Below are 64008 nucleotides of genomic sequence, written 5' to 3'. Positions count from 1 at the left end.
CATTTATAGTTGAGCCACGTTTTCCTTTGGCAGACCCAGCTTCAGCATTTGACAGAAGAAACTTAATGTGAGTTGATGATTCTCGCCCAACAAAAAAAATAGTGTTGATGATTTTCATGTGATAAATAGAAAAGAAATGCAAAGATATAGAAGTGAAAAAGGGACAAAAGAAAAAAAAAAAAAAAAAAACAGAAGGAGGAATGCGTCTGGACTCTGGAGAAGAAAGGACGGGATGGAGAGGACGATGACGGCCTATGAGACTTTGAGGGAAAAAAGAACGGAAAGATCTAGGGAAATCAGCTTTGGGGTTTCAAAGTTTTGTCAATTTTATGGTTTGACCCCTAGAGTGATAGAAAACTGTAAACATGCCTAAAAATCTTTATAATTTATAGCTTCAGCCCTAAATTCTAGTATTATTTTTCAAATAAGCCCTCTAATTTAGTTCTAACTTCTAAACTTGTTGAATATGATTAAATGATATAGATTGCTACTTGACTATATTACTTTATTTGTATTTTCTTGTAAAATATCTTAGAACCACCAAATATACATGAACATACCTTTCTCAAGATTATTACATTTTTAGAAATTTTACATAGCATATTAATTTTTAAAATTAAACATATTTATGACATCATGATGACGTCACCCGGTTCTTAAATGGGTTCAACCCCGGTCGAACCCATTGACCCCTGACCCCTGACCTCGACCGAGTCATTGTCCGGTCCGAGTTTCAAAACATAGGTTAAAACAACCCAAAAATCCCAAAAAAAATTTTGCGGAAAAAGTTTTTATATCACGTGGGACCCGCGTGATAGATAGAGGACTCGGGGCAGGGACGTGTCTGAATATTGAGTACTTTTTTCCAATGCGAAATGTACGACGACAAACCCCTCACCGACAGAAACCATTGGATTCATCGAACGGTGACGACGATATCCACGTGTCAAGATCCGTGGGCCTTTAAGACAGCTCAGTGACCCCAAGCAATGTTGGTCTGTCGCTTTCATGCGCTGTCAAGCAATTGCTACTTTTGGTTCTTGTCTGATTGAATTATTTGACGACGTTGTGAAAAATCTCTAGTAGGATTATTTTTGTTGTTTTTTCCTTTTTTAATTCTTTTGTTTTCCTAATTTTGATTTTTACTTTTACCAAAAAAAAAAAATTCCTTTTTCTAGCTTTGCACTATGATTAGAACAATTGGGAATGGTGAGATGGTGACATGGAGCTCTTGTCTTGGTGTGTAATTTTTTATGAGTTCGAGAAAAGAAAACATCAAATTTTGTACGAGAAAAATTCGAGGGGAAAAAGGTGGCGGGTAAATTTTTCCGGGACATTTATTCTGTGTTTGCCTTTTACCTAAGTTTCCAGCAGTTCCTATCTTACGTATTTCCTGAAAAAGAAAGCCAAGAAAATAGTTCCTTTCTTCTGGATGGAAACATGTAGCAAGAAGAATTGCCCAAGCCCGGGGCAGCCCAATTAGGTTATTAGTTCCATCCTGGTGAAAGCTCCAAGCGTTTTCATGGATAGAGGCTGATTTTGACCATTTTGACAAGGGTCTGTGTCTGTCTGGTGGGCGTCGTTAAAATATATTTCATCTGTCATATTTTTAAAAATATAAAATTAATTATAAATAAACACAAGAAAAATATGTAAAATTAAATTAAAAAAATATATAATTTTAACGGATAATAATAATTGTTAGAATATATATATATATATACATGATAGATTGGTTGAATGTTAGATACGTGGTGTTAGGAAAACTTTTCTGGCAAAGTGCTGAAAATTTTTTTGACAAAGTGCTTAAAAATTCCTTATCATCAAGTGCTGATGGATTAACTAAGGTAATTAATATAATTTTATTCAAAAAAGATTTGTGTCAACAGGTTAAGATGTAGATAATGAAACTTGAAGTCACCAATTAGAATTCTGATTATTAATACTTTTGTTAGTTAATCAAATTGAATATTAATAGTTTGTGCGTTAATTTGGCTTTACAATAATGTGTGGCTCGTTATATACTTAAACAATTGTTGCTATCCATGATGGGAAGACAAGGGATAGCTAAAATAGTCAAATATCAAATGAAACCGAGTCAATAAAATTCAAAGTGAAGCTATTACAATTAATTGCTACCAAGTTTCTTGTTATGTCCCCCCATAACGTCAACAGTTATAAATCAAGTGATCTTTCTACTAAAGTTGGTGAGTTGTCAATTTGATAGTTGTACCAAGATTAATTTGTAATTCCCCTAATTAATCCCTCCAAGATTAGCAAGTGGAAAAAGACAAAGCCAGCCATGGCTGGATACCTGCGCGGTAGTAGGAATCAACAACTCTATCTGTTTTCACCCTATTTTTAACTCTTCTTCCGTTCTTCTCTTTTGGGTCAAGAGTTGCAAACTTTTCTAGTGTTTCAGTGAATAGAAGAAGTAATTAGTAAAGCAAAGGAATCATTATAAAAAGCTGAGTCAAATACTTTCCTCGGGACTGCTGACACTCGACCAAGTTTCCTGTTACAATAATGCGCCAGACACAGTAATTGGCAGTTTGATAATTGTTTATTAGTCATGTTTATTTCCCTTTTTTGTCCATTGAAATTAGACATAAATATAGAACTCGCTCGTATTTTGAAGTTTTTGTAGGAAAATATATTATAATATTTAATGTATATAAAGTAAAAAAATAATTAAAAATTATATTCATAAAAATGTATAAGTCTTTTTTCGACTCGAAACAGAGGGAGTAAGAAAAGAAAATAGGATAAAAAATTTGATTCTCTTAGCAAAAGACTATATCCTTATACTATATAAGATTGAGTTTTGATCAAAAAATAGGATGAATTTCAATCGCATAGGCGGGGATTTTCTGAAAATGTGAAATGTTGTGTATTAGTTTATATAAGTTAAGAAAGCATGTATTTGGGTATGTTTACTGAAATGACTCTATTTTAATACATTTAAAATTGTCATTGATGAACCATCTGGGTATTGATGGAATGTGTAATTAGCGTGCAACTATTTTTACATTTTGTACAACCCATATATACTTGTATGTTGGTGTAATTACCGGAATATTCCTTAACTACCAATAATTCCCCTTTTCAGTCATAGATAATCGTTTGAGATGTTGCTTTGTCTGAAATGTTTGAATGGCAATCGAATTTAGGAAATGAGCCAACGATTTCTCTATCAATAGTAGGAACCCATTTCCCTATCATTTATAATCTGCATTTATGAACCACAAATATGGGTCAGTTTATACCCTTTCAATTTCAGGAGTTAAGTTTTCCCTTTTTATCTTTGTCTACAACGATTTGCCTTATTGTTTTCTCTTCCATCCAAGCTCAATTTTGAAATAAATTATTATTTCGTCATTAATTACACCCAATTCAATTGCCGAACCGTTGGTATGTTAATGCCTAAACGGTTGATTATTAGTTTCTCCCTGTTCGCATTTCAGGATTTGAATAATTCTACCTGGTTTCATACTAATTAGCTCAGAATGCTCTTCAATCCCAGCTACTCCTGGTGATCCAGCGTGAGGTTAGATTTCACCCCCCCAATTTTTTAGTTCCTCCTTTAATTTTGTCGGTGTGTTCTTAGTACCTACAATTAGTGACTCTTATCGTGTAGCCTAGATGCAAGATAGCATTTTTCGCGTTGCCTAACCCCAATTGGTGTGGGTTGGTTGTAATCTTATTGGTTTGGAGCAACAACAAGAAAGAGCTCTTGGTGGGGGTTCTGGAATAAGATTAGCTTTCTGTGTTGCTCTGCCTTTCTGCATTATCAACGACCTTCAATGACACAGTTTTATTGTAACGCTGTGTGAATTGATTAATTATATTGTTTATCTTTTCATACTAAATTTTATTTCTTCTTACAATGTACTATTATTTGTTCAACAAAAAAATCTCCTTCCGCACAAGCACTAAACACCCGTGCGATGCGCGGGCACTCCCCTAGTATATATATATAATTTGATACTTTGTGCGTGAGACAGCCCACTTTCATTGTCATGATTGTCGTATTTATTTTCCTACAAGATGAGAGAACAATAGAAATCATGGAATTATTTTCCTATGGTAGATGAAGGAACCCCGTGTGGAGAGGGAGGAAGCCAAAAGATGACTAAAGAAAATTCTTCCTAGTCTAGGCCTTGGATTGCATGCTGCCGACACTCACTTGAACCATGCTTTCAAAATGTTCTCTTCAACAATAAAAAATCATTGACATTACCTTTTTCCCTTTTTCTTTTTCAAGTTTTTCTTCGTTTTAGCTTTGTTCCTATTTTACATGTCTGTATCACCGACACAATGGCATGAGTCAGGAAATTGCAGCCACAGCAATCATCTTTACGCAAAATCTCTCATCATTTATGAAAGGCAAATCATCCTTTTGATTTCTTGAATAGATAGTATGTGATTTGAAGTGAACTTACTATCATGTAGTCCCAATCATCAAGAATGTAATTGCTTTCTTGTTTAACCCAAAAAGAAAGAAGGAAAAAAGGAAGAAAAAAAATGAAAGAGCAAATTGGCTAGTAAACCATGATACATGTCCAAAACAATTAGTCCAAGTAGAGTGCCTAAGGTGGCCATGGAATATAACCAGGAATGTTACTTCCCAACCTTTTCTAGTTAATGCAAGAATCAGTAGACTACGGACCAATAATGAAAGAAAGGAAGGGCTTTCTTTTGTGGAAGGTTTGATTGAGCACAATCCTTTGCTATGTGGGAGAAGAGAAACTGAAAGAGGAAAAAAAAATTTACCAAACTTGCATATAAAGAGTCATGGTAATGGGCATGGCACTCATTACCCCAAAAAGTTCAAGCAAGAAGGACACATGACTTCTAATTTCTTAGGTAACAATTCATCATACAAACAAAACAACATCAAATCTTGGTAAAAAAAAAAAAAAAGGAGAGAGATCCAGCCAGCTGCCCTATTAGAAATCTAGGGTAGCTTTCAAGACAACACGGGCTGTCAAGGTCTCAAAGGGGGTGTTTCAATAGTTGGGAGCCACACCAACATAAACATTCTTGCAAATTTCTATTAATGGTAACTGTTACGTAACAATTACAGCCCATTTAAATTATTGCACCGCTCATGTCTTGTTTGGAAAGGAAAAATGGCTACGTTTTTTGTAAACATATTTTTAATTATTTTTTTATTTTACGTATATCAAATCTCTACAATAATTTTTCTATAAAAAAAAATTCAAAAAAATGCAGTCCAAACACGACTCTCCATGACCGTTATGGTTAAACTAGGAGCAACTATTAGACATATAAAAAGATTCATGTGAACATATGCAGACAATTATAGTTGAATTATGATTTTAAACTAGCGATGCATTTAAACGATGGCTTCAACTATGATCCAACCAAAAAATTTTCAGCCACTGCACTATTTCAAGAAAGAAAAAGATTAGAAAAAAAAAAGGAAAGTCTATTGCATTTTCTTGCAAGCTTGTCCTCCAAATCCAATGCCCAGGTGGAATTTTTACGAGAAATCGCAGTCTAGCTCATGGTAAAAACAAAGAAAGAGTGGACGGAAGTACTACAAAATTATAATGGTATTCACGTGCATCAAAACATTGGAAAGGAGTAAACACCTCTGGCACTGAGTTTAGGGAATGATTTGTCCTATTCCCATAAGCATTGTTTAATGGTAAAAATAAAAATTAACCCAAGTGCAAAAAAGGGTGGTCTAGTCTATAGGCCATATGCACTCGATTGATATAGTAGCAATAGATTACAATAATTTTTGTTTTGTTTTGTTTTGTTTTGTTGTGTTTTCCTTTTTGTGGAAGTTAAGGTTAATTCATAATGATGAGATTTTATTAAGGCATGATGGTTCTCGGCAGTCTTAAGCGCTTTGATTATTTTTTGGTTTTAAGGGAAGGGTTAATTAAAGAAAAACATGAGCTCAATAAGAAAGATTAGTGCTTCTTCCATGTTTTGATGTAGTTACTCCCGTCCTTTTTTTATAACTGACGTTTAAGGTTTTGCACACCAATTAAGAAAAGTTTTTCATTGTTTAAATCTATACACTACTTTCCTTTTGTACCCTCATTAATTGTCAAATTCACTATATTTTCTCTCATTAGAGTATTAAATGGTGCTGTTTTACTAGGCCAAAAGCAAAGAGAGAAGTAATAATTACTAGGAGTAGTAATTAAGAGCCCTGTATTGGTAAAGAGAGATAAAAGGGTAAAATTGTGAAAAAATAATTAATGCTGCATGGGGATAATATAACGACAGATAAAAGTACTTAAGAACAAATTTCTTAAACGTCAGTTATAAAAAAAGGGAGGGAGTATTTCTTTTCCTTTCCTTTCATTTTTTTTTTTAAGAAAAATTGAAATTATTTGAATTTTTATTTAACATTTCTGTAGTGTACGATACTACATCAAAGCACGTGTTATTTCTACAATCCCAAGTGCCAAAAAGAAAAAGAAAAGAAAAAAAAAAGAGAGATTGTACTGTAAAGGAATGGCAAAGTGAGGCCCAATCAATCATGCACGGAGGGCCCGTCGTCTGGGCTTAGTTGGTTCGCCACGGACTCGTCACCTCAAACAAAATTGTTCACAACTCACAAGCATGAAACACCTATGGGCCATGATGCTAGAAAATATCGTGATTTCGAGATTCTACTTTCTACCCTCCCTTTTTTTTAAACATGCATAAGATTACGAGTAATCCACATTTATTTATGGAAGTAATACAATCAACAAACTAATTGATGTATTCTTTTGGATACGTTCTTCCTTCTTTACCTTTTCAACCCAAGTTTAGCCAAAAAGGCACGGAAGGAACCATGACAAGTAAGGAAATTAGCCTAGGCGTTAAATGGTGGGGATTACAACTAAATAATATATTATCAATAAACCAACAAATACTGAAGGAAGAAAGCACGCACACACTAAGTAAATTACACTTTTGGTATTATGATGGTTCTATGTGTATCTAAATTCGGAGAATCAACAATTGCATTTTCAACCAATACCTTTCTTTCTATTTAATGCATGAGCAATGGGTTTGGAGTTAAAAAAATCCGTCATTATCTGTTATTTCAATTTAATCCTTAAATAATACTCCCTCCGTCCCACTTTGATAGTCTTGTTTTCCTTTTTCGTCTGTCCCAAATTGTAGTCCACTTTCCCATTAAGAAATGTAATAATCTTTCAAATTGTCTAAAATACCCTTATTAAATATCTTGTTATTAATACATTGTTATTAAATACTAACACACTACATTGAATACATTGAGCTTTTCCAATACTAACCCATTAGCTGTAACTGATATTAATTGGCACTCTTCGTGATTAGCACAAGGGTATTTTAGGAAATTATTAATCTAAATTTATGTTTCCAACCAAATTAATTACACTTTCTTAATCTGTGTGAAAAAAAAAATCAAGACTAACAAAACGGGACGGAGGAAGTAGAATAATATATAACCAACTCATGATCCATAGTCCCAGGTTTACGTAACTGCTACAGCCGTACCACGTCCATGTTTACATAACTGCTACTATTATATACTTATCTATTATTACTACTAGTGTTAACGGCACACCCAATATGTGTACAATTTGGAAATAACGAAATGAATTGATTTTATACAATATTTTTGTTTTTTACATAAATCAAATTAATATAGATTTTTTACTCAAGAACTTTGGTTTATGATGTTATAGCAATTTGGTAGTTAGATAAACGTAGTTATGAGTAGTTATAAAGGCAAAACGTGATTAGGTCATGAGAGCCAAAATTAATTTTTAGTAAGGATGAAGTTGAAAGTTCAAAAAATGACCAAAATTATTTACACCAACCGCCACTCCTCTGGTTTTATATATTGTATAGATATTTATCCCAAGTCTTCCTACCAAATTTAATTAAAAAAAAGAGAAAATCTCATAATTAATGTCTTTGCTGCAACTAATTTTTTATTATTTATTTTTTTCCTAAAATATACACACACATAGGGTGCACCTAGGGGTGCAAACGAGTCGAGTCGAGTCGAGTTTTGGTCTAATCGAGTCGAGCTTCAGTTAATTTTGTCAAGTTCGAACTCGAGCTTAAAAAATAAAAAATTATTATTATTTTTAAAAAATAAAAATAATTATTTATTTTTAAAAATAAATAAAATAATAAAATTTTAACAAATAATAAAATATTAGAGATATATATGTAATTTTATTATTAAAAAAAAAAAAAAATATATATATATATATATATATAATTGAACTCGCGAGCCGCTCGCGAGCTAACGAGTTTAATGTTTTTGAGCTCGAACTCGATATTGACGAGTTCGAGTCGAGCTCGTATTCGAGCCGCTCGCGATATGATTCCGAACGGCTCGATTCATGAACACCCCTAGGTGCGCCTCACCCACAATTTGTAAATAGTGTGATAGTTACTGCTGTTTTTGTTAAACTACTTAAAATTTACTTGAAATTGGTGTCCAGTTCTCTGATGATACACGAGCTAAGTTTAGACTTTTGGTATGCACACTTAACTAATAGGGGATTACTTTCAAGCTTATGGTGAAAAAACACCGCTTGAGAAAAAAGAATTGCCGGCTTTTGAGTACTGTTCTGGGATTAGGTTTATATTTTAACAAAAGTCTGATAACAGCTGTTGACAAAAGACAAGTTGCCTCGTGAGTAAAAGGGAGTTTGGGTAGATGGTTAAAAATTCGGCTAAGTCTGCTTAGGTTCCCCTCCTTAGGTAGCTTATCCCACATCGGGGTTGGGGTTGGGGTTTGGTTGGGTTATAAGTCCCTGGGACATGCTCAAGAGTTGCCGGCTTTTGAGTACTGTTCTGGGATTAGGTTTATATTTCAACAAAAGTCTGATAACAGAAAAAAGAATGAAAATAATATGAAGAAAATTTCGATGATAATCTTGACACAAACTATACAAAATGATGGGTCTCTGTCCAAACCTTTGGGAGGGGACAGACACTCTTGGGTCCGTTTGTTCCTGTTCACTAACACTTGTTCATTGAACTCTTTACATAACACCAGAAAATGGGCATCTGTGCCCACACATTGCTTGTACTTAGTGTTTTCTGCTAACTGCCAATTGGGGCAAAAACGGAGCTACGGTGATTTGCATGCCATGTAATTCGCACAGCCCGAAGCTTTGATAAGGTGTCCACTTTATTTGAAGGCAAAAGACATAACTTTGAAATTGAAAACAAGAGATAGTTCATTTAGTTTTCAAGTGTTGAACTGAAGAAACATGTGTTGATGGGGTAGGTCTTGTATTTTGTAGTATTCTGTCTATTCCAGTGGTGGAACCGAAGGCCTCTAGACAGACATGGAATGGGACAATTGGTAGAGTAATTTTATACTGGAAGTGGAAAGTATGCCAACAAAAGTAGGTACTGGATATGATGCTCTGTACTGAACGAGCAGGTAAAGTAACACAGCCACTAACTTGAATACGGGGAAAATTACCATTTCATTCATTTTAGGATAAATTACTCACAACTGCCCTGTACTTTTGCTTAATACCATATGATACTTTTAGCGTTTCAAAATATTCACACAACTCTTCTATGACTTCATGTGAAGTGGTAAATGTATAGAAATCATCTTTGGTTGCGCGTGATTGATTGAGACGAGCTCCAAAAGTGTGCATGATGAAATTATAATATCCATTTAATGTTCTGTAGTTTTGCATAAATATCCACTTAATCTCCTTATAGTTTTGCAATTTGTTCACATAATTTTCCTACTGTTTTATGCAAAGTGATTAGACCCTTATCCAATTTTGTGCTTAAGTAAGACCAATATTGGCATTTCAACCAACTATGTTATTGACATTATTTTTTTGTTATGGGTAATTTACCCTACATTTTATAGTCCTGCCAAGACATGTTGAATGAGTTGGTAATAAGAGACCATTTTCTCACAGTAGAGTTTGTAAGTATTTTTTTAAGCGACTTATAATGTCAAAAGCATACTTTGATCCGTGGTGGTGATCAGGAACTAAATCACTCAAACTTTTTATCACAAAAAAAAAAACATTTTATAGTCTTAAAAATGAAAGCTACATCCTCACAGCTAGAGTTGCAAACGAATCGAATCGCTCGCAAGCGGCTTGAGTCAAGCTCGACTCGAGTCGAAATCGAGCTCGAGTATATATATATATATATATATATATATATTTATTTATTTTTTTTTTATTTTTTTATTTTAAGTATATATATTTTTTATTTTAAGTATATATATTTTTATATTTTGTTAATTTTAATAGTAAAATTACATATATATCCTTAATATTTTATTATTTATTAAGAAAAAATGTTATTTTATTTATTTTTTTAAAAATAAAATAATTATTTTTTATTTTTTTGAGCTCGAGCTCGGCTCGAATCAAGTCGAGTTCGAGCTTGAAATTGTCAGCTCGTCGAGCTCGAGTTTAAGTTCAATGAAATTAAGTCAAAACTCGATTCGATTAGGCCAAAACTCGACTCGTTTGCAGCCCTACTCACAGCATGTGAATTGAAATTTTTTTCTTTGCGTTTAACAACGTAAAGCAGCAAAATACTACTAATTAATGGGCTGAGTTGAATAATGCGAAAGCCTTGTGCTATACTAGCCCAAACAACTCATTTCTTCTAGCACCAAGATTTTGATATTGAATTTCAAGATTAAGAAAGCGTTTGGCATTTGATCAACCTTTTTAGGCTAGAGTTGAAATTCTTCCTCTGGTAACTTGCACAAGACTTGAACGTGGTGACCCTAGCTAGCTTCAAGTTGATGGGCTTCATCTGCCCTCTGGGTTCTACTAGTATCAAAGCACCATGCACATTTGAAATCTTGATGGGCTTGTTTATCCTGCTGTTTTGGAAGAGTTTCACAAGCACACATGAAAACCTTTCCACTGAGCACGATAGAATCTTCCATCAAAACAAATCCAAAGTAAACCTGACATCCAGCTATTTCAGTGGGTGTCTGGGGGGTCTTTACTTCTTAGCAGCGGGGCACCCCTGTGGGGTTTCTATCCCACATCGGTTCGGGGGGGTTTGGGGTTTGGGTTTATTAAGGTCTGCGGGAGCCTTCAAAAGTTGCCGGCTTTTGAAGGTTTCTCGCAGGTCAACTTTAGTAACGAAAAAGTCTGAGTTTCTCAGTCATCGGAAAAAGACATCCAGCTATTTCAAGTATCTATGAGAATGGTGATACATGGATGGATAGGAATAGGATATCCTTCTTCATTTAATATGAATTTCTACTCGGAACCGGACTCATACAAGAGACGACAAGATTGCAAACACCAAACTGAGATAAAAACTGAGCAATAAGACAAGAAAAAGAAGGTGGAATTATTGGAACATTAGGCTTAACAAAGTTTCATACAATAAAAGATCGAAACATCATGAGGCAAAATCTTATAAAATTAAGACCAAGCTGCAAGAAAGCAGTGGCAAGAGCAAAATATCATTTAAACTCAATTTTTTTGGGTGTTAAGTAGATAAATTTGAAAGAAAAAAGGGAGTGAGAAATGTCATTATTTTCTAAGATTTATTTCTTGTCATTATTTCTTGTTAAACAATATATGAAAAAAAGTAAAATTTTAAGTGAGTCATAAATGAATAATTGAATATACCCATACCTATTTATTAAATGGGTTAATTCATTTTGACCCATTTATTAAATGAGTATAAATCGATTGATCCGATTATACCCATTACTCAATTATGATCCTTCCAAATCAATTCTGAGCAATCTATTTTGACACCTCTAGTATGAAGGAGTAGCATGCAAGAGACAAGTAAATCAGTGACTAGTATTTTTTTGGATTAAAATAATTGTTATTATTATTATTATTTGCCTATAAGAGTAGGGAGTGAGATATTAAAATAATATGATATGAGATAGCCAACTTTGGTAATTTGATATGTTGTACAACATTTTCTTAACACAGTATTCAATTTTTGTGTAGCTTCTTCTGTCTGGATAAGATATTCAATTTTCTTCTTAACAAATGACACAAATAGTGTTACCTGATAATTTGGGTATGAAACTGCCAACTATCTTTCCTCATGATTGTCGCATTTATTTTGCTACAACATGAGAACAAGAAAAATATTTATTTTTCTTGCATAGCAATTTTTTTTCCAAATGGCCGCTTGATCCCAAATTTTGTGCATCTTCAATCTAGATAGATTACATTTGATGTTTGGTCCTGACAGAATTGTCACATTGACGAAATTACTAGTGTGAGCTATGAAATACCACTTCTGTTTATAAGACATCATTCTTCAAACCAGAACAATGCAAGAAATGTATGCAGCAAACTTCTAAATGTGTCCAAGAGTCATCAAGTAGCAAGTTTGGTTGATGTATTGGAAAAGACATGGAAATAAGAAAACAATTCGGGTACCTAAACTGATTACGGAATCTCCATTATAATGTCCATTCACAATTTTGATTTTTCTTTTTACTCTATTCCACAATAAGAAGTTTCCAATATCTGATTCCAAGAGATTTCAAGATTGTATAATTTTCAATGTAGCATATTCAAGCATACAATCCACGGAGTTGTAATTGTCATTCGGAAACTGTAAAGAGTACTAAAAGCCAAGTGAAATTGAAGTACATACTGAGATGAAAATGAGAAATGTAGAACCAAAAAAATGGAATCATTGGAACGGAAGAATCTTGAACATACTGAAACTCAGAAATCAGACAATTCAAGACCCAGAAGTCCTCCTATTGTGATGACAGGCAAGTTGCTTTGTAGAGATGGCCTGTGTTTGAACTTGTTTCATGGTAGGCGTCATTTGAGGACTGGGATCCACACATAACAATGGTACTTTGTCATCAACGCCGCTTTGTCTACCACTTGCTTAGTCAAAGAGGGCAACTATAGAATGAAGTTATCTTTATCCTTTCAAAAACTAATTTTTTTTTAAGGATATGATATATTTTAAATTGGGTTAATAATATTTCCAATTTTTGAGAATATGAGATGTAAGTGACATTTTCAAACCTTCATCCAATTCGATGTTTTCTATTCATTTCTCTGCGTCAAAGAACATTAATAAGCCAAAATGTAAGTAGCCGAAATCTAGAAGGCTCAATCCCATTGACAACTAATTAAATTCTAGTTTTATATTTGGATTAATAGTTATGTGTTTGAGGGATTTATTTCCCACTCGAGTCTGCCACTTAGGGTGCGTTTGATAAAATTAAAGCCTGAAATCTGAAATCTGAATTCATTAAATTATTGAATTGTTAAATATTAAATCTTATCCATTTGATTACACAGTGAATAGCTTATCATTTAATTTTGCGAGTAAGTTTTGTCTATAAAATTTAGTGCTACATAATTAATTCAGATGTTCAATTTTTGGTTATATAACAGTCTGAATATGTTAAGATCTGAATCCATTAAGTTTAGATCTGTTTGATAACATAAAAAAGTGCTGAATATGAATTTTTTCAGACATTCAGATGTTTTGAATGTTTGATAAATGAAAATCCATTTGCTGAACTTGTTAAGTGGTGCTGAAATTGTGTGTATTTTTTTCAATACAAGAATCCTAACTGAATGCTTAATTCTGATAAGAATCAATAGAATTACTTCAACTAACTTATCTTATTTGCCAAATCTACCCTTGTTATTAATTATGTTCCAAATTCTTATATAATTAAACAATTTAATATTCTCTATCTAATGATTTTCTATTTCTCTTTTCTCCATTTTGAATGACTTTCACTTCTTCTCTATACTCTTCATATAATATAATTCATTTTTTATATTAATTTGATTTAAAAATAAATATTGTCATTTTCATAACTAACATTTTTAGCTAATTAAATCATATGTTATATTTCTTTTTTGGATGAAAAGATAAAAGGGCAAATTATCAATTTAACTTATTAAACATTCAGTTATAAATGTTTATCAAACAGTATAAATAGGTTTAGCATTAAAATTTAGACATTCATATATTTCTTTTCAGTGCTTAAAATTCAGCAAATTAATTGTTTCAGTATTCAGGTTTCAGAATTCAGACTTCAGAATTCAGATTCAGTTTTATCAAACGGAGCCTAAGTGCTGAATTTGCTTATCAAACAGGTTAGTCTGTTGGAGTTAGTTTGGATTAAGAATTGTAATCAAATTCGGTGGTTGAGTAGGCTGAGCACTTGGAATAGCTTTGTCCTACTTGAGTCTTATATATGTATGTCGTGGGTTTTGTGATTATTTAGAGAGGGATCCTGCAAGTTTGCAGTTTGTAAGAATTGTTTTGTTATGAAATATTGTTTGAAATTATAATTGTCTAACCTCTCTCCAAATTCTTTCAGCAATTTTGATTGTTAAATATTGTCGAGTTCTTGGTTACTTTTTGCTGCGTGATTTTTTGTGTTAACATTCTGCATACACCCTCTTGTCAAATATCTTGAGTAGCAAAAAGTAGTTATCTATATTCCATACACATGGCAGAGGATTAGTCATTGCAATGTATATTAAATCATTTCACTAATTAATCAAATTCAATGTTTTTATGTGCTGTTTTCACTAATTTATCCTTCCTTTGATTTCAACTTTTGGGTATGTTCTAAAGTTTTATGGACCGTATATTTATTCGCATGTCTTTTGTGGTCATGAAATTGATCTTTTTCTTCCCTGCCATTTCTACTTTTCTAGAATTATTTCCTTGCCATTTCTATTTCATTGTAGCGTATTCCAGGATGCGGTTTCTTGGTATAAATCCTTATTAGATCAAAGTTGATTCACAAAACTTTTAATTTGATAACAGTTAGTATAATGCACAACCAGATGAAGTTTCAAGTATATAACGGTGTTACTATATAATCCAGAAATTTGAAAAGATTGCAATTACATATTAGAAATTTGTAAAGCAGATGGATTGATGGGAACATAATATTGCTGTAGCATATAGAAGTGAAGTTCAGAAATCAGACAAATCAAGTGCCATAAGTTCTCCAATTGTGATGACAGGAAACAAGCTTTCTAGAGATGGCTTTTCTTTCAGCAGATGGACAGAAACTTGTTTCATGGTAGGCCTCAACTGAGGATTGGGATCCACACATAGCAAAGCTAGTTTTGCCAACGACACCACATTTGCTGCCATTTGCTTAGTCAAAGATTGTGGTCGAGAATCCAAAATTTCTTTCAGTAGAATAGCATGGGTTGATGATGATGCTGACAACACTGACATTATGAGATCACCAGGATGCTTCCCCATAATCACTTCCAAAACTAGGACTCCAAAGCTATAAACATCACACTTTTCGTTCACTTCCATGGTAAAAGCAAGTTCTGCAAATGAAAAAAGGGTAAATTATGACATTGACTAGAACCAAGTGGAATTGCATCGCATGAGAAACATACCTGGAGCAGCGTATCCATAAGTTCCCGCAAATGAAGTCCAATTAGATGAATCAGGCTTCAGTAGTCTAGCAGCGCCAAAATCAGAAATGTGAGCTTGATACTCGGAATCCAACAAAATGTTTTTGCTCGATATGTCTCGATGAACTATAGAAGGTGCACAATCATGATGCATATAAGACAATGCATTTGCAATATCATTAACCATGTTGGTTCTCTTGATCCATTCAAACTTGGCTGCTGTTTCATCAGTATTCAATAACTGCATCAAGCTTCCCCCTTCCAAGAATTCATACACCAAGAAGGCGTGTTGTGTATGTGAACAGAATCCGTAGAGCTTCACAATGTTGCGATGCCTTATATTTGTTAGTGCACGGATCTCGCTGGTGAAATCTTTTGGACTTCTCAAAGCATCACCATCTGTTGCATGAAGTTTCTTGACGGCAACAATTTGACCATTTGGCAACTCCGCTCTAAAAACTCTTCCAAATCCACCCGCTCCAATGCAATACTTGGGGTCGAAATTTTCTGTTGCATCAATGATGTTCTCGTAGACCATTTTCCCATCAAAGCTCCAGAAAGTGAACAAATTTCCGGTTAATTCCCGAGGCTTGCTCTCCACATGTGGCGTATGTGACCTTGCAAGGATGAAAATGCCCAAAACCACAATCAAAAGGACCGTTGTTCCAAGTATTGGAAGGACAGTTAGAAAAATAATTCTTTTACTCCTCCTTCTACTGGTTTTCTTTTCAGTTGATTGAGGGCAAGGCTTCAATCCGACAACACTGCCACATAAACCTTTATTGTTTCTCAAGGCATCAAAAGAAGCTTTTTGAAATGCAGCAGTGTTGGGGATAGGACCTTCTAATTGATTATAAGATATGTCAATAGAAATCAAACTCAAGCAATGATCAAAGCTGCTGGGGATGGAACCTGATATCCTATTGTGGGAAAGATTAATCTTTTCAATGGCTTTCAACTCTCCCAGCTCTTTTGGCAATTCGGAATCCAACATGTTTTGGCTGAGGTCAAGAGTTGCGAGTGAGTGAAGATTTCCTATTCGAGAAGGGATACTTCCGTTTAGCGCATTGTGGCTGAACTTTAATTCCAATATTTGGGTGCAATCGCCTATTTGTTCAGGGATTGCACCAACAAGATTATTGGCTGACAAGCTTATATTCAAAAGTTTAGACATTCGACCAATTTCTGGTGGTATACTGCCCGAAAGCTTGTTGCTGTCCAGCTTAAGGTCAAGCAACAAAGACAACTTCCCCAAACCTAGTGGGATCTTCCCATGTAAGCGATTTGAGAAGAGATGAAGTCTTTGCAGATGAGATGCCTCTCCGAGCTCAGTTGGTATTTCGCCTGAAAGATTATTGCTGGAGAGTACCAAACTCGTCAACTTCTGAAAGGCACTCCAATTCCAAGACAACTCACCATAAAATTCATTATCGCTCAAGTCAATGTAATCCGCATTTGGATAAACGCCAAAATCTTCAGAAAACTTTCCTGATAATTGATTTCCTCCGGCTGACAAATTTTCTAAACTGGAACAGTTTTTCAAACTTCTCGGCATGGTGCCCACAAAATTATTGTCAAATATCGACAACCTCACAAGTGAGCCGCCACTGCAAATGTTTTGGGGCAAATGGCCAGTAAAATAGTTGTCAGATAGTGCTAGGAATTGTAAATATGTAAGATTACTAAATGCATCTTCTGGCAGGGCACCACCCAGTTTGTTTGTGAAAATACGAATATCAGTTAATAACTTCAAATTTCCGAACTCCTTGGGAATGGGTCCAGAAAGAGAATTTTGGTGGAGATACAACAAACTCAAGTCACCTAAGTTTCCAATAGACTTTGGAATGGAACCCGTAAGCATGTTGTCAGCCAGAGAGAGGAGTGTAAGAGAACGGAGTTTCCCAATCGCTTCTGGAAAGGGACCTGAGAGCTGGTTCGTTTCAAGAGATAATTCGGCAAGTTTTGTCAAGTTTCCAATTCCTGAAGGAATATGTCCTGAAAGTTTGTTGTCTCGCAAGTATAGAAAGGTTAAATTGGTTAGATTACCAATAGAAGTAGGGATTGATCCAGTAAGGTCATTCAGCATCAAAGACAGTTCAACAAGAGACTTGAGAAACGTAACTTCCTTTGGGATGGAGCCATGCAATGAGTTATTGGAAAGGGACAAGTACCTAAGATTGGTTAGATGGCTGATTTGAATTGGAATGACACCAGAGAAATTATTTGATTCCAAGTCAAGAAGGACAAGTCTAGAAAGGTTACCAATGTTGGATGGAATGGTCCCATAGAGTGCGTTTTGAGGAAGCTCAATGGTAGTCAGATGAGGCAGAGATGAGAAATTGAGATGACCAAGTGTACCTTTGATCCCAGAACTTGTGATGTTCATGCTTGATATCCTTCCAGCTTTGTTACATCGGATTCCAACCCAATTGCTGCAAGGATTTGCAGAAGACGACCACGATGACAACTGGGATTGGCTATGATCGTCAAGACTGGATTTCCATGTTAAAAGAGCTTTCCCTTCATTTCCAGTACTTAATGCTGCATGCTGCAATTTAGGAGCAGCTGTTATTGGAGGAGCAAAAAGCAACTGCAGGAGAGCTATGCATGCAAGCATTAGAAGATAAGGTCGGCAGACGGACTTGTTCAGGACTGATATGTCTGTGGAGTATTTCATGATGAGAAGATAATTAAGGGCTTTCGAGTTTTGTGGCAAGTACGCAAGAGTACTTGACAGAGTTTTTATGCATGCAAGGATTGATTGCCTGAAGCCAGGGGCGGACGGAATAGGGGGCCCAGCATCCCCCAGCCCCCAAAGTTTTGAGATTTCTTTTTGACCTTTAGAAAATTTTAACAATATTCATTAGAAATCTTTTCTTTGCTCTCCCTAAAATTTTGACAAAATTCCATTGACCCCTTCCAACTAGCTTTTGTTTTATAAAAGTGTGACCTTGCATTATTATTAGTTGATTACTTCTTATTAACTTGTTGTAAAGTATTACATTTTGCATTGTTAAAATTTTATTGTTGTCTTAAGAAAAAATATCTTGTTAGTTAAATTGTGCACACCTTTCAATTAACCATTTTATTTTATTTTTCATTATTGATCAGCCAAATTTCAAAATTAAGTACTTCATTCTACATTCATGTGATCTTTTATGTGTAAAACAAGAAAACTAATAAGACGCACATTTTAGAAATTCTCTTCCTAATCATTTAAAGCCAGCCATTATAACTAATTAGTGGTGTTATCTCTCTTTACTTCTTTTTTTGCAGTTTGAGTTAGGATTGCTCTCCAAAGTTTGATATTGCATAATATTCAAGTTATATTTTGTCCACTTAATATTGTGAGAATAAAAAGATGGAGAACTGAGCAGTTATATTTAATTAATATATTAATGCAAATTTTGATTTATTGCACAACATATAGCTTCCTTATTATGTTTCATTAAATTAATTATTATTATGACTTTTTCAAAAAGCCCAGTGCCAAAAAAGAACTTGTTAATATAAAATTTTAATTAAAATACTTTTCTCCAAGTTGCAATAAGATATTTGGACCGGATAAAGAAAGTCAAAGAAATAGTTAACATGCAATCCATATTTCTGAAAATGACACGCCAAAAACGAAAAAATATAAATTCTTTTGTTTTAATTTTGAACTTTGATTTTACTATTTTATCTTCCTTATCTTTGTTTCCTGTCCTTATCATTGTTTAATAATTTTGAAGAATGATTCCATTTATTTTGTCTTTGGAAATAGTTTGGAAGAAATACAAAACAAAAGCATCCATGACTTCGTGTCCTATTTTTTCTTTTCTTTGATCCCAGTGTATAACTACTTTGACATGATTCCAGATGGCTAATATATGAGTTAGAATTTTGCTGTGATTTTACTTGTTAGACAACAATAATATTTTTGTAATTTCTTAAATTTATCAAAATTTTAAATATTTATTAGTAATATATATATACACACACATAGATGTATGAATATTATAATTTCGTAGTATGATTCTATATTTTAGTTTTTACATATATAAAAAATCAAAATTTGTGGGACTTACGCCCCATGCCTTGGGGCTTTCGTGCCGCTTCGGCAAACATACAGCGCCCCATGCAAGCCCTTACCTTTTAAAACATTGAATGACGCCCAAAAAAGAAGAAAAAAAAAAATTTCCACTGCCTGAAGCTGCTTGGAGATGACTTGATTCATATCTCGTTATCAAACCAGCATAAACGTACTTTTAATATTGCAAGTCCAATGGATCCGCTATCTCCTAAGGAGTTTCGGATTGAAGTCCTCGGCTTTGACCTATTCCTTCTACGTTCAAGTTTATCTGAGACGTGTGCAATTATTTAGCTTGAAGGAAGAGTTAGCGCTTAAGCTATTCATGTTTTTTCGTTTATGTTGGACTTGAGCATTAGTGATTTGATGGCAACCGTCACTGATGATGTGGAGTGGCAAACAAACCTTTTTTTTTTTTTTTTTGGGCTTAAAATAAGTTATTGTTATTGGGCTTAAACCAACGGAAGTAGTTTCCAATACCTGATTCCAAGAAATTTCAAGATTTCATAATTTTCAGTGTAGCATATTCAAGCATATATAACCCACGGGGTTGCAATTGTAGTTCGGAAACTGTAGACAGTACTAAAAGCCAAGCGAAATTACAGGTTCATATTAAGATGAAAAAGCCAAATCTGGGGGGAAAAAATGGAATCATTGGAACAGAACAACACACAGAAACTCAGAAATCAGACAATTCAAGAACCAGAAGTCATCCTATTGTGATGACAGGGAAATTGCTTTGTCGAGAGAGATGGCCTGTGTTTGAACAGCAGGGCAGAAACTTGTTTCATGGTAGGCCTCGTTTGAGGACTGGGATCCACGCACAGCAATGCTACTTTTGTCATCAACACCGCTTTTTCCACCATTTGCTTAGTCAAAGAGGGCTACTATATATAGAATGAAGTTATCTTTTTTATTCTCCCAAAACTAATTTTTTTTTAAGGATATGATGATATATTTTAAATTGGGTTAATTAATAACATTTAAAAATTTTGAGAATATGAGATGTAAGTGACATTTTCAAACCTTCATCCAATCCAATGTTTTCTATTCATTTCTCCACGATAAAGAAGCTTTAATAAGTCAAAAAGTAAGTAGCCGAAATCTAGACGGCTCAATCCCATTGACGACTCATTAAATTCTAGTAGCATTGCGTTGGAATTTGGATTAGTAGTTATGCGTTTGAGGGATTTATTTCCCACTAGAGTCAGCCACTTATTCCGTTAAGATTTAGTTTGGAATTAGAATTATAATGAAACTCAGTTTGGAATTAGTTTGTAAGAATTGTTTTGCTGTAAAATATTGTTTGAAATTACGATTGTCTCCAAATTCTCTGAGCAATTTTAATTGTGACGAGTTCTTGATTATTTTCGCTGCCTGATTTTTTGTACTAACATTATTATGCCATGCCTAAATATCTTGAGTAGCAAAAGGTGGTTATCCATATTCCATACATATGGCAGAGGATTAATCATTGCAAAGTATGTTAAATCCTTACACTAAACTATCCAATTCGATGTTTTCATGTGCTGTTTTCTACTCATAGCTCTATGACAAAGAAACTTTAATAAGTCAAAAAATAAGTAGCCGAAACCTAGAAGGCTCATTCCCATTGACTACTAATTAAATGCTAATAGCATTCCAGAAGAAAGATAAACTGGTAAGCTGGGACAAGTCTTCTCCCGTCCTGCTACGGCAACCTAGATGCGTATTTTTTAGGTCTTATTACTCTCCATCAATGTAGAGATTCTGACTGAAAGCTATAGTTAAGTCTGTCCATAGTTGAAACTCAGTTTAGAATCAAGTCTGGCTTTTCATATTGGTGGAGCAGAAGCTTCCTTTGATTTCAACTTTTGGGTATGTTCTAAATTTTTGATGCTTATCTTAAGTGAATAGTCATAGACTTTTTCTCTTCATGGACGGTATATTTATTTGCATGTCTTTTGTGGTCATGAAATTTGATCTTTTTCTTCCTGCCATTTCTATTTTTCTGGAATTATTTTCTTGCCATGCCAAATGGCCGCTGGAATAGTTTCTTGTTTTAAATACTTTTTTTTTTTTATTGGTGGGTTATGGTAATATATGGTATATAACAGGTGTTACTGCATAATCCAGAGTATTAATTGTCATTCAAAAGCTGTAGACAATATTAGCTAGAGATGGAAAAGTTTGCAGTTACATATTGGTGATGACAATGATAAATGTCAAAAACAGATGGATTCATGGGAACACTAAAATTGCTGTAATATACAGAAGAAGTTCAGAAATCAGACAAGTCAAGAGCCATAAGTTCTGCAATTGTGATGACAGGAAACATGCTTGCTAGAGACGGCCTTTTTTTCAGCAGATGAACAGAAACTTGTTTCATCGTAGGCCTCAACTGAGGATTGGGATCCGCACATAGCAAAGTTAATTTTGCCACCAACATCAATTGCTCTTCTATTTGCTTTGTCAAAGATTGAATTCGAGAATCCAGAATATCTTTCAGTAGAATGCCATGGGCAGATGATGATGCTGACAAAATTGCCATTAGGAAATCACCCGGATGCTTCCCCATAATCACTTCCAAAACTAAGACTCCAAAGCTATAAACATCACATTTTTCGTTTACTTCCATAGTATAAGCAAGTTCTGCAATTGACAAGGAAAATTATCAAATTGGTTGAAAGTGAAGCGAAATTGCACCTAATAAAAAACATACCTGGGGCAGCATATCCATAAGTTCCTGCGAATGAAGTCCAGTTAGATGAATCAGGCCTCAGGAATCTTGCAGCGCCAAAGTCAGAAATGTGAGCTTGATACTCGGAATCTAACAAAATGTTTTTGCTAGATATATCTCGATGAACTATAGAAGGCAAACAATCTTGATGCATGTAGGACAATGCTTTTGCCACATCTTTGACCATGTTTACCCTCTTGATCCAATCGAACATGGATGCTGTTTCATCATTGCTCAATAACTGCATCAAGCTTCCACCTTCCAAGAATTCATACACCAAGAAAGTATGTTGTGTATGTGAACAGAATCCATACAACTTCACGATGTTACGATGCCTTATATTTGTTAGTGCACGGATCTCATTGGCAAAATCTTTTGACTTGCTCAATGAACCACTGTCCGTTGTATGAAGTTTCTTGACCGCAACAACTTGATCATTTGGCAACTCTGCTCTAAAAACACTTCCGAATCCTCCGACTCCAATGCAATACTTGGGGTCAAAATTTTCTATTGCATCAATGATATTCTCATAGACTAATTTCCCATCAAAGCTCCAAATGGTGAACAAATTTCCAATTAATTCCTGAGGCTTATTCTCTACATGTTTTGTATGTGACCTTGTAAGAATGAAAATTCCCACAGCTATAATCAAAAGAAACAGGGCTGCTAGTATTGGAAGAACAATTACCAAAATAATCCTTTTACCTGTCCTCCTACTATTCTTCTTTTGAGTTGACAGCGAGCAGGCTTTCAATCCAGCAACACTGCCACACAACCCTGTATTGTTTCTCAGGGCATCGAAAGGAGCTTTTTGAAAGGCAGTAATGTTGGGAAGAGGACCTTCCAATTGATTGTAGGATATATCAACAGAAATCAAACTTAAGCAATGATCAAAGGTTTTGGGGATGGAACCTGATATCCTATTATGTGAAAGGTTCATCTTCTCGATGCTTTTCAAATCTCCTAGTTCTGGTGGCATTTTGGATTCCAACATGTTTTGACTGAGATCAAGAGTAGCAAGCGAGTGAAGGTTTCCTATTTGAGAAGGGATACTTTCATTAAGCGCATTTTGGCTCAAATTCAATTCCAATAATTGTGTGCAATCACCTATTTGTTCTGGAATTGAGCCACTTAGATTGTTGGCTGACAAACTTAGATTTAGAAGCCTAGACATCTGACCAATTTCCAGTGTTATATTGCCTGAAAGATAGTTGTTGTCCAGCTTAAGCACGAGCAACAAAGTCAACTTCCCCAAACTTCTTGGAATGTTCTCTGTTAAGCGATTTGAAAACAGATGAAGCTCTTGCAGATGAGATACATCTCCAAGCCCAATCGGTATTCTGCCAGAAAGATTGTTGTTCGAGATCTTCAACGCTGTCAAATTCCGATAGGCACTCCAATTCCAAGACAACTCGCCATAAAATTTATTGTTGCTTAAGTTAATATAGTTCATGTGTGGATAAACACCAAAATCTTCAGAGATATTTCCTGATAGTTGGTTTCTATGGACACTAATAATATTTAAGCTAGAACAGTTTTTCAAGCTCCTTGGCACAGCACCCACAAAATTATTTTTAAATATTATAAACCTGGTTAGTGAGCTACTAACACAAATATTTTCAGGTAATTGACCAGTAAGATTGTTTTCAGACACTGCTAGAATTTGTAAATGTGTGAGATTATTGAAACCATCTGGTAGAACTCCACTTAGCTGGTTTGTAAAAAGACGAACATCAGCTAGTAACTTCATTTTCCTCAATTCTGAAGGGATGGCCCCATATAAGTTGTTTTCAGAAAGCAGCAAATCAATGAGATTGGTTAAATTTCCAATGGATGAAGGAATATGTCCACTGAGCTTGTTTCCAGGAAGGTATAAATAAGTTAATCGTCCCAAATTACCAATGGAATTGGGAATCTTACTGGTGAGATTGTTATAATCAAGTGCAAGATTCTCAAGAGATACGAGGTTTCCAATTTCTTCAGGGATAGGTCCAGAAAGAGAATTATCAAAAAGATACAGCAAAGTCAGGTTACCTAAGTCTCCAATAGACTGTGGAATGGGACCTGTGAGCATGTTCATGGCAAGAGAGAGTTGAATAAGAGATCTGAGTTTCCCAATCTCTTCAGGAAAGGCACCTGACAGGTGGTTTGTATCAAGAATTAATAGATCCAGTTTTGTCAAGTTTCCAATCCCCAAAGGAATACTTCCTGAAAGTTTGTTGGCTCGTAGGGTCAGACGTCTTAGGTTAGTCATGTTTCCAATGGAAGGAGGGATTGATCCTGTAAACTCATTCTGTTCAAAATCGAGTTCAACAAGAGAAGTCAGGAACACAACTTGTTTTGGGATTGAGCCAGAGAATGAGTTACTGAAAAGATACAAGATCCTAAGATTGGTTAGTTGGCCGATCTGAATTGGAATGGCACCAGAGAAATGATTTGAAAACAAGCCCAAAAATGTTAGTCTAGAGAGGTTACCTATGCTGGATGGAATGGTCCCATAGAGTTCATTATTAGAAAGATTGATAGCAGTTAGATGGGGTAGAGACGAGAAATTTAGCTGATCAAGGGTACCTTTAATCCCAGAGCTAGCGATGTTAATGATTGATATTCTTCCAGCTTTGTTACATCGGATTCCAACCCAACTGCTGCAAGGATTGGCAGGAGACGACCAGGATGACAACTTAGACTGGCTATGATTGTCAAGACTGCCTTTCCATGTCAAAAGGGCATTCTCTTGACTTCCATTAGTTGGTACTGAATGGCTTTGAGAAGCAGCATTTCTTGAAGTAGAAATCAACTGCAAAATGCCCATGCATACGAAAATCAAATAAACTAGATGCATGGAATTGTGTAGGATCAACATGTTTAAGGGAAACTTCACAAGGAGAAGCTGAGGGCCTTTGTGGCATGTAAGCAAGTACTTATAGAGATACATATCCAATAATTGATTGCCTCCAAGCTGCTTGAAGATGACTTAGAAGTCTTGCTGCAAAAGTGAATGTTAATTAATTGCTTGACATAGACAAGGAAAACATGTACTCGGTTTTGGGTTGAATGCCTTTTTAGCAATTATTGAGGTTACATTAGGAATAAAGTTTTCAATGAAGTTAATTTCGGTATTTTTTTGAGGAATAAAAGTTTGAATTCGAGGCAAATTCCCTTCGGAAGGGTTTATAGAAATTAATTTCTTTGGCAGTGCTTTTGGAAATTAAGGTATAAAAGGAAAAAGAAATCTGTTTGAAAAAGGAAAAGCTTGAACGCAAATAATCCATGCATTCCTGAACTTTGTGGCAAAAGAAAATAGAAGTATTTACTATGTAGTAAGAAATAAATGTGGGCACAGAATAGAAAAAGTTTACACATAAATAAAACTAGCATGGACTGGCTGTGTGCCCACTGAAAGATGATGCACTTGTAGTTAAACTTTCAGTGGAACATATATTTAGAGAAACAAACTCAAGTTAATATATATATATATATATATACACAGTTAACAAAGCTAACTTAATTAAAGTGATAGGGTAACAGATCATAATATTATGCCAAAAGAAAGTTTGAAGTGATTGATAACAAAAGAAAAGTCTAGACGAATGGCATAGCAAAAGAGGTTGACAATTTAGCAATGCTAGTTAATGTGCAAGGCAGCCTTGCATTTCTTTGCAGGGCTTACATTTACTTTTTCTTTTGCTGGAGTGTTAGCCTCAGATGTTTTTTCGATGGAGTCTTGCACCTTTGTTGCAGAAGTAATCTCGGTTCCATCAGAATCCTTTTCTGTGATTTGATCATTGAAGGGCAAGTTTCTTTTCATAGTACTTGCTGAACTTGATGTTTGTGCAGTCAAAGAGGTGGTTGCTGCTATTTCTTCAAGAACTAATTTGGTGGTAGCAATGACGAACAAACTTTCATGAATTGCTAGTAATATACTTTGCCAAAAATCAAATTTTTACCCCCTTGACCCCTACTAATATAAAGAATCATTTTATCGAAATTTATTATTTCTAGATGGGAAGCAACAAATATAGCACTATACACCTATATATTATAGTAATTAGTGCTTACAAAAAGTAAAGAAACTTTAAGCAAGTTGGGTTAATTCTATATTATCCCAATATAGATCTTTGGTCAAAGCATCCAATCCTGCTATATACATGTGCTCAAAAAACAACATACGCAAACCATCAAAAACTTGATAAAGAGTAAGAATAATAACAGTTCTCTCTTTGGCAGTAACCTTGATGGCTTCGCAAGCACAAGGATCAAAATTAGGATCCATTGCAAAAAAAAGGTTGCGACCCAAAATGTGGTGATGTATCCATTCCTTATCCATTCGGCATTTGGAAGGGCTATTACTTTGACGATGGTTTTGAAATCACATGCAAGAGTTCTAGAAAAGCAATATTACAATCATTTCAAGAAGTTTATGATATCTCAGAAGATAATATTGGAATAATGGGGGAGGTTTCTCCTTTCACTTATACTAGATCGTTAGGAAAGAATTTCAATGATAATTTGGTAGTAAATTATAGCGGCTCTCATTTTAGTTTTTCTCACACCCAAAACAAGTTCATTGCTGTAGGTTGTGATATGTCTGCATATACAAACAGTGAGGAATTTGTTACGGGGTGTGTAGCCCTCTGCAACAGCTCACTAATTAGTCCCTTAGCATAAATGAAAGTAGTATTTTAAAGATTCTAAACAATTTAAATGATTGGCTTAATCATTCTTTATAAATCAAATAGAAACTGCCTCTCAAACAATTCATCTAATAGGTAGTAAACAACAAGAAGAGTAGTTCAAGACAAACCTGCAAACCAAAACCTTTGTGAATATGCTACTGCTTGTTGATCTTCAAACTCTGTGGCAAGAGATAAATTATCTGATGAAGACAAATTTATGAAAACAATGATATAGCAAATAATTTTTTCCAGATTGTTATACCCTTTTATCCAAAGATAATTTAAAAAGGAAAAACTTAATCAAAGTACTGGTGACTCACTATCCATGCAATATTTATTTTGTGTTTTGGATGCAAATAAAACAATTAAAACAAATATAAAATTCCCTTATCAAAGAGCACCGTGAGCACTAGTTGATTAATACTATTTGTGAGCATTTTTTCTCCAAGAAAGAAACTTGTGTCTGAAAGCTTTCGAAACCTTATGGAGGTTATGCTCTTCATCTGAACCCGAAAACTATGGAACACCAAAAGACGTAGGAATCTAAAAAGCCCAAACGGAAGAATGCAGACAATTAAAAGATTCAACTCATATTGTAAGAGTGAGATAGCCCTTATGAGTGCATAATTCAATCTTCCTTTCAATACTCATAAGCTCAACACATTTAATTGAGTGGTAAATTAAATGAGTTAAACATATACAAAAGACACATGTTAAGTGGTCAATTGCAAATGACAATTGTTGGTAAAAATAGTTTTAAAACAACAAACTAATCAAAGAATGCCAAATCAATTTAAATTGTCCACATGGCACTTCTTGGTAAAAGTACTCTTAGGTTTTTATATAGTAGTTAGATTAAGGGCAAATTACTAATAACCCCCTATAGTTTCATTTATTGTCACATTATTTCTCCACTGTTTCAAAATATCCACTTTAACCCCTATAATTTCATGTAAATTGGAAATTTAATAGAAAATAGTCTATAAAGCGTTATTAGTTGAAATGCCAGTAGTGTCCTTAAATAAGAAAAAAAAGTGGCTGACTCAACTTTCCTGTACCGAAGAAGTCAGAAGTCCGTGCATGGGAAATAGTCCTAATTTCTTAGCTCAGAGGAATTCACTTGAAAGAGAAGAGAAAGAAAGAAAGGAACAACAAGATCAAGAAGAGATGAGGCATCTGTAGTGGAACTGAGAAATCGTGATCGAGTTCTTTACTGTGGAAGAAAAGGATGCAGGAGTTCGGAATGCTGATACAAAATCTTGGCTCTTGGCCGTCAATCGCAACAAAGTTTCCAGTCAAGCAACTCGCTATAAGAGTCAATGAAAAAAACTTAATAAATCAAGGAATCGCTTTGTAAAAGTCGTCCATCACTGTTATCATCACCATCAATAACTAGTATAATTAGTTAACGATAATGATTTTTTTTTGTGTGAAGTGTTTGGTAATTAAATCTTAGGTATAAATTTTCACATTTTTTTCCCTTTTCTACTCCTTATTCACCTAAATTTTTTCACTCACTCAATCTCTTCCTCTAGTATTTTGTAACTTTTTTTACATGCATGAGTTCCCTATATCATAAAATTCACAGAATGGGTCTATCATACCCATTAACCAAACAATAAATATTACTATGATTAATTTTGAAACCTATCCTTTAATAGAAGATCCACGGCCCAAACGCTCCCTGAGAAAAAAAAGGTGGATTCCTCGCTTAATATTAATTATTTATTTGGACCTTTCAAGATAGATAGAACAGTAGCTATTCCCTTTAAGCTGCTAGCTTCTCAAGTGAATCCTAAATACAATAACAGCACAAACGAATATCGGAATATGTAACAGTGTCAATGCAAAATTACCCCGTGCATAATTAATTTTGAGTTGTGTAATCAGCTCCTATCAAATTTGGAACCCCGGCCCCTGCAGATTGAATAAATGGAATACAATTAAGTAGTCTGAAATATGACAAGTCTAATGCAATTGTTTTCAATTATATATTGAAAAAGGGTTCAAGAGGCCTCTCTGGAAATCACACAGGTGACTTGATCATTGGCTATAGCAGAAGTGCAGGCACTGCCTCTAATAATTGTTTCTACTAAAGCTTGGTCCAGATGGCTTATAGATGGGGAAAGCAGCAAGAAGACTTCCATTTGTTTAAAAGATATTAGAGAGGGTCCAAATTTCCCAGGATGACTGCAACTGATTCTACCTTTTTTTTTCCTTTTTTTGGGGGGGGGGGGGGGGGTGGGTCAATGGTGACTGATTCTGTGCTTGATTTTAAGTTTTTAATTCAATGTCTTTTTCCTGTATAAAATTGAGTTTTTGATGTTTGAACTGTTCTTCCATCAAGAAGACGTCAAAGTTTGAACTGTTCTTCCATCAAATTTTCTCAATTGTTATTAGAAAGAAAGAAAATGAAATGAATGGCAAGATAAGCATGTAAATCTTGTTTGATGATAAAATGTTAGCTTGATTCATCTATGATTATTATCCACACTGTTTTGCCTAATCTCTCAGGAAGAAGAAATATCTGTGTCTATAGGTATGATAGAAGATTACCAACTGCAGTACGTTACCAAACCCTCTTACTAATGTATCCAATTTAACCACTTCTTTTATCTTCCATGTCTGGTTATATGTGTTTCGATTTGCCTTTTTTATTAATGCCTCTAGGACTGACCAAAAAATAGATCCATTTGAATTGATCTATTTTTTTAAAAATAAAATTTTCAAATACAATGTTACAAAAATTTACAAATAAAATCAATTCACAAAATATTTTATCCATACAAGTATCAAATATTTCAAAAAAATCTATAATAAAAGTTTTTTACATACACAAAATGTTTTAAAAACACCCTAAAAAAATAGTTAATTCAAATGAAGCGTCTAGCTTGGTTCGGCAAGGCTGGAAAAAGTCAGAAATATCCACTTCGACTACGGCAACCCAAATGCGTCAAGCCTAAGTGTAATCATGTGTTATTGCAGTCCACAAATATAGAGACTCTGACTAATGACTCAAGTCAATTTATAGTCGAGTCTGGCTTGGCGTGTTGAAGCAGAAAATATTTCCTTTAACTTTTAATTTTTGGGTATATTTTATTTTATTTATTTGTTTTTGGTTTTTGTGAATTGCTACTTACGTTTTCTTCTCATGAGCGGAGTACTCATTTACTTTTCTATTTTTTCCCTCCTGTGGTCATCAATTTCATTTTTTCCTTTCCTAATATTTCTACATTTCTGGTTAATGTTCTCCTTCCTTGCCAAATCAAGAAAACAAAATACAGACACACACACAAATAGAGAGAGAGAGAGAGAGAGAGAGAGAGAGAGAGACTAAACTTAGATACGCCACTAATTCTATAACAATGCAATTTTTAAAAAATTTTTTAACTCCTATCTTTCATGTTTGTTTGGATATCAAAATTTTAGCAAATATTATTTTGCTTATATCATAAATATTTTTTTTCTCACATACATCTCATCACAAAAGTGCTACAGTATTATCCTAAAAATTTTTCAAATATTTCTTTTATCCAAAGGCACTCGTTTTCCAAGTATTGATACGAACATAGAATATACCTTAAAAACAAAAGCCTTTAATTGGGTAATGTTTTACTTCACACAATTAACCTATAAATCAATGTTTTTCGACTTTCACACTAGATAACAACTATGATTTGCAATGACTTTGAAATGCTTATTAAAGGGGATAGGTCGTGGGATCTCTTCCTTCTTTAAGAAAAGATGAATTTCGCAAGTGACTAAATCGCACCTTTCCAAGGAAATGTGCCGAGAAATTACAAAGTGGTTGTTCTCGTCAAGATATTGGAAAAGACGTGGCAACTAAGGGGAAAATAATTCACCTAAAGTGAGAGAATAAATCTAAATTAGATGAAAGTTGATTCACAATTTTTTTAATTCCACTATGATTACTATTATCCACAGGTAGATGAAGTTTCTAAGATTTGAAAAATCCAAGGAACATCAAGACGATATAATCTTGAGCAAATTACCTGAGTAGCCACTACATTTTTTGAATAGTCAAGATTTGGCCATTCAACTATTAATAATGTGTTTTTATTTACTGAACTATCAAAAGTATAAATTTTGGACCATCCTGTCTGATTCCATCGTTAAATATAAGGGTCTGCACGATTTACAAGATATACTATTAATAGTTAGATATGATGGAATTAATACTAAAATTAGACAAAAATGATCCAAAATTTACACTTTTGATAGTTTAATGGGTACAAACATACTATTAATAATTGATAAACCAAAATTCAATTATTCAAAAAGTATAGTGACTGTCTGAATAATTTGCTCTACAATCTTCAGCCTAACCATAATAAAGTCTGAAAAGGAGATGGAATTATTGGAACACCATATTGTTGTTACATACAGAAATTCAAAAGCTGTAGACAATACTAGCTAGAGATTAAACTTTTGCTATTACATATTGTGATGAAAATGAAAAATCTGAAAAGGAGATGGATTCATTGGAACATAATATTGTTGTAACAAACAGAAATTCAAAAGCCAGACAATTCCAGAGCCAGAAGTTGTCCAATTGTGATGACAGGAAACATGCTTTCCAGATGTGGCCTTTGTTTTAATAGTTGGACACAAACTTGTTGCATGTCAGGCCTCAACTGAGGATTGGGATCCACGCACAGCAATGCTAGTTTTGTCCCCAACACCACTTTTTCAGCCATTTGCTTAGTCAGAGAACGAGGTCGGGGATCCACAATATCTTTCAGCAGAATGCCATGGATCGATGATGATGCTGACAACATTGACAATACCAAATCACCCGGATGCTTCCCCATGATCACTTCCAAAGCTAGGACTCCAAAGCTATAAACATCACATTTTTCGTTTACTTCCAAAGTGTAAGCAAGTTCTGCAGTCGAAAAGATAAATTGTTGATTTATAAGTATAATTTGATTACTTTAGTCATTTCATTTAGGAAAATTAAGGTCCTGTTTAATAACCTAATTTACCACTTAAATTTAATGAATTCAAATCTTAACATGTTCAGATGCGTTTGATAATAAAAAATTGAACATCTAAATTAATTAAGCAGCACTGAATTTTCTAGACAAAACTTGCTCTAAAAAGAGTGATAAGCTACTCACTTATAACTGAATATGATATACACTCAAATTTATTAGATTTAATACTTAACAATTCAATAAATTAATAATTCAGATGTCAAATTTTAGATTTAGATTTTAGATTTCAGTTTTATCAAACACACCCTAAGTTTGAATCATGATAAGATCAGAATGCCAATTCTGTATTTAAATCAAACTCACTAAATGCCAACTGCAATTTCACCATGTGCAAAGTAATACCTGGAGCAGCATAACCATAAGTTCCTGCAAATGAAGTCCAATTAGATGAATCAGGCCTCATGAGTCTTGCCGTGCCGAAGTCACAGATGTGAGCTTGATACTCGGAATCTAACAGAATGTTTTTGCTGGATATATCCCTATGAACTATAGAATATGAACAACCATGATGCATATAAGACAATGCATTTGCCACATCTTTAACAACGTTTACCCTCTTGATCCAATCGAACTTGGCTGCTGTTTCATCATTGCTCAGCAAGTGCATCAGGTTTCCCCCTTTCATGAATTCATACACCAAGAAGGTGTATTTGGTATGTGAACAGAATCCGTACAGCTTGACGATGTTACGATGCCTAATATTTGTTAGTGCACGGATCTCATTGGCAAAATCTTTTGGACTGCTCAATAGACCACTATCTGTTGCATGAAGTTTCTTGACAGCAACAACTTGACCATTCAGCAACTCTGCTCTAAAAACACTTCCAAATGCTCCCACTCCGATGCAATGCTTGGGGTTGAAATTTTCTGTTGCATCAATAATATTTTCAAAGGCTGTTTTCCCATCAAAGCTTGAAATGGCAAATAAATTTTCGTTTGATTCTCTTGGCTCATTTTCAGCATATTCTGTGTGTGATCTTCTAGCACGAAAGAAAATCCCCACAACTATAATCAAAAGAAACACGGCTGCTAGAGCTGGAAAAACAATCAGAAAAATAATTTTCATGCTTGTCTTCCTTCTAAGAGTCCCAGTTCTTGTTGATTGGGTGCAAGGTCTCAAACCAACAATGCTGCGGCCGCATAAAGCAGCATTGTGTCTCAGCGCATCCAATGGAGCTTTTTGAAATGCAGTAATGTTGGGAAGAGGACCTTCCAACTCATTAAAGGATATATCAATAGAAATCAAACTGAGGCAATGATCAAAGCTAGAGGGGATCGTTCCTGTTATCCTATTATGTGAAAGATTCATCTCCTCAATGCTTTTCAACTCCCCTAACTCTGGTGGCAATTTGGATTCCAACATGTTTTGGCTGAGATCAAGAGTTTCAAGTGAGTGAAGATTTCCAATTTGAGAAGGAATACTTTCAATCAGTGCATTTTGGCTCAAATTCAATTCCACCAACTGTGTACAGTAGCCAATTTGATCTGGAATTGAGCCAATAAGATTATTCGCCGACAAACTTAGATTTAGAAGTCTAGACATCTGACCAATTTCTGAAGGTATATTGCCCGAAAGGTTGTTGTTGTCCAGCTTAAGGTCAAGCAACAAAGTCAACTTCCCCAAATTTCTGGGGATCTCCCCATGTAAGCGATTTGAAGAGAGGTGAAGTCTTTGCAGACGAGATACTTCTCCAAGCCCAGTTGGTATTTCGCCAGAAAGATTATTGTTGGAGATCCTCAAACTCGTCAAATTCAGAAAGGCTGCCCAATTCCAGGATAAGGCACCATAAAATTTATTATCTCTTAAATCGATGCAATCAACATGTGGATAATCACCAAAATCTTCAGATATGTTTCCTGATAGTTGGTTTCTATGGACACAGATTACTTCTAAGCTAGAACAATTTTTCAAACTTCTCGGCATGGTACCGTCAAAGTTATTGTCATGTAGCAAGAACCGCTTTAATAAACCGCCTTTGCAAATATTTTGGGGTAAATGGCCAGTAAGATTATTTTCAAATACTTGTAGCGTTTGCAACTGGGTAAAATTATTGAATGCATCTGAAAGAACACCAATTAGTTGGTTTCTGAAGAGGCGAATATCAACCAGAAACTTCAATTTTCCCAATTCGAGTGGGATTTCCCCCTGTAAGTGGTTTTCATAGAGTACCAATTGCATGAGATTGGTTAAATTTCCCATGGATGGGGGAATATATCCTGTGAGATTGTTCCCAGGAAGGTATAAGTAAGTTAACTTTCCCAAATTACCAACAGAATTGGGTATCTTGCTGCTGAGATTGTTATTGCTGAGTTCAAGATGTTCAAGAGATGTTAGCTTTCCAATTTCTTCAGGGATAGGTCCAGAAAGAAAATTAGTGAAAAGATACAGCGACGTCAAGTTGCCTAAGTTCCCAATAGACTGTGGAATGGGACCTGTGAACATGTTATCCGCCAGAGAGAGATCAGTAAGAGATCTCAGTTCCACAATCTCTTCCGGAAAGGGGCCTGATAGCTGGTTCGTAGCAATTGACAATTCTTGGAGTTTTGTCAGGTTTCCAATTCCTGAAGGAATGCGCCCTGAGAGTCTGTTGGCTCGAAGGTTCAGATAGCTTAGGTTGGTCAAATTTCCAATTGAAGCAGGGATTGATCCTGTAAACTGATTCACTACCAAACTGAGTTCAACAAGAGACGTGAGAAACATGAGTTCTTTGGGGATGGGACCATAGAATGAGTTATTGGACAAATACAAGAACCTAAGATTGGTTAGTTGGCTGATTTCAATTGGAATGGCACCATTGAAATGATTTGAATCCAAGCCAAGATAGATTAGCCTAGAAAGGTTGCCAATGTGGGATGGAATGGTCCCATAGAATGCATTATAATAAAGATCAATTCTAGTTAAATAGGGAAGAGACGAGAAATTCAGATGATCAAGTGTACCTTTAATGCCAGACCTAGTAATGTTAATGATCGATATCCTTCCAGCCTTGTTGCATCGAATTCCAATCCAGTTGCTGCAAGGATTGGCAGAAGATGACCAAGATGACAACTGGGACTGGCTGTAATTGTCAAGACTGGCTTTCCATGTTAAAAGAGCTTTCCCTTCATCTCCATTACTTAATATTTCAGATGCAGCATTCGTTGGAGAAGTAGAAAGCAATTGTAGCATTGCCATGCATACAGAAAGTAAGCAAAGTTGAATTAACATATTTACTGGATATCTCAAATGAACAAATTATCAGGAGTAATAAAATTTCTGCTGAGAAGTTGTTGGCCTTCATTGAATGTATACAAGTACTTAGAGAGTTTACATAGAGTCGTTTCTTATCGTCAACAATCAACTCGTGTCCTCATTTATGTTGAAAAATCCTGGTTAATCAATTACTTGGTATAGACACGGAACACATGTATAATCATTGCATTTCTTATATTCTTACATATGATTTACGTTGTCTTGTTGAAATTAACCTAATTAAAAAATTTAATTGCTATGTTATACATCCAAAAGGGAATGGCTTTCCTATAATTGATGTGGCTATGGAATAGCTAAAATTGAAATTTTACTTTAGCAATATCGTTTTCATTAAATTTAATTTCCTTAAATTGCTTGTAGAATAAATTTGAATTGCTGCTAAAATATTTGGGAAGGGTTTTTAGAAGAAGAATAGAAAAAGAAATTTCTCCAAATGCTGCTTTTGTTAAAGGATTTTTGCATTATTTCTAAAGTTAATGGTAAAAGAATAGAAGTATTTAGCAAGAAAAAAAAATGGGGCTTGTATCCAAAGAAGATAAAAACAAAAATAATTTGAAAAAGAAAACTGGATGGTTCAAAATCACAACGGATCGTCTATCCCATTCCCTGTGGCACACTCTCTATCCACTTTTTATTATATTACTATTTCTCTTTTATAAATATCATATTTTAGTTCTTTTTTGTTTCCTTAAGATCTATTAACTATTAACTAAGTAATATACAAAATTTGACAAACTCAAAATATCAAAATGAATAAAAAATGATATTTTTTAAAATGAATTTTCTGCTGTATTTTTAATTTTTTATTATATATTACTTTTTTTGAAACTGTTGTATTTATTTTACTTAATTAATAGTCATTGGATCTTGAGGAAACAAAAAGAACTAAAATATGACGAAGATATAGCAATATAATAAAAGTGAAACAGAGGGTGACAAAGAAAATGAGATAGAAGATCTGTTGCGATTCAAAATCAACCTACACGTTGAGTTCAACAATCCATTTGATGATACGTTCAGTTTATTTTTTTTCCTAACAAGAAAAGGGTATAATTTGAGAAGCTGGAAAAAATAGGAAGATTGAAATTCAAGATCTCTAAATCCTAGGCTTGATGCTAAGCTTGGAAGTTGATTGAATACATAATCTCCTACGAAGTGTCAGATTGAAGTCTTTGGATTTGGACCTTCCGCTCCGTGTAAATGTTATTCAATTGGAATAGTTGGAATAATTTAGTTGGAAGATATGGTTGGTGCTAAACTTTAAGCTGATCCATGTTTTACTTCATAATGGAGGGATTAAGTTGTAATTAAGAATTAGTGCTTAGATGGTAATTCTTGAATATGTTTATAAGAACTAACTCCACTTTGCACTTTTAAACTTATACTATTTTTCTACTTTGCGCTCTAAATTTTAATTTTGGACACTTTGTGCTATAAATTCTCAAGTTTGTCATATTTAAGTCTAATTAATGATAACATTAGCAAAATTAACATCATAAAGTACCCTGCAAATTAGTGATAATTTGCTGAAAGTGGTGAAAAGGAGTTAAGGTATCGTAACTAGAATAAAACAATACATTGCTGTTAATTTGAATATTTTATTTCATTCATTTTGCTAACAATAATAGCAATTTGGACCATATACATTAAGAAAAATGTGCTCAAAACAGTCAAAGGAGCCAAGCGATCGCAACTAGCTACAACAAAACGATATATTGTCAATAATTTGCACTACCATTTATCTTGTTAATCTTGATAACATTGTAATTGATTAGATTTAAATAGTACAAACTAAAATCTAAGATGTAAAGTATCCAAATTTGAGAGTTTAAGGTATAAAGTGTCCAAAATTAAAATTTAAGATGCAAAGTAGAATAGTGATGCAAGTTCAGGAATGCAAAGTGAAATTAGTCCATGTTTATAATTGATTAGATTGCAATCGATCTCCTATGAGTGGACTTGGTGTAAATGACTATTCTTGTTCTTTCTTTCTAATGCATTAATTGTTGAAATTTTGCAAGTAAGATATCGATAGTGGTTGAACTGAAGTTATTATTGTAGGGTCATTCAAGTGTTAATTGTTTAGAAAAATAAAGTTAAATTGAGAAAGTGTCTAAATACAAAGGAGGAGGACAATAATAGTTAATGAAAATTAGTGATTACATGGTAATTATTGACAAAAAGAAAAATTGTAACTTTTGACTCTGTCTATACCCACTAATGCGTGCATTCGTGTGGGGGGAATTCCAAGTCCAGTCAAAGTATTATATTTACATTTCCATGTCTTCTAATTTGGTAAACATACGTATTGGTGCCAGGACATCCAGTTCCTGATGAAATCATTATAAAGTAGGGTTTTGAAGAAGAAGATATGATCAAATTATGAATCAGAGACGTACAAATCCATCAAGTTATAAAATTAAGAGAAGATTAGCAGTACCTTACAAATTCTTTCATCACATTATCTAGCGCACTAACTACTAAGCAGTACCTTACTTGTCTTTGGTGTTTTTGTTTTGTGCCTGTATTTATGTTAGTTTTCTTTTTAATTTTTTTCCTAGCAGTAAAGGGATGGGATTTAAGAAGTGTAGAAGAACAAGGAAGGAATTTAAACTTAATACCTTAAAGTCTTGAAATTTCAACCTTAACCACTAAATCAATACTTTCTCGGTACGGGTATTTTGGGGTAATAGATGAATAAAAAATAACAGAACAGGTCTCAATCTCATTAACTTACTACTACATATAGTCCGTATTTACTGAATTCATATAAAAATAACATGCTCAATTGCATAGGTCTTTATCCCTATTATGATGACAATTGAGATGGTATCTTTTATGTTCAATTTACTCCCCTTCCTCTTAGTATAGAACCAGTTGTAAAAACATTGTTCTAGAACAAAAACACTAGCAATATCAAAAAGTACAGTGTTTGGGCTTCAGACGTGATCAAGTCAACCAAAGTCAAGTCTGAGGTTTCGATTAAGTTGAAGGGCAAATAGCCAAATAGTTCAGTTCCATAGTTTTTCGTTCTTTTGTGCTCCTTTCTTTTTCTTCTTCTAAGATACTCCATCTTAATTAGTTCAACATTCTCTTGCCGCGTCATTTGTTGATTCCGCCTCTGAACATTGTTGTAGACATCATGAACTCTAAGTACGAGGCTCCACCATACACTAATGTCTTGGTGAAAGATTGTTGGTCATTATGCCAGAACATGCAAGTACTGATCTAACACAGTTATAGAGGGAGAAACAAATGTGCTAATTTTTTTTGGCAAATTTGAAAGTGAAATTCGGCCATCACTTTGTTAATTGTGACCAACGTCTTGTTGGATTAGATATTAGGTGCTAGTTGGGAGTTGGGACAGATCCAGATAAATTTGTATAGTTTAATTAGTTATTTCTCCTCTACTAAAAAAAAAAGAAGCAAAATGCACGCATTTGGATGTCCCTCCCCACCTTTAACTCCTGATTTTATCCACCATCAAGAAACTAAACATATATTTACTGATAAATGATTATAGAAATTAATCTACATGAATTCCAAATTAGGAAAAGCAATGAAGCTACCAGGATTTGAATCCTGAGGGAAATCTTCACTAATTTGATTTTCATGAAATATCTATTCATCGAGTCCTGTTAAGTTTCCAATGGTGGCAGGAATACGTCCTGTTGAATTTACTTTATCTAAAGGCATATAATTCACTTCTTTTGCCCCACCTCCGAATAAAATCGGGAACTTGATTAATTAGTAAGGTTGTTATTATATTAATTTAACAGAGATTTGAGCTTACCATATCCTCCAGATATGGACTCATAAAGATGAATGCCAAGTTGGTCAAGAGACGTGGGTTTCCCAATTTCGTCAGTAATGGAACTTGAAAGCTGATTATGACTAAAGGGAAAAAAAGGTGGTCGAGTTGCTCAATTCTGCAACAGATTGTGGAATTTGATTGGTAAGATGTTGTGTGAAAGATCAAATTCCACAAGAATTTTAACCATCTCGATTTCTACAGAACAGGTCCCCAAAGAAAGTCATTAAAAAAAAATAGCAGCAACAAAGTGAAGTTGCCAGAGTTTCCAATTAAAACAAGTAAGGAATTTGACTGAGGAGATTGTTTCCTGATAGATTGATCCACAGGAATTCTCTGCTTCTCATTAGTGTTTTGATAAATTCGGGTTTTCAACAATTCACTAAACACATGCATAAGTCTGGACTTTGGTACACAAGTCTCGCTGAAAATAATTTCCAGTGGCCTAAATTTGCCCGGAGAAGTCCTCCTCCCACCCCACCCCCACCCCACCTTCTACTTCACCTTCGTATGCTTGTTAGTATGTTATTTTTGTTTTTGAATTTCATCGGCTGAGTTCCTAAATTTCTTGCTCAAAATCAGTAGGAAACATAAAGGTGTCTTGCAAAACGTTTCTTTACTTTAGGCAAATTGTTAGGGTATCAGGCCAACTATTTAAAAAAGAAAAGACAAATAATTTAATAGAAAATAATATCTAGCACGAACGATGAGCAACGCACAAGAATTAACGTGGTTCGGCTTAATCACCAATCCAACGTCCACGGAGATAAAAACTTGTTCTTACTATGAGAGAAAAAACACTACAAGATTACAACTTTATTCCCAAACCCCAACTCTTGTATAATCCTCTCATCCACTAAAAACTCTTTCACTCCTTTCTTGTGTATTTTTATAGTATGCCAATTTACCTATTTATAGAGAATATTACTTGGCCAAAAAATCAAATAATAATTGGAACTCAATATTAATTCCTAAACTTATGCAGAATACGAAATAACATCTAAATTCTAAACCAAATAGAAGTTTCATTGACTTCTATTTCAAGTACCTAAATCCAATTAAGAAACTAGTTACTTCTCATACCAAATAGGGATCTTGACTAAAAGAAATTAAGCTAATTTCCTAACAAATTTCCACTTTGATGAATATTTCTTTTAGCAAACACAGCAAACCATCCAAAAAACTCCATTTGTCATTTTCCACCAAATACCTTGGTGCCTAACTACACACTCGAATCAAGACGGTCTTGTTTTCAATTGATTCAATCAGCAAATGAACGTGTGTAACTAACCGAATCCAACATCTAGTTGACTCATGAGAGAGGTCTCAATTCACCCTTTCCCATAGCAGGATTTTTTCTCTCACCATCATTTGTAATTTGAGAGCATTCATGGATCTCCTTCCGCTTCCAATCCATTGAGGTATTCAAATGGTACAAATTACCATACTTCTTCCCTATCAACAAGACCGTCTCGCCATGTATAATTTTCAAGACTCCACTTATAGCGGAAAAATGGTAATCCTTGGAGTTTAACTGGTTTAAAGAAATTAGATTCTTGCGTAACTTTGGGACATAAGCCACATCACCCAAAGAACGAATCGTTCCATTCAACATTTTGATTTTCACCACTCCAACACCTTTGACTTGACAAGTAGATCCATCACCCAAGGATATAAAACCTGCCTTCTTTCTTTGGAGAGTATCAAAATAGACTAATTTGGAGCAAATATGTGAAACACATCCAGAATTTAAAATCCAACCATCACGAGAAGAAGTATTATTGCCTTTAGAGATTGCGAGAATATCTCCACCCGATACATATCCAGCAACACCATCATAATCATTCTCATCATTTTTCTTTTGATGAAGGCAATATCTTTTGATATGGCCAAACTCATGACAACCAAAACACTGGATTCCACCCTTTCTCTTGGCCTTTGAACCACCTGCCTTAAATTCATCGCCAAGTTATTTTTCTCTTTTATTCTCACCTCGAGCAATTAACACCGCTTCTTATGTCACATCCTGGTTTGCCTTCCTTTGTTTTTCATGATCCAACAAAGAAGACTGCACATTCTCTAATTCTAAAGTGTCCTTCCCATACAACAGGGTCGTCATGACACTTTCATAAGAATCAGAGACTGGGATAAGAAGTAAAAGGGCCTTATCTTCTTCCTCAATATCTACGCCTTTTGGAGTTGATCCAAAATTTCATTGAACGTATTCATGTGATCCATGAGACTGCCACCCTCCTCCATCTTTAGTGCATAAAGTTGCTGCTTTAGATGCAATTTATTGGATAAGCTTTTAGGCAGACAAAGCTTTTCCAATTTTTTCCAGAGGTCTGATGCAGAATTTTCCGTATCTATCACATTATTTATAATGTTGTCCGTCACATAGAGCCGAATCGTGCTCGCACACCCTGCGTTCAACTCTTCAAATTCATCATCCCTCATGCTCTCTGGCTTCTTGTTATTTTCATTCAACGCTTTTGCCAAATCTTTTTGAACTAGAACATCCTTCACTCTTCTTTGCCAAAGAAGTGAAATTTGTAATTCTATTAAACGGTTGAATTGGAAACTGTATAGTTTCAAACCCCATGGTATACCACCACCCACTCAATTTCAAATAATTAACCAAAACCCTAACGGAGCTTTGATACCACTTGTTAGGGTATCAGGCCAACTATTTGAAAAAGAAAAGACCAACAATTTAACAGAAAATAATATCTAGCACGAACGATGAACAACGCATAAGAATTAACGTGGTTCGGTTTAATCACCAAGCCTACGTCCGCGGAGAGAAAACTTGTTCTTACTATGAGAGAAAAAAAACACCACAAGATTACAACTTGATTCCCAAACCCTAACTCTTGTATAATCCTTTCACCCACTAAGAACTCTCTCACTCCTTTCTTGTGCATCTTTATAGTATACCAATCTACTTATTTATAGAGAATATTACTTGGCCGAAAAATCAAATAACAATTGGAACCCAATATTAATTTCTAAACTTATGCAGAATAGGAAATAACATCTAAATCCTAAACCAAATAGAAGTTTCGTTGACTACTATTTCAAGTACCTAAATCCAATTAGGAAACTAGTTATTTCTCATACCAAATAGGGATCTTGACTAAAAGAAATTAAATCAATTTCCTAACACAAATTACTCGTCACACAATGATTTCCAAATTGTGCTGTTAATATGCTTTTGGTTGTTCATTGTGCAGCATTTAGTTGCTTCCATCAGGCAGTGCTAATAAGGTTATCCTCCTGTATTTGCAGCTTCTTCCGATTGTGAACCAATTAATTTTAGTGCTTTAATACTTGCTATAAAAAAGAAAGATCGTTCTAGTTTTAGTTGCTGGAGGTTCTAATGCTTCCAGATCCAAACGTGTGAGACATTTGAATGATGAATGTGTGTTGAGAAATCTAGTTGAAAGCCTTCCTAATTCTGATTTTTAACCAAGAAGCAAGAACACTGATGTATATATATGATGCATCATTATTATCGTTGCCATGTTTAATTTTTGGGCAAATTACACATTACCCCTCTTGTGGTGTAGCGATTTTTCACATAATTTCCCTATGGTTTCAAAAACTATACATAATCTCATCATGATTTGGATTAAAATGTCAAATTGACGGAAATAATCATTTATAACGGAACATTTAAAAATGTCGAAATTACCCTTATAAATACATGACACACTAACCTTATTTGATTTTATGTTTTACCATATAACCCCTTATGGTTTAATGCTTTACCATATGGCTCTCTTATGATTTTCAAAATATGCACATTACCCTTCTTGATTAATAAATAATTTTTAATTTTACATAAGGGTATTTTTGACATTTTAGATGACTCCGTTACAAATGATCATTTTCGTCATTTTGATATTTCAATCCAAACTATAAGGGGGTTATGAATAGTTTTTGAAACCATATGAGGGTTATGTAAAAAAATACTAAACCACATGGGGTAAAGTGTAATTTGCCCTTGATTTTTTGAAACATACAACACAATACTTTATTGATTTTCCTTAGAAGTTTATATACATACTTCCCGCTATTGAACCTTTGTGACATTTGTCCCAAGCAAAGGACAAGAAAATTTAGTGTTACTGATGGGATATCCAAATCTATACCCTTACAAGCATGCTCAGCCAAATCACATCTTTAGCATTACTCCTTTCTTGATGCACAAAACTCTTCTAAACTTTTCTACCACGGACCAGGTAACACAGATACTTTCTTTAGTGCTCCATTTCCAAGATCCTGGCTCAAGCTGTTCAAAGTATCAGATCCAAAAATTAGAAGATTAGCAGTCATAGGGATGCGTGTACCTTGGAGTCAAGTTTTGAGAGTGAAATTCGTGTGCAGTAACACTCTAACTAGATATTTATCCTTGCTTTTGCACTTACATTTCATTACATACTTAAACCAATGGATCCAAGCAAAATTTAGCCAAAACGTAATCAGTTGCAAACCACAAGAACTAGAAATTTTGGATAAAGAAAAGGAAAGATACGTACATGCAGAAGCTCTAAAATTCGTGATTTCCAGATCAAGAAGTTGTCTGATTGTGACCATTGGGAATATGTCGAATTGAAATGGTATTTCTTTCAATAGTTGGACAGACACTTGTTTCATCGTTGGCCTCAACTGGGGATTTGGTTCTATACATGACAATGCCAGCTTTGCCACCAACACCAATTGTTTTGACTCTTGCTTACTTGGAGAAGAAAGTCGAGGGTCTACATGATCTTTCAGTAACACATTATATGTTGTTGATAATGGCGCCGACATTTTTGATGATATGAAATCACCTGGATACTTGCCCATGATCACTTCTAAAGCCAATACTCCAAAACTATAAACATCACATTTTTCATTTACTTCCAAGGTATAAGCAAGTTCTGCAATTCACCAAATTAAAAATCGCTTCAGACTATTGTGCAGATGAACCCCTTCAAATATTTTAATTATATTCAAGAAGCAAAATTGTTTTGCTGATTTTAGTTTTAAGTACATATTGATTAATTAAAAAAGGGAATCGAAAGATAAAAGCTGGATTCCTTTGAGCAAAGAGCAGTACACCTGGAGCAGCATATCCATAAGTTCCTGCAAATGACATCCAACTAGATGAATTAGGCCTGATGAGTCTTTCAGTACCAAAGTCAGAGATGTGAGCTTGATACTCGGAATCTAACAGAATGTTTTTGCTAGATATATCTGGATGAACTATAGAAGGCAAACAATCTCGATGAATGTAGGACAATGCTTTTGCCACATCTTTGACCATGTTTACCCTCTTGATCCAATCGAACATGGATGCTGTTTCATCATTGCTCAATAACTGCATCAAGCGGAATTCATACACCAAGAAAGTGTGTTGTGTATGTGAACAGAAGCCATAGAGTTTCACAATGTTACGATGCCTTACATTTGTTAATGCACGGATCTCATTGGTGAAATCTTTCAACCTCCTCAAGGCACTACCATCTATTGCATAAAGTTTCTTGACAGCAACAACTTGACCATTTGGCAACTCTGCTCTAAAAACACTTCCACATCCTCCCACTCCGATGTAATACTTGGGGTCAAAATTTTCTGTTGCATCAATGATGTTCTCATAGACCATTTTTCCATCAAAGCTCCAGATAGCAAACAAATTGCCTGTTAATTCCTGAGATTTGTTCTCCACATGTCTTGTATGTGACCGTGAACGGATTAAAATGCTCACAACTACTATCAAAAGAAACATGGTTCCTAATATTGGAAGGACAATTAGGAAAATAATTCTTTTACTTGTCCTTCTACTGGTTTCCTTTTGAGTTGATTGAGGGCAAGGCTTCAATCCGACAACTCAGACACATAAACCTTTATTGTTTCTCAGGGTATCAAATGGAGCTCGTTGAAATGCAGTAATGTTGGGAAGAGGACCTTCTAATTGATTGTAGGATATATCAATAGATATTAGACTGAAACAATGATAAAAGCTTTTGGGGATTGAACCTGATATCCTATTATGTGAAAGATTAATCTTCTCAATGCTTTTCAACTCGCCTAGCTCTGGTGGCAATTTGGATTCCAATATGTTTTGGCTGAGATCAAGAGTTTCTAGCGAGGAAAGAATTCCTATTTGAGAAGGTATGCTTTCAATGGGATCATTTTGGCTCAAATTCAGTTCCAATAGCTGTGTGCAACGGCCTATTGTTTCTGGAATAAAGCCACTAAGATTATTGGCTGACAAACTTAGATTTAAAAGTCTAGACATCTGACCAATGTCTGATGGTATATTGCCCGAGAGGTCATTGTTGTCCAGCTTAAGGTTAAGCAACAAAGTCAGCTTCCCCAAACTTCTTGGGATGTTCCCATGTAAGTGATTTGAAAAACGATGAAGATCTTGCAGACGAGATACTTCTCCAAGTCCAATTGGTATTCTGCCAGAAAGATTGTTATTTGAGAGCTTCAACCTCGTCAAATTAAGAAAGGCGCTCCAATTCCAAGAGAGAGCACCGAAAAAATTGTTATCACTTAAATCAATATGTTACGCATGTGGGTAATTGCCAAAATCTTCAGATATGTTTCCTGATAGTTGGTTCCTTAGGACACTGATAACATGTAAGCTAGAACGGTTTTTAAAGCTTCTAGGCATAGCACCCACAAAGTTATTATCAGCTACTACCAACCACGTTAGCGAGCCACCACTGCAAATACTTGGGGGTAAATGACCAGTAAGACGATTTTCAAATAGTTCTAGCATATTTAAATCAGTAAAATTAGTAAAGACATCTGGAAGGGTACCACTTAGTCAGTTTCTGAAAAGAAGAATGTCAACTAGCAAATTCAACTTTCCCAATTCAGGAGGGATAGCCCCGTGTAAGTTGTTTTCATAAAGTAGCAATTCAATGAGATTGGTTAAATTTCCAATGGAGGAAGGAATTTGTCCAGTGAGATTGTTTTCAAAAAGGTATAAACTATTTAACTTTCCCAAATTCCCAATAGAAAATGGAATCTTGCTGATGAGATTGTTATCTTTGAATTGAAGATCCTCGAGAGATGTGAGCTTTCCAATCTCTTTCAGAATAGGTCCAGATAGAGAGTTATTGTAAAGATGCAGCAAATTCAAGTGAGGCAAGTTTCCAATAGGCTTTGGAATGGGACCAGTGAGCATGTTCTCAGATAGAAAGAGTCGAATAAAAGATCTGAGTTTCCCAATCTCTTCCGGAACAGGACTTGATAGCTGGTTCCTAGAAAAAGTTGGTTCATTAAGTTTTGTCAAGTTTCCGATTCTTGAAGGAATATGTCCTGAAAATTTGTTGGCTGCCATGGATAGAATGGTTAGGGCGGTTATATTTCCAATAGATGTAGGAATTGATCCTGTAAACTTATTCAGATTCAAATCGAGTGCAACAAGAGAGTTCAGAGACATAAGTTCTTCAGGGATGGAGCCATGGAATGTTATGGTATAGAACCCAAATTGCAGTAATGGTGATGGATTACTTGCAGCAGAAGTGAACTAACTTTTAGCAATTTGAATGGAACAGGAAATGGAGATGAATATTTAAACTTCAACTTCTCATTAATAATTGGTAAAGGTCAATTACAGAACAGAATCAACGGATTTAGATTGGAGGGGAAAGACTGATGGAAATAAAAGGAAAAGAGATGAGGGAGTTGGCGGAGCCAAATCTCCTTTACAACCAATTGGAAGAAATATGACAAAAACTTAGCTATCACTCGGATTCCTTCAGCCTTTAAGGACAATTCCGGACTAACTAACTTCTAAACGGGCCAATAAAGTAAGGACACGTGGAATTCTAGAATCATCAGCTCTACTTGCTCATAACAGAAGCATAATTCTGTTGTGCCAGGTAGAAGGCGTGATTTTTTAAAGTCACGCCTTCTCCTTCCTCAAGTTGATCGTCCGCACCTTCAATGCAATCTGGATCACACCTTCTTCCTTCTACAAGCTGGAACACGTCTTCCTTGTAATCTGGGACACGCCTCCTGTTTTTTATTTCACACTCCATGACAGAGTCTCCCCCTTTTAAAAAATCTTGTCCTCAAGATTGGAATTGAGGAAACTGCTTCCTAATGGCTTCTGCAAATTCCCATGTTGCTTCTGCTGGATCTGTTCCCCACCAATGTATCAGCCATTGCACTGCAGCTGCATTCTTTCTCTTGACTGTTCTTCGGTCTAGCACTGCAACTGGTTCAACTCTTAAGTGCCCCCTCCCATCCACTTCTGGTAACTGCAAGACAGGTGTGGTCTGGTCCCCGACCTTCTTCTTCAGTAGGGAGACATGGAATACAGGGTGGATCTTGGAATCTGCGGGCAACTTCAGCCTATATGCAAGCTCTCCAACCTTCCCTACCACTTCATAAGGGCCATAGTAACGTGCTGATAACTTAGTGTTGCTTCTCATATCCACTGAACCTTGCCTATAAGGCTGTAATCTCAGGTGTACCCATTCCCCAATATCAAACCTTCTTTCACTTCTCCTTTCGTCAGCATACTTTTTCATCCTCTCCTGAGCCTGCTTCAGGTTCTATTTCAGTATGATATCAACCTTGTGCCTCTCCTTCAAGTAGTCCCCAACTATAGCTACCTTAGCCTGAGTGTAGGGTCCCCTAGACAGTTGTGGAGGTGCCTGTCCATATACAGCTTCAAAGGGGGTCATTTGGATGGCTGTGTGGTAGCTGGTGTTATACCACCATTCTGCCATGGTCAACCAATGATTCCACTTCTTTGGTTCCAAATGTGAAAAACATCTAAGGTACATCTCTAATACCTGATTGACCCTTTCAGTCTGGCCATCAGACTGTGGATGGTAGGCTGTACTGTGGTCCAAAGTAGCTCCCATCAGTGTAAACATTTCACTCCAGAATTGACTGGTGAAGACCCTGTCCCTGTCTGACAGCATGCTCTGGGGTATTCCATGTAACTTGACTACTCCATCTAGGAAAATTCTGGCAATCTTTGGGGCATCATAAGGATGTGAGATGCTCAGAAAATGGGCATACTTAGTGTATCCGTCCACCACTACCATAATGGTGTCCCTCGCTTCAGAGTTAGGCAATCCCTCTATGAAATCCATAGTGATATGGCTCCAAGGGTACTGTGGAACTAGCAGGGGTTGCAGGAGCCCTGGATAGGACACATGCTTATCTTTGTATTTCCTACAGACATCACATTCCAATATTGCTGTCTTGATGTCTCTGTGCATGCCTGGCCAGTAAAACAATTGCTTGGCTCTCATGAAGCTTGCCTGGATACCAGAATGCCCCCCAATTGGGAATCATATATGGTGTTGATCAATTTTTTCCTTATCTTTCCCCCAGATCCCACGGCTACTTTCCCTTTGAACTTCAGTATACCGTTCTAATAACTGAGGTTGGAAGTCAGGTCTGGGTTCAGTAAAATTTCCCTGATGCTATTCTGTGCCCAGTCATCTCCTTGGTAGCTACTAATCACTTCTTTGATCCATTCTGGTACTATGGTAGTTATTACAGTGCACTCCAAGCCTAGATTCCCCCTCCTGGATAGGCCATCTGCGACTACATTCTCCTTACCCTTCTTATAGTGGATCTCGTAACTCATCCCCATGAGCTTAGTCAACCACTTCTGCTGCAGGGGGGTGGTGATTCTTTGTTCCAGTAGGTACTTTAAGCTCTGATGATCAGTGTTGATGATGAAGTGCCGGCCCTCTAAGTAGTGTCTCCATTTGGAGACTGCTGTAACTAGAGCCAATAGCTCCTTCTCATAGATAGACAGCCCCATATTCCTTGGTCCCAAGCCTTGACTGATATAGGCCAATGGTCTCCTGTTCTGCATTAATACTGCCCCTATCCCATTGTAACAGGCATCAGTTTCGATTATAAAGGGTTGGTTAAAGTCAGGTAGGGCCAGTACAGGTGTGTTACACATGGCTCCTTTGAGCTTCTGAAATACCTCCTTAGCCTCTATTCCCCATTGGAAACTATCTTTCTTCAGTAGTGCAGTCAATGGCTTGGCTATACTACCACAACCCTTAACAAATCTCCTATAGTACCTAGTTAAGCCTAGGAATCCCTTCAACTGTTTTACATTTTCTGGTTTAGGCCACATCATCATACCCTTAATCTTCTCAGGGTTAACTTTTACACATTCAGCTGATATGATGTGTCCCAGGTACTCCACCTGTGTCTGAGCAAAGGCACATTTGCTTCTTTTGGCATATAGTTGGTGCTCTCTAAGGATGTTCAGAACCACTGTGACATGCTCTAAATGCTCCTGTAAGCTTGAGCTGTATACCAAGATGTCATCGAAGAATACCAGCACAAACTTCCTCAGCCGCTTCTGGAATACATGGTTCATTAATCCTTGGAAGGTAGTAGGGGCATTAGTGAGCCCAAATGGCATCACCTTGAACTCGTAGAGTCCCTGATGGGTTCTAAATGCAGTTTTGTGAACATCTTCTGCCTTTACTCTGATCTGGAAGTATCCTGACCTTAAATCTATCTTGGTGAAGTATTTGGAACCAGACAATTCATCCAAAAGTTCATCAATAAGGGGTATTAGGTATCTGTTCTTGATTGTCAACTCATTCAACTGCCTATAATCAACACAGAATCTCCAAGTGCCATCCTTCTTTTTTACTAGTAGTACAGGGGATGCATAGGGACTGTTGCTGAGCTGAATGATACCATTTCCCAATATTTCCTGCACTAGCCTCTCAACTTCAGTCTTCTGAATATAAGGACATCTATATGGCCTGATCTGAAAAGGTTTGGCCCCTTCCTTAAGGGTAATGGAATGATCATGACTCCTCTCAGGAGGCAGACCTTGGGGTTCCTTGAATATCTCTTCAAAATCCTGCAATACCCCTTCTATCTCTGGGGGTATATTATTACTGTCATGTACTTCTTTTTGGACTGCACTCAGTTGAGCCATAATCCCATAGGCCTGTTTCCTAGCCCACTTGTGCAATCTGCTTCCTTTGATCAACCTTAGCTGCACCTGATCACTCTCCCCCTTCAATTCCACCTGCTGTTTTCCTTTCCTGAATTTCACACTTAGTCTCTTGAAGTCAAACTCCATGGGACTGAATCTGGCAAGCCAGTCTACTCCAAGCACCATATCGTACCCTCCTAACTTCAGTGTATTGAACTGGTGCTGGAATTCATATCCTTGCATCTTCCATACTATTGGCTTAGTTAAGCTGCTAGACTGTACCTTTTCCCCATTAGCTACATTAACAACTAGGGATGGTCCACTACTATCCAATTTCAGGTTCCTGGCTAACTGTTCATCTAGGAAACAGTGAGTGATGCCACTGTCAATGAGTGCAGTGACAGTTTTTCCTTTTATTATCCCTTTCAGCCTAATAGTTTTGTGTTCATTGCCTCCTGCTAGAGCATGGAGGGAAATTTCTATGTGTTCATCCCCTATTTTGCCCTCAATGCAATCGCAGAAAACTTCAGGTTCAGCCTCCTTCCCACTCTCATTAGCTACAGGGTTCTCACTGTCTTCCTGAACTAGCAGAAGATGGATATGGGATTGTCTACATACGTGACCAAGTGTGTATGGTTCAGCGCATTTATAGCATAGTCCTTTCTCTTTTCTGAGGTTGAACTCACTAGGGGTGATCTTTTCGAACTAGTTTGTGTTGCTGTTTGGAGGTTTGTATGTGTTTGTGGGGAGGGGGTTATCTGAGGATCTGGATGTGGAGGGGTTCCATTTGTTATGGCTCTGGGCGTGGAAAGAGGTTTTGTGTGTCTGGGAATTGCTAGGTAGGGGTTTGTGAAATTTTTGCATAGCTTTCAGGTTCTTTTCTTGTAGCTTGGCTGCTTCTACTGCATCCGCCAGAGTTAGAGGCTTGGCCATTTTAACCATATTGACTATTTCCTCCCTTAAGCCACTTAAGAAACATGCCTTGTAATAGGAGTCAGCTAGATGAGGGAGGGAAGGCATTACCAGTGCTTTGAGCAGCTCGAATTTTTCCAGGTAGTCTGCTATAGATCCCTCCTGCCTAAGTTTGTTGAATTCTTCAATAGCTTCTTCTGGAGTGCCCTCTCCAAATCTTTTACACAAAGCAGTAGCTAATTCAGTCCATGGAATGGTTCCCCTGCCACTGAATACCCCATGGAGCCAGGTGTCTGCTCTGTCCCTCAGGTACAGCTCAACAATCTCAGATTTCATGTTCTCCTCCACTCCATTGATCTTGAAGAACTTGTTAGCCTTACGGATCCATTCCCTTGGGTTATCTCCTGTGAAGTTAGGCAACTCCACTTTAGGCATTCTGGTGTAGGATCTGTTCTCTTTCCAATCTGATCTGCCATAGCCTTCCTCCTGTGGTTCTCCTTTCTTGGGTCCTTCAATGGAGCTACTACTGTCTGCCTCCTTGTCCTTGTCATTAAGTCTGGCCATCATCTGGGCCATCATAGCCATCATACTCTCGTATTTTTGGTCTAGATTTTTAAGAGTTCTCTCTGTGCTTTCTTGTCTATGCCCCAGAACTTTGACCACACTGCCTAGCTCAGAGAGATCCCTTTTTAACACCTCCTCTTGAGATTTCGTCATCCTAATGGCTCGTAGCTAAGCTCTGATACCATTGTTATGGTATAGAACCCAAATTGCAGTAATGGTGATGGATTACTTGCAGCAGAAGTGAACTAACTTTTAGCAATTTGAATGGAACAGGAAATGGAGATGAATATTTAAACTTCAACTTCTCATTAATAATTGGTAAAGGTCAATTACAGAACAGAATCAACGGATTTAGATTGGAGGGGAAAGACTGAAGGAAATAAAAGGAAAAGAGATGAGGGAGTTGGCGGAGCCAAATCTCCTTTACAACCAATTGGAAGAAATATGACAAAAACTTATCTATCACTCGGATTCCTTCAGCCTTTAAGGACAATTCCGGACTAACTAACTTCTAAACGGGCCAATAAGGTAAGGACACGTGGAATTCTAGAATCATTAGCTCCACTTGCTCATAACAGAAGCATAATTCTGTTGTGCCAGGTAGAAGGCGTGGTTTTTTAAAGTCACGCCTTCTCCTTTCTCAAGTTGATCGTCTGCGCCTTCAATGCAATCTGGATCACGCCTTCTTCCTTCTTCAAGCTGGAACACGCCTTCCTTGTAATTTGGGACACGCCTCCTGTTTTTTATTTCACACTCCATGACATGGAATGAGTTATTGTAAAGGTACAAGAACCTAAGATGGGTTAGTTGGCTGATTTGAGTTAGGATGGAACCAGACAAATGATTTGATTCCAAGCGAAGAAAGGTAAGCCTGGAAAGGTTCCCAATGTTGGGTGGGATGGTCCCAAAGAGTGCATTATCAATAAGATCAATGCTAGTTAGATGGGGTAGAGAGGAGAAATTGAGATGATCAAGTGTACCTTTGATGCCTGAACTGGTGATGTTAATCAATAATCACCGATATTCTTCCAGCTTCGTTGCATCGAATTCCAACCCACTGCTGCAAGGATTGGCAGAGGACGACCATGATGACAACTGGGATTGGCTATGATGGTCAAGACTGGCTTTCCATGTTAAGAGAGCTCTCCCTTCACTTCCATTACCGAATACTGCATGCATTTGATAAGATGCAGCATTTATCCCAGAAGTGAAGAGTAGCTGGAGGATGGCCATGGATGCAAAAGATAAACGAAGTTGAACCATGGAATTGTTCAGGATTAACATATTTACTGGATATATATGTCACCGCAAAATCCTCGAGAGAAACTTGTTGCTGAGAAGCTGACGGCCTTCATCGCCCATATGCCAGTATTTATAGAGCTGTAGATCCAAAAATGGATTGCAATGAAGTTGCTTGGATGATGACTTAAGTCCTGCTTAATCAATTAAACTTGACATGGGCATGTTTACATTTTCTTTCCAAACATTGAATGCATTTTTGTAATTGTTGAGACTATTTATTTAATGCTTGACATTGACATTTTGTTTGAGGAATATATTTTAATTTCATTAATTTTCTTGAGGACTAAAAGGAAGGAAGATATCTGGAAAGGGCTTTTAGAAATTTTTTTGGCAGTGCTTTTGGAAACTAAAGCATTAAAAAAAAGAAATTTCTTTTTTTGGGGGTAGGGGGGGTTGGGGGAGGAAGTATTGACACATAAGTTTAAGCTTCCATGGTTTCCCTTTACAACGGAATAATTAACTTGCAATTAACAGTTTGGGCTTAAGTAGTAATTATACTGTTCATTTGTTTGTTTATTTGGAAGAAAGATAAGTGCTTCATGAGTTTCAGATAGTGCTTAAGTGGTAATTATATTGTTAACTAGTTGGAAATTTGGAAGAAAGAATTAGTGCATTATAGGTTTCAGGACTGTTTTCCATTAAATATAATGCAGTAATTGATTTTTGATCAACAGTTAATCCTTAAGTGGTAATTGTTGACTATGTATATACTGTGACCAGATTCACCATCTCTTGAGAAGTATACTATGGATATGATTGCAGACTTGGAAGTCTCTACATTTTGGTAAGAAGACTTGAAGTCTTTGGCTTTGGCCTTCTTGTCAGGATAAAATCTTGGGTAAATTACCTTTCGGTAGTTTGATTCCCTTACAATTTAAAAATCTATATATAACCAGTTTATGGTTTAGGGCTAAAGTATTAACATTCATTTTTCACTAAAAATAGTGGTCAATATAAACAAGTCAAAATCAAACTAATAAATTGACAAATTCAACTTTTCACTAATTTTCTTTCTCTTTTTCTTATTCCTTTAGAAAGAGAAGAGATGATTTTAAAAAATTGTACTTTGGCCTACTAAATCTTAATAAATCTTAAATTTTTTCAAATATAAAGAAGAAGGAAGTGAAATACAAAATAAATAAATAAGGAAACCATTAAATGTTTTCAATCATTTGGTTCTAGAGGTGGCGCTCACTAGACGTTAATACTTTGTTCTGCACAACACTTAGTTCCTGCACTTTTTTGCTTATTCAGAATCATAACATCATTGATCCTGAATCATCTCATGCACTCCTTTATATAACATGAACCATAACACCATTGGTCCAAATTCACCTTGTACAAAAGCTACACAAGATTCACTTTGATACCAAATGTAACGTTCCAAACTCAGGGACTGCCCATTAACTTTTGAGTAGAATCACGAGTTGAAAATATTTAAATCTAAGTTATTTAGTCAGCCATGGACCATATTTGGGTTCCATTCTTTACCCCACTTCCGTGCAGGACGATGTCGGATTGGGGCCTGAGAGTTAGTGCGTTAAGTTGGTGATGTTCCTTTTGCTTGATTTTTCTTAGTGCTTGGTTCAGAGCAGCAGTGCAATTACAATCGTTGTTTTCTAGAACAACTAAAGACAAATTCACAAGGTGATGTAAATAGGATTTCCCATGTTTATGTTTTGTGCGTGTTGTTTTGGTTAGCAGTCGTACGATGAATCAGAAACACTAAAAGAACAGGCCTCAAACTCATTCATTTACTGCAACAACAGATAGACCTATATACTTCTAGTGTTTTAGAAAAATAAAAAGCTCAATTAAACGGGACTCTATCCCTACTACCGCGGCAATCAATCGAGATGGCGTCAATTTCCGTGGAATTTATATGTTACTGTTGCTTTTCTACACAAGACTAAACTCTCAACATCAAGAATCAAGCCAATCAAAGTCAAGTTCTGAGCCCTGACGTTTCAATTAAGTTGAAGGGCCGAACAGGCAAACACTTGAGCGTGTCAACTTTTCCACTGTTTTTTCTTTCTTTCTTTCTTTGCGCTCCTCTCGTTTTCTTCTTCCAAGATACCTTAATTACTTCAACATGTTCTCTTGCCGTGCAAAATACTTGCATTCCGATGTCCCTTCCCACCTTAACTCCCAATATGGTCAGCCATTCAGAAACTAAATATATATGTATAGAGACAAAAGATTGGTCTTGCTATAAGGCAGGGGAAAGATAGACCAGACCACACTGATTATAGAAATTAATCTCTAGATAAATTCCAACTCAGGAAAATCAATGACGCTACGGAGATTTGAATCCTGAGGGAGAGCTTCGTTGATTTGGCTTTCATGAAAACTCTATTCATTGAGTATCCAGTGGAGGAAGTTATGCCATATAGACATGAATGGTCAAGCGGCTGATCAAGTTCGAAATGCAATGAGGAATTTGATCGTCAAAAGTTGATGGTACTTGACAGTTTGAGGTGCACAACTGGTGCAAGCATTCCAACTTCTTCAGGAATGGGTCCTAAAAGATTAAATCATTGCTACGTGACAAATTAAAATACAGGTCTACAAGGAAAGTGAGATGCCCAATTTCGTCAATAGTGGAACTCGAAAGCTGATTATGACTGAGAAAATGGTAGTCAACCTCTGCTCAAGTCTCCTACAAGATTGTGGAATTTGATTGGTAAGGGTATTATTACATGAAAGATGGAATCCACTAGAATTTTGTTTTAAACCATCCCGATACTTTCAGAATAGGTCCCCAAAGAAAAGTATATATAATGTGTGTGTGTATATATGGTGTGTGTACATATATATACATATACATACACTAATAATGGAGTACGTAATTTGCAATTATTACATGAAAAATGGAATTCCACTAGAATTTTGTTTTTATCCATCGCTATACTTTCAGAATAGGCCCCCAAAGAAAATTATATATAACGTGTGTGTGTGTGTATATATGGTGTGTGTACATATATATACATATACATACACTAGTAATGGAGTACATATTTTGCACGTGAACATGATGCTTTTAATTTTTTTTCTTTAAAATGTTTAGAAAATCAGTTATTTTGAAGGAATAAATGTAATTGAGACAAAAAAAATGTGATATTTAATATTTATATTATTTTATATTTTTTCTGAATTTAGTTTGCCCTAACCAATATAAATGCACAAGCAATAAATTATTCTTTATTCCAAGAGCACTTTTATTTTATAACAGTATCAATATTTTCATCTTTTGATTAAATTTAGATGACCTAAATGTTATTTTTTATGCCATTTGAGTTTAAATTTTTAACTTTTTGAATAATTTGTTGCTCCTCTTTAAGTCATTCTATGAATTGTTTATTAGTTTCAGTGAAATTTTCTAATTATTATTGTTTTTTTGCTAACGGTGGATTGTAAAATAATCTATAGTGCTATTGTAATCATAATAGTATCTAAATCTATTGAAATTCCTTTGTTCAAAGTTAAATAGCTTAACTTTGAAGAGAATTGTTTTGATTTGGAGAAACTTATTTGTATTTCTAACTGATGCCATGCTTTATGATTATAGAGTTTATATGATTAAAAATTGTAAGACATTAAGATTATTTATTATATAATAGTCAAACTGAACTTGGATATATTTTTATTCACCTTTGAAGTACTCCTTGAAATTGATATTTTATAAAAAAAAGTTTTTTTTGGCTTAAGTCACAATAATTCAAAAAGATGTTTCACCCTTGTAATTATTATTATGATTGGCATTGATGAATATAATATTATTCATTAATTGTAGTTTAATACTTTTAGTTGTTACAAGAACATGATTGATAATGTTCATTAAATTTAATAAGTATTGCAATTTAAATAAATAAATTCTCAACATAAAACTCTTTGCACCTCGATACTCCATTCCTATTATATTTTTAATTAAAGGTTTTTTTACTCAATACTAATATACGCACATTTAAAAGTTGCTCTTGAGACTTAATTTACTTGTATTCAAAAAATAAAAAGACTCGTGGTATTTTTTATGAGACTCATAGTACCAATTTATTATGTTTTGATTCATGGTTGAAGTACTCTCTAAACTTAGGTTTTGTAAATAAAATTTGTTCTTCTTTCTTTTGGTAAATAAAAAAGAAAGAAATCTTTCATGTTTGATATTATTTAAAAATCTTTCATGTTTAAAAAAGTAAGAAATCTAAACTCTAGCATGTTTAATATTATTTATTAATGACAAAATGCAATGCAATTCATCCATTTATTAGAGAGGAGTGTAGTTTTGGCATCATAACAACTAATATCATTTTTGCTTACACTATTAACAACTAAGATTCACCATTTTTTTTTATAATTTATAAATAAAATTTGTTCTTTTTTTTTCAATTTAATTTACTATAACTCACAGGAATGTTTTTCATACTTGTAATTGTTGGCATAATTGATATTAATAATTCATGAAATGCAATGAATTGGTTGTTCTTGTTTTAGTTTAATTCACCAGAATTACCACAATTCAAGGAATATTTCTTTGTAACTGTTAGCATAATTCTTATTAATTATTATTAAGGAAATGCAATGTAATCTATCCATTTGTTAGTGTTAGGGGCAATATTGGTATTACAAAAATTAAGATCAGTTTTTATTTACACTCAGACTAAAGACTTATCGTGCTTTTTATATAGTAATAGATAGATAGATATGTGTGTGTATATATATATGCTAGAGTTTCCAATTAATGTAAGTGAGTAATTTGACTAAGGATCGGTTCCTGATAAGATTGATCTCATCTAGGTTCGAGTATTTGACAATTCACAAAACAAATGCATAAGATATTTATTGGACCATCTGAGATGTTCTTTTTCATTTCTCCTTTTTTCCTAATGTCTGTTTTTTTGTTTGTTAAATTTTTTGTTTTTGTGGGATGAGTTCTCAAGTTTCTTGCTCAAAATCGATAGGATACACAAATTTTTATTTGGACCACTTTTGTAGCTTTGGCAAATTATATGTCATATGCACAAGGATTTGCAAGAAGCATCAAAGCATAAGAAAACACCAAAAAGGAATAAAAAAATAAAGTATAATAAATCCAAAACAACAAAATTTAGAGAATGCAATAACCAAAGCCAGTAATTGAAATTTAAGTGCCCTTATACAAAGAAGATACTTTGAGGGTCCCTGATATGATTAGTTACTAGAAGAGGAGGGGGAAAAAAATCAGCTGTTAGATACATAGTAAATTTCGTCAAGCTTCAGATTTCAAATTTCCAAGTTGTATTCTTAATATGGTTTTGGCTGTTGATGGCGCTGCATTTAGTTGCTTGGTACATAAATATTTCTCAGATTAAGTTAAATAAAATTTATTGATTTTCCTTAGAAGTTTATGTACATACTTTCCGAGATTAGACATTTGTGACATTTGTCCTAAGCAAAGGAAAATAGAAGAGAATTTGTTGTTACTGATCAAACGTCCAAATCTATTCTTCGACAAATATGCTCAGCCAAATTACATCTTCAACGTTGTTCCTTTCTTGATGCAAAAAACCCTCTAAACCTTTCTACCGCGGACCAGGTAGTCCAGATGCTTTCTTTAGTACTCCAACTCCGGAGCCTGGCTCAAGCTGTTGAAAGTATCAGATCCAAAAATTAGAAGATTAACAGTGATAGAAATGCAGTGCCTTGGAGTCAAGTTTTGAATGTGCAATTCATCCTAAGTAACTCTCTAACTAAAAGTTTACCCCTGCTTTTGCATTTACATTCTATGCATCCTTAAACCAGGTAATCAAAGTAAATTTTAGCCAAAATGTAATGAGTTGCAAACCACAAAAGTTAGAAATTTCGGATAAAGAAAAGGAAAGATACATACACACAGAAGCTCTAAAATTTGTGGTTTCCAGATCAAGAAGTTGTCCAATTGTAACCATTGGAAATATGTTGAATTGAGTTGGAATTTCTTTCGATAGTTGGTCGGACACTTGTTTCATGGTCGGCCTCAACTGAGGATTGGGATCTATACATGACAATGCCAGCTTTGCCACCAACACCACTATGTTTGATTCTTGCTTACTTGGAGAAGAAAGACGAGGATCTGCAATATCTTTGAGCAACACACTATGTGCTGTTGAAGTAGAGGATGGTGCTGACAATATTGACGATATGAAATCACCGGGATGCTTGCCCATGATCACTTCTAAAGCCAATACACCAAAACTATAAACATCACATTTTTCATTTACTTCCATTGTATAAGCAAGTTCTGCAATCCACCAAATCAATAATCACTTCAGACAATTATGCAGATGAATTCCTTCAACTTTTTAAATAAAAAAAATAATCTAAAGATAAAAGCTAGATTACTTAGAGCAAAGAGCAGTGTACCTGGAGCAGCATATCCATAAGTTCCAGCAAATGTAGTCCAATTAGATGAATCAGGCCTGATGAGCCTTGCTGTGCCAAAGTCAGAGATGCGAGCTTGATACTCGGAATCTAACAAAATGTTTTTGCTAGATATATCTCTATGAACTATTGAAGGAGAACAATATTGATGCATATAGGAAAATGCATTTGCCATATCTTTTACCATGTTTGCCCTCTTGCTCCAGTCAAACTTGGACGCTGTTTCATCATTGCTCAACAGGTGCATCAAGCTTCCCCCTTCCAAGAATTCATATACCAAGAAAGTATGTTCTATATGTGTACAGAATCCGTACAGCCTCACGATGTTTCGATGCCGTGCATTTGTTAGTGCACGGATCTCATTGGTGAAATCTTTCAACCTCCTCAAGGTACCACCATCTGTTGCATGAAGTTTCTTGACAGCAACAACTTGACCATTTGGCAACTCTGCTCTAAAAACACTTCCACATCCTCCCACTCCGATGCAATACTTGGGGTCAAAATTTTCTGTTGCATCAATGATGTTTTCATAGACCATTTTCCCATCAAAGCTCCAGATAGTGAACAAATTTCCTGTTAATTCCACAGGTTTATTCTCCACATGTCTCGGATGTGACCGTGAAATGATTAAAATGCCCACAACCACTGTCAAAAGAAACATGGTTCCTAATAGTGGAAGCACAATTAGGAAAATAATCCTTTTACTTGTCCTTCTACTGGTTTCCTTTTGAGTTGATTGAGGGCAAGGCTTCAATCCGACAACTCTGCCACATAAACCTTTATTGTTTCTCAGGGCATCAAATGGAGCTTTTTGAAATGCAGTAATGTTGGGAAGAGGACCTTCCAATTGATTGTAGGATATATCAATAGATATCAGACTGAAGCAATGATCAAAGCTGGAGGGGATGGTTCCTGTTATCCTATTATGTGAAAGATTAATCTTCTCAATGCTTTTCAAATCGCCTAGCTCTGGTGGCAATTTGGATTCCAACATGTTTTGGCTGAGATCAAGAGTTTCTAGCGAGGGAAGAATTCCTATTTGAGAAGGTATGCCTTCAATGAGTGCATTGTGGCTCAAATTCAGTTCCAATAGCTGTGTGCAATGGCCTAATTTTTCTGGAATAGAGCCACTAAGGTTATTGGCCGACAAACTTAGATTTAAAAGTCTAGACATCTGACCAATTTCTGATGGTATATTGCCTGATAGATGGTTGTTGTCCAGCTTAAGCTCAAGCAACAAATTCAATTTCCCCAGACTTCTTGGAATTTTCCCATGTAAGCGATTAGAACAAAGGTGAAGTTGTTGCAGGAGAGATACTTCGCCAAGCCCTGTTGGTATTCTGCCAGTAAGATTATTGTTGGAAATCTTCAGCTTTGTCAAATTCAGAAAGGCGCTCCAATTCCAAGACAGTGTGCCATAAAACAAATTATCGCTTAAATCAATATGGTCCACATGTTGGTAATCACCAAAATCTTCAGTTATGTTTCCTGATAGTTGGTTTCTTTGGACATCGATAGCTTGTAAGCTAGAGCAGTTTTTTAGGCTTCTAGGCATGGCACCCACAAAGTCATTCTCATATATCACTAACCATGTTAGTGAGCCACCACTGCAAAGACTTTGTGGTAAATGACCAGTAAGACGGTTTTGAGATAGTTCTAGCATTTTTAAACGGGTGAGATTAGTAAAAACATCTGGAAGAACACCGCTTAGTTGGTTTCTGAAAAGAAAAATGTCAACTAGCAACTTCAACTTTCCCAATTCAGGAGGGATGGTCCCCTCTAAGTAGTTTTCATAAAGTAGCAATTCAATGAGATTGGTTAAATTTCCAATGGAGGATGGAATATGTCCTGTAAGATTGTTTCCAAGAAGGGATAAAGAAGTTAACTTTTTCAAATTAGCAATGGAATTGGGAATATTACCGGTGAGCTTGTTATTATCAAGTGCAAGATCCTCAAGAGATGTGAGATTTCCAATCTCTTCAGGAATAGGTCCAGACAGAAAATTATTGTAGAGATAGAGCAAAGTCAAGTTTCCTAAGTTTCCAATAGACTGCGAAATGGGACCAGTGAGCATGTTTTTGGCTACAGTGAATACACTGAGAGACCCGAGTTTCAGAATTTCTTCTGGAATGGAACCTGATAGCTGGTTAGTTTCAAGAGATAATTGATTGAGTTTTGTCAAGTTTCCAATCCCCACAGGAATACGTCCTGAAAGTTTGTTGACGCGTAGGGCTAGAAGGTTTAGGTTGGTTAAATTTTCCACAGCCGTCGGGATTGATCCTGTAAACTCATTCTGTACCAGATCGAGTTCAACAAGAGACCTGAGAGACATAAGTTCTTCAGGGATGGAGCCATGGAATGAGTTATTGTAAAGGTACAAGAACCTAAGATGGGTTAGTTGGCTGATTTGCACTGGGATAACACCAAAGAAATGATTTGACTCCAAGCGAAGAAATGTTAGCCTGGAAAGGTTCCCAATGTTGGATGGGATGGTCCCATAGAGTGCATTATCAATAAGATCAATGCTGGTTAGATGGGCTAGAGACGAGAAATTTAGATGATCAAGTGTACCTTTGATGCCAGAACTGGTGATGTTAATTGCCGATATTCTTCCAGCTTTGTTGCATCGAATTCCAATCCAACTGCTGCAAGGACTGGCAGAAGACGACCAGGATGACAACTGAGATTGGCTATGATTGTCAAGACTGGCTTTCCATGTTAAAAGGGCTCTCCCTTCACTTCCATTACCGAATACTGCATGCATTTGATGAGATGCAGCATGTATTCCAGAAATGAAGAGTAACTGTACGATGGCCATGGATACAAAAACTGAATAAAGTTGAACGATGGAATTGTTCAGAATTAACATATTTACTAGCTATATTTTGCTACAAAATCCTCCAAGAGAAACTGGTTGCTGAGAAGCTGGCGGCCTTCATCGGCCATATGCAAGTATTTATAGATCTGTAGCTCCAAAAATGGAAGGCCATGAAGCTGCTCCGATGATAACTGAAGTCGTGGCTGGTCATCAAACATCAATTCTTATTCTCATCTATGTTGCAAAAGTCTTGGTTAATCAATTACTTGACATGGGCACGTTTACATTTTTTTTCCCTTAAATTAACCTCACGACAAAATTTGATGGCTATGTTATATCTTCAAAATTTAATATGCATTTTTGTAATTGTTGAGACTGTTTATGTAATATTGACATTGATATTTTAGCTTAGGAATATATTTTAACTTAATTTAATTTCCTTTATTTTCTTGAGGACTAAAAGGAAGGAAAATAGTTGGAAAGGGTTTTTAGAAAATTTTGACAATGCCTTTGGAACTAAAGCATAAAAAACAAATTTGTTAGGGGGAAAAAAAGCCTTAACACTAACAACTTTCCTAAACTTTATGGGTTAAAAATAAAATTATTTAGCAAAATAAGGAATGGGGCTTGTATATCAACCAAAAAAAAAAAAAGAGCACTAAAAAGAAAGTAGAAGGTTCCAACCAGTCTACACGCTAAGTCTAGCATCGAATTAGTGGTTAATGGAATGATTATGTTGAAATTAAGAGCTAGTGCTTAAGTTTAAGCTACCATTGTTTTCCTTGATAATTGAATAATTAAGTTGTAATTAACAGTTAGTACTTAAATAAGTGGCAATTGTATTGTTGACTAGTTGGTTATTTTGAAAAAAGAATTAGTGCTTTATAAGTTTAAGATATCATTGTTTATTGTTATATATAAATGAGTAGTTGATTTTCAATTAAGAGTTAATGCTTAAGTGGTAATTGTTGACTATATGTTTATACTTTGACCAATCCACCATCTCTTTTCCGGACAAAATTTTCAAGGTATCTCAATTGTATGAAATCATTCAGTTGGAAGAAAGAGTTAGTGGTAGACTTGAGATCAAATCTAGGTCCCAAATGGTTGCTTGGCTAATATTTCTACGAGTTAAATTGGGTTTTGAGGACAAGTTTTATTTATTCATGTGTTTCTTTGTAAGCAATATTTAATTTGAAGATTAGCCTAATAAATTTTGAGCGAAAGCACATATTCAAAATAGTTAATTTAAGTTTTTTACTAGCCCATGAACTCATGTTTATATTTAACTCCTTTTCACTCTTCCCCATTAGTGTGGGCTTAAAGGCCATTCACCTCCCTGAGGGCTTTTGCATCCTTTCAAAGTCCAGCCATAATTCAAATTGTCCATTCAATCGTGCGAGGATTTTAGAAATGACTAATATGTGTTTTGGGCTCCCGTACATTTAATCTTGTATAGCTCTTGGTTTTTACAATCTTTTGTATAGTTGGAACCATCATACCATTGGATTAGGCTCATACTATGCATCGGAACCATAACGTCATCAGCCTAGTCTTACCTTGCACAAAAAATAAGTAAGGTTAACTCTAATACCAAATCTAATGTTCCAAATCCGAAGGTTGGCCCAATAATGTTAAGTGAAATTATGAGTTAAAAATAATTAATCTAAATTATTTAATAGGGTAAGTTACTTATTGCCCACTGTGATTTTATAAAATGCCAGATGAGACCCCTAAGATTTTAAAATAGTCACATAACTCCTATAGTTTTATGTAAAGTAGAAAATGGATGGAATGCACCATCAATTACAGCGTTTATACCAAACGTGCTTTTAATAATAAAATCTTAATATCCATATAACTCTCTTATGATTTGTATAAATATCTACTTTATCCACCGTGATTTTTACATTTATCTACGTAATCTCCCTATACTTTTATACAAGGTGGTTAAACCGTCAATTAATTTAACATTTAAGTAAGGCTACTATTGGTATTTCAACTAACAATGTTACATAGCTATTTTCTGTCAAATTTTCACTTTGCATAGAATTATAAGGGATGAAGTGGTTATTTTAAAATGTTAGGGGGCTCATGTGGTAATAGATGAAACCACAGAGT

General features: G+C 35.3%; 3 protein-coding genes and 1 long non-coding RNA gene across 4 annotated transcripts; 1 reads left to right on the top strand and 3 right to left on the bottom strand.

Moving 5' to 3' along the window:
- Positions 1-14793: 14793 nt before the first annotated feature.
- Positions 14794-18143, bottom strand: LOC113715158 (uncharacterized). The gene is made up of 2 exons (XM_027239380.2): positions 15384-18143; positions 14794-15311 (listed from the first exon to the last, which is right to left on the bottom strand). Exons 1-2 carry the CDS (start codon positions 18076-18078, stop codon positions 14941-14943), a joined length of 3066 nt encoding a protein of 1021 aa, XP_027095181.1. The 5' UTR covers positions 18079-18143; the 3' UTR covers positions 14794-14940.
- Positions 18144-21061: 2918 nt separating this feature from the next.
- Positions 21062-21963, top strand: LOC140015670 (uncharacterized). Its single transcript, XR_011822303.1, has 2 exons — positions 21062-21327; positions 21685-21963. It is a non-coding gene; the product is annotated as an uncharacterized lncRNA (long non-coding RNA).
- Positions 21690-25053, bottom strand: LOC113715159 (uncharacterized). The gene is made up of 2 exons (XM_027239381.2): positions 22172-25053; positions 21690-22101 (listed from the first exon to the last, which is right to left on the bottom strand). Exons 1-2 carry the CDS (start codon positions 25050-25052, stop codon positions 21731-21733), a joined length of 3252 nt encoding a protein of 1083 aa, XP_027095182.2. The 5' UTR covers position 25053; the 3' UTR covers positions 21690-21730.
- Positions 25054-47025: 21972 nt separating this feature from the next.
- Positions 47026-47487, bottom strand: LOC140016002 (uncharacterized). Its single transcript, XM_072068850.1, has one exon. It carries the CDS (start codon positions 47485-47487, stop codon positions 47026-47028), a length of 462 nt encoding a protein of 153 aa, XP_071924951.1.
- Positions 47488-64008: the final 16521 nt, after the last annotated feature.

The sequence above is a fragment of the Coffea arabica genome, chromosome 10c (assembly GCF_036785885.1).
Source record: "Coffea arabica cultivar ET-39 chromosome 10c, Coffea Arabica ET-39 HiFi, whole genome shotgun sequence".
NCBI lineage: Eukaryota > Viridiplantae > Streptophyta > Magnoliopsida > Gentianales > Rubiaceae > Coffea > Coffea arabica.
This window is presented reverse-complemented; position numbering and strand designations above follow the sequence as displayed.

Excerpts from the sequence above, each read along its gene's own strand:
- LOC113715158 (XM_027239380.2), bottom strand. The coding sequence starts at position 18,078 with ATGAAATACTCCACAGACATATCAGTCCTGAACAAGTCCGTCTGCCGA. Across the intron at positions 15,312-15,383 it reads TTATGGATACGCTGCTCCAG|AACTTGCTTTTACCATGGAA; the intron begins GTATGTTTCTCA and ends TTTCATTTGCAG.
- LOC113715159 (XM_027239381.2), bottom strand. The coding sequence starts at position 25,052 with ATGTTGATCCTACACAATTCCATGCATCTAGTTTATTTGATTTTCGTA. Across the intron at positions 22,102-22,171 it reads TTATGGATATGCTGCCCCAG|AACTTGCTTATACTATGGAA; the intron begins GTATGTTTTTTA and ends TGTCAATTGCAG.
- LOC140016002 (XM_072068850.1), bottom strand. The coding sequence starts at position 47,487 with ATGAAAAAGTATGCTGACGAAAGGAGAAGTGAAAGAAGGTTTGATATT.